The sequence below is a fragment of the Lissotriton vulgaris genome, chromosome 5 (assembly GCF_964263255.1).
Source record: "Lissotriton vulgaris chromosome 5, aLisVul1.2, whole genome shotgun sequence".
In the NCBI taxonomy this organism is placed as follows: Eukaryota; Metazoa; Chordata; class Amphibia; order Caudata; family Salamandridae; genus Lissotriton; species Lissotriton vulgaris.
In genome coordinates, this window is record NC_141693.1 from 91,546,563 (window position 1) to 91,618,651 (window position 72,089).

General features: G+C 44.2%; 1 protein-coding gene across 1 annotated transcript; it reads right to left on the bottom strand.

Moving 5' to 3' along the window:
* Positions 1-22,203: 22,203 nt before the first annotated feature.
* Positions 22,204-51,351, bottom strand: LOC147710281 (beta-1,4-galactosyltransferase galt-1-like). The gene is made up of 3 exons (XM_086920955.1): positions 51,237-51,351; positions 23,529-26,464; positions 22,204-23,229 (listed from the first exon to the last, which is right to left on the bottom strand). The coding sequence occupies exon 2, from the start codon at positions 26,394-26,396 to the stop codon at positions 25,011-25,013; it is 1,386 nt and encodes a 461-aa protein (XP_086777081.1). The 5' UTR covers positions 26,397-26,464; positions 51,237-51,351; the 3' UTR covers positions 22,204-23,229; positions 23,529-25,010.
* Between the last annotated feature and the right edge of the window lie 20,738 nt (positions 51,352-72,089).

A 72,089-nucleotide genomic window follows, 5' to 3' on the forward strand; every position in this document is an offset into this window, starting at 1 on the left:
GTTCTCTGTTTTCCCAATGTGCAAAAAAACCTACTAATCAGGAGCCAAGCCATAAAATAACAAATTACACTGACGAAATCCAACTGTCAAAAATAGAAGAGGAACCAACAAATATTGAGGCCCTCACAGAGGTGGAAAGACCTGAGTGCATGACGCAGTCCCCTATCAATAGGCGAGAGGAAGCGACCGGCCCACAGACGTCTGCCTCTCGATTCTCAAATCAAGTAACCAAGATAACCCAGAGTATCCACTCAACGAAAAGTCACTTACGGACCCATTAGTGTCATGTTCGAAACAACAATCTTTGCAAAAATCAAATCCTAAACATCGAGAGCCTCCTTCCTGGTCTCAACAACACAAAAAATATTACTGTATCCGGAATACGTATCCCAAGGAAAATGGGATATTTTAAATAGAGGAAACATTTTAAAGTTAGGCTCGCAGCTCCCAGGTCTAGAAAACATAAAATCAATGGATATCGAAAGTGTAGCTTTCACTGACCCTGAACAGAGACAGAAAAATGAAACGACTGTGGTAACTTTCTACAATCAAGACCAGGCAGCAATCCTAATGAATAACAAAAAACAACTGCGTGATTGGGGCGTTCGGGTTAGCTCCTATACCAACGCTAAATACCCGGATTTTCTAAAAAACATATGCACCGCTCCAATGGTCGGTATTAACAAACTAGAACTAAAACAGGATAAGAATATCCAGCAGTCACCCTCAACACTATGTGGCCCTCGACCAGGAACAAAAACAGCACCCTGGATAGAGAACTCACTTCAAATAATAGCATCAAAAGTGGGTGGACCATGCAAAAGCGTACTTAAGCCTTCACCAATCCCAAGATTGGTCTTGGCTCTCTCAGGCCTTAGGGTAATATACAGAAAACATCGAACGAAGAAAAAATTAACAATGATGTAGCACACTATCTGAATATCTGCTCTTGGAATATCCGGGGTTTAACAAAAGAGAAAATTGGACGGCTAACTATGGGCCTCCAGAAGACCCAGGACTTATTTGCTCTCCAAGAAACTTGGGCCCTGGAGAACACCATCTGGGAAGACTTCACCATTATTGAATCACACGCTATTCCATCTGCAGTAGGTGGTCATGCCTCCGGAGGTGTGCTGATCGCCGTGAAGAACACTCTGGTTGTAAACCTATTACCGCTTTATAAAGGCGAGGGCGATTATATCTTCATCAGCATCGAGACTCAGTGCCACGAAAAGGAAAAACTAAGACAAAAAATTATCCTTGGCTGTGTTTACTTGCACCCCTCCAAAATAAGACGAGAGGCTACACTGAGAAAAATGCTCCCCGACATAAACAACCTCGATGCTCATTTCCCAAATGATATATGGCTGATAATGAGCGAGTTCAACACCAACCTAATGGAGGCCGGCCTCACCACAATTTTTCAACCATCTTCAGTTAACGAAATGTGGGCTATCCCAGAGATAAAATCTCAGTTCCAACGGAAAGAAGCCAAAGGGACAAAATTGGCAACACAGTTAAACGAACTAGGCCTTCGCATTTTAAATGGAAGAATTGTTTTGGATCAACCGGCGGCATATACTCATGTATCTCCCTCTCGAATGGCCACTCTGGACTACATATGAATATCAGTCACTCATTTCCACTGTGTACGACAGTTTTTGGTAACTCCATCTTTAGATAGAGACCACGCAATCTTAACGAGCAAGATTGATCTTTGGCAGTTCCATCGCCCGAATATTCCCCTGATTGGAAACAAATCTAACTTACAGAGTGTAAGAAAATTGAGATGGTCCGAGGACAATTGGGAAGTAATAGAAGCGAAAGTGGATGATCTTTTGACCAAATGGAACCCGGATGGCAGTAGTCATTTGATGGCATCCTCATGGGAAATCATTGTGACCGATTTCAGAGAACAATTAGCCCCAAAGCTAACAAAAAGTCTAGACAAGGGCCTTCCAGTTTCATTAAGGGCAGATGTAGGTGTCCAAATACCGGTCGGAAACTGCCGATAATACCACTTTTCGGCCGTTTCCGACCGGTATTTGGACATTGGCATGTAGGGGTTGCAAAATCATACCGATTCGGTAATTTTACCGAATCGGTAATTTCTTATGTAGCTAGCACTTTAAACAGTGCTACAGGGCCTTTAGAATTCGTTATTTACCACCTAATACCATTGGGTGGTAAATAACGAATTCCTGTGTACATGCACATCTGTGCATGTACACCTGTGCCATGTGCCATGTGGCACACATACATGCCCTAAGGGCATGTATGTGTGTCACAAGGCACACAAGCCAGAAACAGGGGTGTAACAGGGTGTCAAAGTGACACCCTGTCCCCCTTGGCAATTCGGTATTTTTACCGATTCGGTAATTACCGAATCGGTATTTGCTATTGATTCCTATGGGCTTCAAGGCCCATAGGAATCAATGACAAATACCGATTCGGTAATTACCGAATCGGTAAATACTGAATCCTACCGATTCGGTAAAAATTACCGAATTTTTACCTACATCCTATTTACCGATTCATAAATACCGAATCGGTAAAATTCGGTATTTATGAATCGGTAAATAAGATTTACCTACATCTAGCCCCTACTCTTTTAGAGCAAAAGCAACACATAATCATCAACAACAAAAAATTTAAATAAGCTACAGCAAAATTATGCCAATAATGAAAGTGAACATAAATCTCTGTGGGGCGAAATATCAGCTACCCAAAAAGAATATAGGAAGGCCAGGTTTATCCTTAAGATATTGGAGGAAGAACATCACTGGGCAGCGACCCACGAGATCATAAAATCTAAGGATCAAAGAAAATTCTGGAGTTGGGTAAACAAGGCTACTAAAACCACTAACCCTCCCAGTGCAACTAACATCTCACCCGTTGACTGGGAGATTTATGTTAAAGCACTTTATACAGCACTGTATGGCACTAACTGTAACAGCCTTCCCATCCTCAAGCAACCCAACTCCCAGGATGATACGACGCCAACTGCCAAGATCACCCCAAACCAAATAGCGCTAATAATAAAGAAAATGCGCTCAGGTGGTGCCCCAGTACCCAATGGCATTCCCACCCAAGTATATAAAGCTTCCACTCAGAAATGGGCTTTGATGTTGGCTCCCCTTTTTGAGGCATCAATACTGGGAGTTCCTATCCCGGTTTCTTGGCGAGGATCGCTACTCGTTCCCATCCACAAAATAGCCTCACGCTCCAGCCCCGACAACTATCGGATGATAGCCCTCCTCGATGTGGACGGGAAGGCATACGCAAGTGTCCTTTTATCAGAACTAACAACATGGATAGAAAACTGCACTTTAATTCCCTTTACACAAACCGGCTTCCAAAGGGGTTGCCATATTGAAGATAATTTGATCTGCTTAGCCCATATGATGGAAACCACCCTAGCCACAAAAGGCAAATCACTATACCTGGGCTTTATTGATTTTCGGAAAGCTTTTGATAGCGTGATTCGGCCCAAACTCTGGGAAAAATTGGCAAAATGGGGCATTCCCCAGACCTTACTGAATGCACTAATAGCTGTACACACAGATACCTGGGTGAAAATAAGAGTCACCTCGAGATGGTCATCCACTAATAAAATCTATACCAAAAGCCTGCATCCTTGCACCTTTACTCTTCAATTTGTATCTTGCAGACCTCCCTGAATGGCTGGCCCGCTGTCGAGCCTTTCCACCAAGAATTGACCTAATAAAAATCCAAACCTTGTAATACGCTGATGACACTATTTTACTCGACCAAACTCAGGTGGGTCTTCTAAGACTTTTCTACTCCCTCGTCCTGTATACTAGAGATTTATGCTACCAAAACCAAAGTAATGGTAGTATCCTCCTCGAAAACAAAAAAGAGCACTTGGTTCATTGAGGGGAAGGCATTGGAATCAGTCACCGCATATAAATATTTGGGTGTCTGGATAGATCACAAAGGGAGACCGACCGCGCATATAACCGCAATGCAGGGCGTTGCTCATAGCCTGGAGGGGGCTTTTATAAGAACAAAGAGAGCCCTCCACTCCCCGGATTTTGCCCCGCTAATAAGACTGATAGGTGCAAAATTCCTCCCAGCAATAGCCTTCGGTGCTTTAACCTATAAAGATAAAATGACCAACTGGCTAGATAGAGCTCAGTCAGCATGCTTCCGCAGAGTATTCCAACTGCCAAACTCGACCTCTCATGCCCAAATACGAAAGGTATTTTCCTTATCTTCCCAGCACTGGATTATGAGTGCAAGATTCATTGCTTACAGCCTAAAAACAAAACTAGCCAGTTCTCACACTTTAAAGAGCTGTATATGGTCATTGCTTAGCAATCCTGACACATCGTGGAATAAACATTTGACCTTTTGTCTGGAAACTCTAAAGGCTCAGGATATATGGTCCATTTCGCTGCCCATGGAGGCGAAATCCAAACTTTTGACCAAACAAGCAAAAATTATTTCCTATGACCATGACGCACAATCAGTATTAAAGCTCTTTCACGGCAGCTGGGCTTCCAAACTCTACGCCCCAAAAATATTACCGCTCTATCTTTCATCGCCCATGAAACCTTATGTAAAACATCAACTAATGAGATTATGTTTTGGCCTAATTCCATTGATGGCATATAAGTGTGGTCAAGGATACAAGAAAGCTGCCTCCACACAATGCCGCTTCTGTAACCAGGAGGAGGAAAACCTGATTCACATCTTGTGCATTTGTAGACGATTACTAGCCCAACAAACCTTTTGGCTTTGTCCGATTTGGCTCTCTCTTAACACCAGGACATGCCAAGAAGCACTGGAAGTATGCATGAGGGGCGACTCACCTCAGATGGCGACGCGCTTTGTAAAATTTATGTCTGAAATTAACTCTCTGTTACCACTAGATGATCAAGAATGAACTTTAATCCTCCAAAATTGATTAGTGTTTTTCTTAACTTTTAACCATGACTGTACAAATTGCAATGATTTTAATTAATTATGCAAATAAATTATTACTTACTCATTACTTACTCCCTGCTTCCTAAAATTCCCTATTTCAGAAAGTCAGTGACTCTAGGAGTGAATCTGGGGTCTGGAGCTCAATCCCTCCCCACTTCAGTGCTATATCTGCTTCTGATTCATTCATGAAAGAACTTAAAAGATCTTGATCAAATGAGATCTCACTCTTAACACTTGATATGTAGAAAACTGAAACTTGTGCAAGTTACTATACATAAAGTCAAATATTTCCATTAGAGAATATTGGGGTTGATTCACAATCTGCATTTTGTAGTACGTTTAACCCCATTGCCGCGGGGGGCCGTGCACGGCGCTGCAGTGCTGATGACGAGGTTGGCTCGTCATGCAGCATGGTGGCGCTGTGCTGATGATGAGCTGAGCTCGTCATGGGCATGCTTGCTAAATGGAACACCCAGCACAGCGGGGTAATTATCCCCGCGTGGGCATTTCGCAGAGGTCATGACGAGCTCAGCCCGTCATCAGCACAGTGCCACCGTGCTGCATGACGAGCTGAGCTCATCATCAGCACGCAAGAGGTTAGTATTACTTATACTAAAGTAGTACTACTAAAGTACTGCAAAATGCTATCCATAAACCTACATGTAAATCTCACCCTCTACCTCTCTCACATGTCCAAGGGGAGATCCTCACTAATGTAAGTTTGCTAATTAATAATAATGCTAATAATTTGCTAATTAATAGTAAATGTAGAAGAACTGGAGGAGTGACTAAAACATGAGGCATACTTTCTACAAAATAGGTGGGCATAGAGAGGAGTAAGGAAGGTTTAAAATAGTGTTAGGGGGGGGTTGTACACACCCAGAATGAGTACGCCTTTTGCTATTCACAAACTGCATTTCTAAAATTACTACACCCAAAAAGACCCCTAAACAGTAGTAAATGACCTCCAGCTGAAGGCTGGAGTAAGTTCAGTACCACACATGGCCAACCACTGGTACTGCAACACTCTCCCTTAGAAAATAATTGAATATATTTAATATCCTTTTTCTAATTTTAAAATTAATGTAACTTTGGGATAAATTACAAGTCTGGTGGTGTTTGACCACCAGACTTGCATAGGTGCAGCGGTGGCAGTCCTGCGGTTGCCCTAATCCGATGCAACTATGCATACCGCCACTGATGCGCCGGCTGTGTAAGGGCCATTCCCTGGCGGTGTCGCAGTAGACAGGGCTATCCAATATGCATAGCGTGACCGCTGCGGACCGCCAAGCATATTATGAGTTTCCCAACAGCAGCCTTTGCATGGCGGTAAGCCTGCCATGAAAAGACGGGCAGTGAAGAAACACTAAGGGGGCGCTATAGGGCACCCCTGCCGTAATGGTAATGCATGCACGGGGGGCTCAACATGTGCCCCTTGTTTGCATGCCCCCCAAGTTCCAGCACGGCATGGACTTCGCAGTCCATGCTGTTCTGGAGCTTGAATATAGTATTAATTTACGATAATATTTAACTTACAACATTTTTTAAATTTTTGTTTAAGTTAAATAATAGTTTTTACTTTCCCCCATACTTTAGCATAGAAAGATCTTGCCACTGGGATGGAGACCTTCCTAAGGTAAATTATGGCAGAAATCTAAAGAGATTATTAAATTTGAAAAACAAATGAAACATTAAATATTAGATATTATTACAAATTAATTTTATATATGAATTTGAAATGTAAGACTAATATACATAAATACTGCACAAAAAATAACCTAAAATGTAATTACATTTAAAATGTCATTATTTTAAGTAAATTAAATTGATTTTAATTAGTTAGTAACCGCAAAACAAACTCCAAATGAAGATGTTTATATTTATTATGTCTTAAAAATGATAAATAGTTATGTATGTAATATTTTTGTTTTTTTGGGGAAGTTTTATATAGCGCGAACTCGACCCGAAGGTATCAGATGGTTTTACATGAGCACCAGTTACATTACAGATGGACACATTCATTTTGTTTGGCACTGGGAGATTAAGTGATTTGTCTAGAATCACAGGATGTTGAGCATCCCTGCAGAGACTCCGATCCGGTTCCCCAACTTTGAGGTCGATCACTATAGCCATTAGACCACATTTAAATGAATTATTTTTTTTTTTTACAAAACTACGTTACATGTATTTTTTTAATTAAAACATTTACTCAAATATGTAATGATAATTTTTTGTATTACTTTTTTTAACATTAGTTTTATTTATGTAAAATACATTAGAATATTCCTAACGTTGCGGAAGTGGTCAGAATCCTATAAACTCTCTGGGTATAAAGACAGGCAATTATTGTAACAGTGGTTTTAAACCAGGATCACAGACAATGCCCAACCTTCCCTAGGATGGTGTACATGTCTTTCACGAAATTACTGAAATGGATCTAAAACAGCAGTGGAGAATTTAAGCATAGCAAAATAAATCTTACTTGATCACAAGATAGGATTCTGTAGTCACTTAGGGATGACAGGAACTTGGTGATTAAATCCTGGGATCGGAGGGGGGAATATTTGATTTGGACAAATCAATAATATATGCAGGAGTTGTTGAGACAGCTGAATGGCACAGAGTGTTATAGAAAAGTTGCACATGTTTATCGAAAGAGCTTGGTGGTCAGATTTTCACTTGCCTGGGAAGATGAAGAGAATTAGGAATTTTAGAATATGAGGATTATACTTTCGTCAAGAAATCACATCCCAAGATCCCAGATTTTATATGTTGCCCAAAGTGCACAAAGACTCAACTCACCACCCAGTGAGACCAATAGTATCATCAATAGACAGCCTCCTAGAAAAAATATCAATATTTATATAGATCATTTTTTCTTTTTGTTGCTTGAAACACTGCACTCCAATATCAAGGATAGTGGGGATTTCCAGAATAAAATATTACCTTTGCTTGGGACAGTAGGTATACTATGTTAACACTATGGGGCTCATTAGGATGACGGGCGGACTTTGTCCGCCCGCCATCCTGTCGGAATTCGGGACCGCCCGCCATAAGGGCGGGGGTCCCGTGGGGGGTATTAGGATGTGCCCGCCACAGTGGCGGGCACATCCTGCATTTTTAGCATTGTGGCGGGCGGTGCTCTCTGCACCGCCCGCCACAATGCTAAAAATGCATTGATGCATTTGCATAAACAAAGCGGCAGGCACTATGCGGTGCCTGCCGCTTTGTTTATGCAAATGAAGGGGGGTACCTGGTACCCCCCGTGTGCAACCCCCACCTCTCCTTCACTCTGGGGGCCCGCAGGGGCCCCCAGAGTGAAGACCGCATGGCTTTCCGTGGCGGCATCGCCGCCGCAGAAAGGCACCTACAGACGCCCATCATAATATGGCTGGCAGTGTCTGATAGACACCGCCACCATATTATTCCTGTTCCGCAAGGCGACCGGGGCGGAAAAGTGGCGAACGGTCTTTCCGTCCGCCGAGGTCCCCCCGCCATACTAATATGGCAGGGGGGGAAACGAGTGTGGATGTCGGTTGGATTGCCCCCGCCATGCTGGCGGTGGCTACCGCCAGCCTGGCGGGGGCAATCCGCCCGAAATCATAATGGGCCCCCAGATGTCAACTCGCAGATTATGAGTATAGAACACCAGAAGAGTATGGAAGCAAGTAAGTCATTATTACAGACTGGGCCCCTTGTGTTTTTAGAGCAGACACGTGTTAAGAGCAATGATGGAAACATGTCTCAATGAGCACCTTTTTTTTCATTTGAAGATACCTTTTAAAAACAAATTTGGCGACCACAACAGGCACCAACTTAGCTCTCAGCTACACAAACTTTGTCTTGGGCTTGTGGGAGGAGAAGGTGCCCAGAGACATAACTGGAGAGATTTATGAGTAAGTTCACTATGTTGTTACGCTACATTGATGATCTTTTTAGGTTGAGGACCGGAAATGCTGGCTTGCCAGCTTCCGGTAGGAGATCTTATGTCTCTTAGTAGTGTGGTTTAACCCGCCTCTCTCCTCCATTGGCTGGCTTCCTAAACGGAGGCCAGCCATTGGAGGAGAGGGCCGTCACTCCAATTTAGCCCCGTCTCTTTCGGATTCGGGGGCGTGTTTTTGGCGTTCTTTCGCCCTGTGACGTCACCCGCCACTCAGAACACCTAAACACGCCCCCAAATCCGAAAATGTTCGGAGCTTTGTGGCCACCATTTTGCTCGTCGTTAAGATGAGGTCGGGCGTCTCTCCGTCCTCTCGTTACCTGTCCCTCCTCAGATCTGATGTGTCATGATACAGTAGTCCAATTTGCTGAGTTTTTAAAAATGCTAAGCAAATTTGCAGAAAGTCGAAGGCAAAAAAAAAGGAGAATTGTATTAAGTCCTCATTATTTCCACTTCATTATCACGTCAGTGGGTGGACTCGCAGAAAGCATTGAGTTAATGGAGGTCAGCGCCAATGAGCATGAGCCCCGCGTTCTGCACGCGCCGCTCCGGCTCATCGTGTTCCAATGCTCTGTCACCTCTCTTTGTATTTCAGGAATATAATTCCGGGGTCACGCAGAGAAAGAGAAAAAGCATTGACTGGAAAATGTCAACGTTGAGCACGCGCTTATTACTTTTTACAGCTACAAATTCCTCTAGCTGCAGGGGTGATGCTGGTAATGTAAAGTAATGTAACTTTCTGCCAGCATTGTCGGGGCGAACGGATTCTCGTACTTTCTAACTTCCTTCCTCTCCCAGCTCGGGGAAAAAGGAAGCCACAATTTCTCCGGGGGTGCAGGCGCACACATCTCGGCTCAAGCTGCTCCAACACCGAGCTCATAATGTGTATTTGTTGGATCCGCGAACCTGTGAAGCCCTCGATCCCCTAATCTCCAAGTTAAAAAGGGAATGGACCGAAAATGGGTTTCATCGACTGCAATCCCCAAGCTCGCTTCACCTTGATGTAAAAATCTTTAAAGCTCATTAGAAAAATGGTGCTCTGAATAGAGGTGTTTGTTCGTTGCTTGATTCGCTCCAAGCCACCCTCCCGCAATAGTCTTGGCTTATTTACTTCTTGCCAATGAACCTCTGTTCTTACAGCCCCGAAAGGGAAACCACACTAAAACGAACGCCTACCTCTGATAAATGAGTTCAAGTGATGTGTCAATTGTGTGGTTTCATGTACAACGCAGTGGCAGTTTAGCGCTTAAAAAAAACATGCAAGCAGCCCACTATACCATGCATAAAAAGACTGAGCACAGGCAAAATCTTGCAAATTAGGTCCCTTACCGTGCTCATCGTATACACTATCCTCTTTGCTTCCGGTACAAAATCTACATCCTTCTCCTGATCTACATATAGCCTTCAAACTATGATCCAGAAATCCCCTCTTTGGGCCTACCTTTTTTTGATCATAGCAACCTGTACAGGCTAATACAGCCAGACTCGATTTTTTTTACCAACAACTTCCCCCAATGGTGATTACACCTGGTATAAAGAATAAACTTCCCCAGAGCTGTATTTGTAAGTTGCACATTGTCTACTTACAATTTGTAATAATTCTTTGTTTCAGTTAATTAAAACCATAATATTTTTATTGAAACATAAAACAATTATAGGTGTAATATTTCATAATTAAGAAGATAAAATGGCGAGAAAATACACATTGATCATAGAACAATCTCATCTTCAAGAAAAATGGCACTTAAAACTGGTCGGAACTTTGAGCAAATATACAAGACACGCAAGGCTCCAGTTACAGAAAAGTGCAATTGTGCCTTCCAAGCATAGGTCAATACCTTCTTCAGTACCATAGCCTATAAGAACAAGGTTAATAATAACATAACAGTGCAGATCTGTGCTTGTGCAAGTGTAAAATTCAGATTACGCATCAGTCAGCCTGAACAATTCAACTTCGATAAGTCTGTGCAGGCATGCAAGTCATATAAGGCACCAGTCATGGAAGTGCAATCGCCCCTTCAAGTATGGGGCTATAACCCCTTCAATACCATAGCCTCTAAAATGTAGCATAATAATTACTTAACAGTGTAGAGATGTGCTTGTGCAAATATTCAATTTAGATTAAGCATCGGTCACTCTGTGCAAATTCAGGGTATTGTAGCCAGCCCTCCATCCAGTGGCTCCAATGACATTGGTGAGAACTTATACTGGGACAGCTCAGTTGGAGCCCTAATCAAAAATCTCAGACATTTACAGATTAACTGAGACTCCACTGGGCTAATACTTGCAATTATAGCTTCTTTGCTCCTGTGAATGCCTCTTTCATTGAAGCATCTCTTTAATATTAATGAACAAGACTTGAACAAGACAATGATCTCTGCATTATTAAAGGTAGAGCTATTGCCATTGCTCATGACAATTTTTTTCATTTTTTTTAAACATAAATAAATGGTATTGTCATTTACAATGGCAATAGGTGAGCATTAGAGAGAAGTAGAGCGTATTCGCGGATACAGAGCCACAAACACACACACAGACAGAGCCGCGCACACACACACACACAGACAGAGCAGCGCACACACCCACACAGACAGAGCCGCGCACACACCCACACAGACAGAGCCACGCACACACACACAGACAGAGCCACGCACACACTCACAGAGCCGTTTGTGTGTGTGTGCATGGCTCTGTGTCCGGGAATACTCTCTACTACGGTCTAATGCTCACCTATTGCCGTTGTAAATGACAATACCATTTATTTATGTTTTAAAGAAAAAGAAAATGAAAAAAAATGTCATAAGCAATAGCAATAGCTCTACCTTTAATAATGCCGAGACCATTGCATTGTAAATGCTTGTTTTGATCTGGGAAGAAGAAGAAAAGGAATTCCTGGGGTTTTTTCAGCTTTTGAACAGAAATGATTTGATCTTCACATTTACCATGCATTACAGTAGAATGGAAATAGACGTCTGAGACACAGAACTGCAAGTGAATGAAGAGAAGATGAACACTAGTGTTTAGAAAGCCAAGAGCAGGCAATAGCATCCTGCATGCTAGAAGCAAACATCCAGAGAGCACCATTTGGAACATCCCATATGGTGAACTTATCAAGTTTAAAAGGTTCTGTAGTACTGTGGATCTCTATAACAGAGACAAACAAGAACCATTAGCTAAATTCTGAGCCAGGGGCTACACACAGAGGGTGCTAGGTATTGCAGTTAAAAAGCAGCTGGTCTACCAGAGTGAGGCAAGATGGCGTCCAGGACAGACGTATGAGCAAGCTGCTCCAGCCGGACCTCGCGGGGGAGTGATGCTGCTCGAGTGAGGGCGCTAAGGAAACAGAATTGCTGGGCAGAATTGTTGCCTGCTTGTAGCTTACCGGGAAAAAAACAGGAGAGACTCGTCTTCTGTAGAGCTTGAATGCCGTTGCTGCGAGTGTTAACGGCAGAGGGGACCAGTGCACAGCCCAGCGCGAAGATCTTGCGGCGGAGTCGGTGGGCGTTCCTGTGGAGGCGGCTCACCTGGCTCACCCGACCAGCAGTTAGTGGAGTGCCTGTGGGCGTTGGAAGACAGCGTGTGCCGTTGGGGGAATGGCGCCGAAAGGCCGTAGAGGACGCGGACAGGGTAACGCTGCCACGGAGGTACAGGATGGGTCTGAGCCTGCTCCTGCTGTTATGATGCAAATGGCTTCTCGTTCAGTGAAAGGAGGCAAGGATGCGGAGATAGGACCCGCGTCTGCTGCTGGGAGAGATAAAAACACTGGTGAGGTAAATCATGCAAATAATGTAAAGAAAATACAGGAACTGTTTTTTGCCTCAAGGCTTAAAGAATCGCAGAAGCAGAAGCAGCATAGTGCTGTTAAGACTACGGAGGAAGGTTCCAGTGGCTCTGTTTTGCCCGTAGTGGTGGTAGCGAATGGGGAGGACGCACCTGGGGATGTACCTGTGGAAAGTGGAGGCTCTACACTACAGGAGTCACAGGGCTGTGGGTGGTGGATGTACAGGGGGAAATACTCATGGCTGAGGGAAACGCAATTGACATTAATATGGAGGAGATTAACGAGGCAAACTTGCAGGAGAATGCACAAACAAAGATTAAGGATTCCGCTACAGGCTCAGCTCTAGTTTCAAAACCAATATTAAAACAAGGACCTGTGATACCCGTGGCTATTAAGGAGGGTGCACCTAGCGGCGGCAGCATTAACAGTCAAGGAGGGGTACCTCATGCTATTGAATCAGACCCTGCTGATTTCTATTCTTTATTATAACAGTCTATGTCTTCTTCAGAGGATTTGGCGCAGCAATAAGCAACATATATGAGCATGGAGGATGGAAGTATCCACAGCAGCTTTGATCAGGAGGATCAGGGCCTTGACCCTGGTACTGTTCGAAGACTCCAATTAAACCAAAGTCGGGAAGTAAAGCTGGGAGATATAGAAGGTTGTAGAAAATAAAGGAGTGGCCCTTCCTGGAACAGAGATTGAGCCAGACCCAGAGCCAGAAGAAATATCTCTAGGCTTGATATATCAGACTATGATGCGGCATAGGGATGAAACTCGAGAAGATAGCTTAAGAGTACAGAATTACTGCAGGAAAACTACAGAACTCTGTTAGACGCTTGGTAAAGTCACATTCGGAGTTCGTGGAAAGAGTTAACGAAGCGGAAGTACGCATATCCACCTTAGAAGATGAATTAGCGCAACAGAAGAAGGCGATCGAAACCCAAATGGCTACCAAAGAGGACATAAACTGGAAACTGGTTGATTTGGAAAACCGATCCCGCAGAAACAATTTGAGATTTTTGCAAATCCCAGAGGGGAAGGAGGGGTCGGATCCTCGAGGGTTTATAGTAGAGCTTTTAAAAAAAGCATTCCCGGAAACAACAAGATGGGACTGGGATCGGGAGGTGGAACGGGCACATCGTTTTCCTTTTTCTATCAGTGCCAATCAAAGAGATCAGAAGCCAAGAGCCATATTAGTTGCGTTTTACAGCTTTTTGGCTCGTGAGGAGATCTTTTTGAAAGCTCGACCTGATAAGATAAGATGTGGATTGGACTGTGAATTTTTTGTTCGCCCTGATCTATGCAAGCATTCAGTTGACCTACGGTGGCAGTTTAAACAGTTAATTTCTGAATTTCGAACTAAGGGTGCGCAGGCTTACTTGATGTTCCCTGCTAAGATGAAAGTAATTTTCAGGGAGCGCACCAATTTCTTTGTAACTGCTGCTTCCGCTAAGGAATTTTTGGCTACAATATAATGCAAGATGGTAGCAGCCTACTAAATGGTATTTGAAGTATTAAGTATAAAGTGTGCTCGGCCCTACTTTTTTTTGTATTTTTTTTTTAGGCGTACCTCTCTGGAGTAGCACCTGTTTTTCTCTTGTTTTTTTTCTTAGATTGTGTGGGATATAAGATGCTATTTAAATCCCCCGTGGGTGAAGGTTGGGGGTTGGGGGCAAGCTCGCATCAACAGGACCATAAGTCCTAAAGCCTCGATTAAGGGTGGGGGAGGGGGTTGGGAAGGGTGGGGAAGGGGTCGTGGGGGTAGTGGGTGGCGGGGGCACGAGGGGGGTGTGGAAAAAAGGAGAATAAGTGTTTACAGCAAATAACGCAAATAATGAGGAAATTACTATGTAGCAGAAACTATAAGTTGGATTCGAGATTTTTAAGAATATTTTTTGGGATTTGAAAGGTTAATGGCCTTGAGGAAATGTTTGCTTTTTGAAATTACGATTAAAAATGGCAACTAAAGGATTAAGAATTTTCTCAATGAACGTGTCTGGCCTTAATAATTTCATTAAGAGACAAAAGGTGGCAGCTGAATTACGTTACATCTCTCCAGAGATACTTTGCATACAGGAAACACATATTCCTTGGTCAAAAAGGGAGATGTTAAAAGAATTGGGATACTCATTAGTGGCAGTGACAGGACACTCGAGTATGATAAGAGGAGTGGCTATTCTTGTTAAACAAAATTATGCTAAGACTGGGCGGAAATTATTGGATAAAAAAGGACGGTGGGCGATAGCGGAGTGTAGTTTCGAAGGAAAGGATTTGACACTTTGCTCAGTGTGTGGAGCTAATGTGGACGATCCAGAAGTTCTAAATGAGGTGAATCTGGAATTGGCCACTTGGCCACAACCAGTGGTGCTATGCGGAGATATTAATATAAACTTGACGAACAGCGCACTGCAGGAGGGATCTGACAAATATAAGGGCCGCAAACCAAAAGTATTTAAGGCTTTGCATGATTTAGTGAGTGAAGATGGGCTAATTGACGTTTGGGGGTATTTGAAGACACAGGATAATGGGTTCGCATTCTATTCTCATCCCCACAAGAACTTGGTCAGACTGGAATATTTCTTTGCCCCAGTGTCATTATTGGTTGGAGAAACTGTCAGTATTTATCCTAGGATCGCATCTGATAATGCACCCATCGTATTTGAGATACAAGGAGGCTCAAATAGGCCTAAGTGCTAAAGTTTCACGTATGATCGGAAATTGGGGTTGAATAACGAATTTAAGGTGCACATGGAAAGATGGATTCAGTCTTTTTTTCAGTGTAATAAAGAGACGGCCACGGTGGGTATAATATGGGACACCTTCAAAGCAGGCTTCCGCGGTGAATGTATAAGTTTTCGTTTTTGGCAGCAAAAGAGATTTAAAAAAGAGCTCGCTACGCTATATGGGCATTTAATTCAGTCTGAAACTTTATTAACCAATGGTGTAGTTAGAGGCCTGAATGATTTAACAGTTCTGGAGAATAAGGTGGCAATAGATAGAGCAAAGGTGCTGGGTTTCTGGAGCTCAGAGAACGCAAGAAAATATTTAACATCAAGAATGGAGAAACAAGAGTACGGGGAAAAAATTTGAAAGAGGTTGGCTGTTCCGCTGCGGATAAAGGAGTCAGCTAGAAATATCCAGAAAATTTAAGATGCCGCGGGAGTCTCATATTCGGATCCTCACCATATTCTTAAGATTTTTCAGCAGTATCATTCTGAACTATATGCACAACAAAATGGGACAGGTCAGGGCTTGAAATGTTGGAAGATGGCCTAAAAAGAGTAGATCCTATAGTAGCTCGGGAATTGGAATCCCCAATAACTGAGGAACAGTTGGAAACAGCAGTAAAGGGTCTCGCTTTCGGGAAGGCTGCAGGCCCTGATAGAATACCTAGTGAGGTTTACAGACAGTTTTATAAAAATATTAAGAATGAGCTGCTTGTCGTTTTGCAGTTGGCCCAGAAGGGCTTTCCTCCTCGCTCATGGTCAGACGCTACGATAGCAGTGTTTTGCAAGATGGGGCCGGATTTAGTAGGATCTTATCGCCCAATATCATTGCTAAATGTTGACAACAAAATGTATTCTAAAATTCTGGCCAATCGTTTATCTGAATGCATGAAGTATTTAGTGTCTCAACAACAGCATGGTTTTATACCAAAAAGGGGAACGGTTGAACATGTTAATAAAGTTATCACGTTATTCGATATGGCGGCTTTGAATAAAAATGATTTAGCGCTTATCCTACTCGACGCTGAAAAAGCATTTGATCGAGTTCAGTGGAGCTATATGTGGAGACTTATGGATAAAATGGGATTTGGAAAAAATGTTATTGGTGCATTCCAGTCTCTTTATCTAACTCCTACGGCGAAGATCTCTGCTATGGGCTTATTGTCAGATTCCTTGAGCATTACACGGGGAACTCGGCAAGGATGTCCGTGTTCCCCTCTTTTATTTGCCTTATATATTAATCCTTTTATTGAGCAACTCACTCGAAGCACCTTGATCCCACCTTATCGAGTGTCTGAATATAGTTTTTCTGTTTTCGCGTACGCGGATGATATCGCAGTGGCAACAACTAATCCAGGTACTGCCATAGAAGAAATTGAGCGGCTGGCGAAGGAATTTGGCAGGGTAGCAGGGTATAAATTAAACGAGGCGAAGACGCAGATTTTGTGCTCGGAATCATTAATATGGCAGGACGTAAGAGCGGTGAAAGAGGTTACATACTTAGGTATCCAGCTAAAGGCAAACATGACTGAATTAGTGGATGGTAATTGGAAAGTATTTATGGCCAAAATTAAGAACTCTTTGGATAGGTGGGGACGACTACATCTGACTATTATTGGGCGTTCTAATGTTGTAAAAATGAACGTGTTACCAAAGGCTCTCTATTTGTTTAGGTCAATACCTCTAGAAATACCCAAAGATAGGATACAGGCCTTGCAGTCGATGTGTGGTAAATTAATTTGGAGCCCAGGTAGACCTAGACGGGCAATGAAATACATGACTTTACCATACGCTAGGGGAGGGATGGGGTTGCCTGATTTTTTTTTGTATTATGCCACTTGTTTTTTGTTGAAGATGATAGTATTGATTACGGGGGAGTCCGTGGCAGATGCTGCCTATGTCCCCTCTATCTTTGAAATGCAGTTGGGCCCATTTGCGAAACAATCACTATTTATTGAGACAGATGGGAGCTACTACAAATGGACCCACTTTAAGGTATTTGGGGGGGCTTTTAAGGCTTGGAAATGATTCGCTACCTCAATGGCTATAGGGAAAATTTCTTATTATACGCCTTTTTATGCTTTTAGGTTTCTGCCTGGGATCTTCTCTGATGATATGGCAGCTAAGTGGCAGAGGAATGGGGTGAGATTGCTAGGAGATATGTACAAGGAGGATGGGACGTGTAAATCATTTGAGGAGTTAAAGGACCAATATTGTTTTTCTAGGATTTTCTTTTTAATTTTTACAAGTTCGGAATTATTTATTTTGACGAAGGGTGGTCTTTCAGAAAAATAAAGCTGTGGAAGGAATTAGGAAACAGGTTAAAATAGGAACATTATATCAATTATTGCTCACCGAGAGAAGTGATGATTTAGAAAAAGTTAGGTTGAAATGGGTGAGCGCATTGGAAGACTCAGAAATAGTTATAGAAGATTTGCTTTTGTTGTCTAAGGAGGCATTAATGTCTGCAAATTTAAAAGCCCAATTCTTCAAGACATTGTTTAATTTATATTATACTCCGCTACGAATGGCAAAATAGGGAGGTGGGAATGAAGGCAAATGTTTTCGTTGTATGGCTGATGATGCAGACAGTGTACATATCTTCTTCAGCTGTCGGAAACTTCAATGTTTTATAGCAGGAATCGAAAAGTTTCTTATTTATGTAATAAAAATGCCTATAGAAATAACACCTGTGATGATGCTGCTGGGGAAGATACCGAAGGATAGATCTGTGGAGCCACTATTTCAATACTGACATTTCATTTTCTTTGCTATGACCACTGCACGGTTATGTATTGCTACTGAGTGGCTACAGGAACAACCACCCGATTTCCATCAATGGCGCACTAAAATGTATAGTTTATTTAATTTGGAGTGGGGTCTCTTTTCTTATGGAGGCCCTAGGAAGAAAAACTGGGTATAAAAATTTGGAGCGCGTTCCGTGATTATTATGAGGACTGATTGTGAACAATGAATTGTATGACAGGGGTTCAGGAATTGCGGGTAGGATCAGTTGCTGTATTATTATTGAACTGCTTATTATTGATTTGTTTCTGCGGTAACGAAGTTGTTGTAAATGTATATGAATTTTGTTTTTTTTTACTTGCTATTTGCTGTGAAAGCATAAATAAAAAAAAATAGTAAAAAGCAGCTGGTAGAAAAAGAGTGAATTTACTATGTCTAATCCCAGCGAGTATTATCACATGTCAAGTCGATAAAAAACACATGGTGTAAGGACAATCACAACCCTCTCTGACCAATCACCTCAGATCAAAAGTATTCTCAAGAAACATAGGGGTATCCTCCAAAATGATACTATCTTTAGAGAAGCATTAGCTGATAAGCCCTCTATTACAGATAAAAGAAACAAGAACGTAAGGTTGTCCAGTTATCCCCCATCTGTAACTAGTGACAACAGTAAAAATTCACAAATTCAAGGTGTTTTGTGTGTGGGCGCTGTCAAGTGTTTAAACACAGTAAGAATGTGACTAGCTTCACATTATCACACCAGACACGCAACAGAGGGTAATTAAATTTATCAGAGGCAATTCAGACTACACCATATACTTCTATGACAGATTTTGCGGAAGGAGGTACATCGGAAGTGATATTTTCCTGGTGATAAAGTTAATTTTAGAGGACAGGAGGGGACATCACAAACAGAGATAACAAATATACTGTTGCCCACTACTTGCAGGAGTTTCATAATGCAGATTGGACACTGGCGGTGTATTATGGTTTGGATAGGGTGGAAGTGAAGTATGATGGTGTCTAGGTACATTATTAACCTGGAGAGTGGGTAACCAGAAGGCCTAAATATGACAGAAGAATTAACTGTACATTTACCGGAGTAAACATAATTATTTCCCAGATTGCTTGTTAAAGTTAGTAATTGCCATTTTCTTTAGTTTTGTTGTTTCTGTTCTTTGAATTCAGGGATTTGTATAATTCTCTTATTTAGGCATTATACTATAATTCAAAGAACACCAACACTGAAATATGGAGATACATTAAATGAGAATTATGTCATGAAATTGTATCATTTGAAAATCAGTCGATCTTGTTATTTATCGAGGACTGGATGTTTCAACATCTGGGAAATCACAGTATTGTAAAAAATATGATAATACAAAGCATTTTCTAACTTGGGCTAAAATGTATTACATCAGTGAGTGACATTGCACCCAATATCTTTATTGAAGTTAATGTGTTGACTTCACAAAATGGGTATTATTTTTATGCCTTATGGCATTTTAAGAATATGAAAGGTTTACTCCAAACATGGGAACAATGAATTTTGAGCGCTAAATTGAACTATGCCATCCGGTGTGTAGAGGAAGGCAGACTATGTAATGTAATGTGTTAGTCTGCTAACAACTTTTTTTGTTTTTACTGGGGGTCAGACGGGGGTTTTATATGGCAAGGAGAAAATGACGTTATGTACTGTGATCAAGGCCTTTGTGGCCGAACTTCATTGGTTTGGTTGCCAAAGCTTTAAATACAAATCACAAGCATCACTACAACCTGGGATGCATATTCTCTTGCATGGTGATGACTTGCTGTTTGGATATTTTGGGGCTGCCTGGCCCTTGTATATCCCACCCCATCTGGGTGGAACAGAAGGATTGGGCAAATTACGAAGAAAAAATATAATATATGTGCAAACCTTCCACTAACCTCCCAAACCAATGATGACATTCAAAGGGTGACTCCTCTAGTCCAGTTGATGGCATCCCCAGAACCATGTGAATGGAAGGCCAGGCAGAGAATGAGCTATAATCCAGTAACAATGGTGAACATGCATAATATGTATGATGATGCACTACATTATTCCCAAACTACACAGCAGGAGTGGTGCTGGAAAACCAATTTAAAAAAACACAGTTGATGGACAGTATGCAGAACAATGTCTTACATTCATCCCAGTACAAAGATGCTCCGTCCATCACACACCCTTTTGTACCGCTTTTGGCCGCCATAAGTGTGGCAGCTTATGCTCAGACGTGAGTCCCTTGCTCACTTTGCCACTGGATTCAAGCAAGCCGGGCTGAAGCATATAGCCATGTCTGAACTGGGGTAGCAGAGTGGGCTAAAGAACGGTGATGGATTAAACTCAGATCTTTTGACTGGGTGTGAGTGTTTGATTGATTCAGATGCTCCGTCCATCACCACCCCCTTTTGTACCGGAAAACCAGTTTAGCCTTTCCTGAGGGCAAAGAAACGATGCAAAAAAGATTTGGGCCCAGATGTATCAAGCATTTTTTTTGTCGCAAACGATGCGAATCGCTCTAATTCTCCGTTTGCGACAAGAAAATAGAATTTCAAGATGTATGTAATTTTTCGCATCGCCAATGTAGAAATCGCATTTTTGCGATTTCTTATTTGCGATTGTTCCTATTATGCGAATTTTATTGCGATTCTCTATTTTACATGGTTCTTATTTTGCGATTCTCGCAAATATGAAATCGCAAGTGTGAAATTTGCATTAAGATGTATGAAGAAATCGCAATTAGCGAAATCCGGAAAATCGCAAATTAAGAAATTGCTATTAACACTAACTTCAAGCAGGTGGTAATCCATTTGAAAGTATAAAAACCAGTCCAAACTGATTTTTTTAAAAGAGCAATGGCTGCACTTTACCTGAAAGCTAGGAGGCTGCGCATTCAAGCTCTTGCACAGAGGAGACAGAGGCAGGAGAGGATTTTCAGACTGAGGATAACCTTGTTTCAGCAGACTGAAGAAGACATTTTTTAGAAATATAGACTGCATCCACACACCATTTTGGACCTTATTGTGGAATTGAAGCCTTTTTTGGAGCATGAAACACACAGAACCCATTAAATACCTACTCATGTGCAGGTTCTGTGTTCCCTGCATCTTCTGGCTTCCGGATCTTTTCAAAGGGTGATTGCAGAGGTTGGTGGAGTGTCTCAGAGTGCTTTTTCACAATTTTTTTTAGAGTTTTCCTTGATACAATGATGAGTAGGCTGCACCATCATATTTACCTCTCCAGCGTACCACAAGATATCCAAATTACAAAATTGAATTTTTATCAAATTGCACATTTTCCACATGTGATCGGATGCATAGATGGGACACATATTGCCATTACTCCTCCTGCTGCAACTGAATATGTTTATAGAAATAGGAAAAGCTACCACTCTTTAAACATTCAAATGGTGTGTAATGCCAAGAACATAATCACTGACATAGTGGCAAAGTACCCTGGAAGCACTCATGACTCTTACATGTTCAGACACAGTGGATTGCATGGACGTTTGAGAGCTGGGCAATTTGGAGAAGGATTTCTTCTTGGTACGTGGATATTTCATTTACATTTTCCATATTCTCAAAGATAACCAGTGGCATTCCTGAAAGTAAACTATTTCTTATATTACTATGTAGGTGACAGTGCATATGCTGTACGTGATTTCATTTTGACCCCTTACATAAATCCAACAAATGTTCGTGAAAGGAGATACAATACGGCTCACCGTTCTACACGTGGAGTGATAGAAAGGACTTTTGGAATTTTAAAAAGCAGATTTAGAAGAATTCATAAAAGTGGAGGTTCTTTGCAGTATAAACCATCCTTGTGCTGCAAAATCATCAAAAGTTGAGCAATGTTACATAACATGGCCATGAGAAAAGGAACACAATGTGATGTAAGTGACCCAGAATCTTCAGACAATGATGATGTACCTCCCCCAAGAAGAGGTGCTGCAGGGGTAGGAGCTGCAGCAGGACGACAAAGACGTACAGAAATCACAAACAATTACTTTTAGGTAAGAATGAAAAGCATGTTTTTAAGTTTAGAAAGTTTTACTTCATGTAACCAAAAATTGAAGAAACATTGCAATTAGCCATTTGGAACCTGTTAATACACAGGACATTCATATATAACTGTGAGAAAAACGAATGATAAATTATTTTAAGAAAACATTTTATAGGTTTAAGAATCTACTTCTTGCGCTGCCTGCTGCTTGTGCGCTGCCCTGCCCCACTGCTCCTCACAGATGCTTGTTGGGTGGCATGTCTCCCACTCCTGCGGTCACTGGTGTCTGATGTTGGAGTAGGGTTGCTGCTGCTCCTACTTGCAGTGTCCTCTGTTTCCATTGGCTCATAAAAGCCACGAGCCCCTGTGTTACTGGTCTTTAGCAATTCTAATGCATTTGAACCTTTATCAAGGCCTTTGGCCATATTACTGGTGCATTCGCTCACCATGCGCTGCATTGAAATACTGCGCCTACTGCACTGTGCAGTGACAGTACACAGTCTATTGATTGCAGTGTAGTATGTAAGCATTCTGCTATCCTGTCTGCGTGCAGCCCTCACTCTGTTTTCCTCAGACTTCTCCATTGCAACACACAGTCTATCCATAGAGTCTGCCATTCGCCTCATCCCATCCCCCATGCAGGCATTGCTTTTATTTAATTTGCAGAGCTGTCTATTGATGGATCGTAAAGCTTTATGCTGTTTCTCCTGCACTTTCAGCAAGTTTTGCTCCAACCCTTCCAAAACATTAGAACTGTTTGTAACATCACCCCTGTTATGCCTGGCAGTATTTAAAGTGTAAGCTCTTCTTCTTGAGGCAGCATTTCTATTGTCAACATGTTCATCTTCATGCAATGTCTCATGGGCACTTTGTCTTGACCCCTCAGGTTCTTCATCACTATCCAGAAAAGGTTGTAAAGGAGCAACAGCTCTTCTTTTGGGTCTCACAATTGGAATGGATCCCTCATCCTCATTATAATTATCTTCACCTGGTGCTATATCATGTGCAAGTGCAGAGTGGGCATCAAAATCATCAATTGCATGTTCAACATGTTCTGTGAATGTTAAAAAAGACATATGAGATTGTTGTCTGCCTGTCTGTTTTTTTTATTAAAAGCTTCAAACCACCAATGCACTCCTTTAATGTGTTTTTTTGCTAAATTTTATATTTAAAAATATGTAATAAGCCAACTAATGTCAAATGAAAGTAAAAATGCTTAAATAAGAGAGGATAAAGTCAGACATTAAAATTACAAAAATCCTCAATGCAATTAAATTGCTGCAGGTAAAACTTTCCTAGCAAAAACAACATACATAACCCAGAAAAATGCAAACACTCATGCATCCTTCTTACCTTCTTCTGCATGTCTTGGCTCCGAACTGTCAATGTCTGTGACTCCACTGACACTCTCATGCAAAATTGTTGCTTCCACTAGCTCTTCATGTGGAGTTGGCTGGTTTAATGTGAGGTTCCTCCACCAGTTTTACTTGCTTCTTTAATTCGCTCTGCAAGCTTCTCTTTGGACCTCAGACGCATATCATACCATCGCTTCTTCAGTTCATCGATGGATCTTGGTATGACTCCCACAGCATTTACTTTTTCTTGAATTTCCAACCATATCTTTCTCTGTCTCACTTCTGGAACATTCTTGGCTTGCTTACCAAACAGCAATTCATGGCTGCAAGCCATTTCTTCTACCAGTGTCTCCAACTCCCTCTCTGAAAATTTCTGCTTCCTCTTCCTTTTTTCACCTGAGGCACCTCCTTCAGAATTTTCTGGCTCCATACTGTAGTGAAACAGGTCTTCTCTCCAGCCTAACAAGCTTCCAACTACTACTGGGTGTGGCTCAGGCAAGCAGGTGCAGCTAATCAAGAGCAGTTCCTGACTATGACTCAATCGGTTTTTTCCTGCATTAGTAGATTCACGCTTTTTTGCAATTTCTAATTTTGCGAAATTCGCAAAATAAGAAATCGCTGAAAAATCGCAGATAATTCTGCGATATTTAAGGAATTGCAGAATTCTCTCAAAAATCTACATACATCGCTTTTTGCGATTTCTTAATAGCGACTCACAAAAAATCGCTAGTAAGGAATCGCAAAAGCAAATGTTGATACATCTACCCCTTGATTTCCTTGGGCATTTTAGATGGGTAAATAGCAAATAAATGTCTCAGAAAAAAGTGTGCCCACCCAGGATCCCAGTAACGTTCTAAAACAGATTTGACCAATTCATGCTTCCACATTAACAGATCCCGAGTCATATGCTGTTATTAGGAAACTTAGAAACTAGCGGGGCAGTGACAGAAAATAAGTACCAAAACTATAGAATTATTACAGTATACTGAGCTTACTTAACCATGTTCATTCCAGCGTGGGCGCCAGATGATATGTAACCTTCAAATAAGAATAATTTCTCCTAAATACATTTATGGGGCATCAGATGATATGTAACCCTCAAATAAGACTAATTTTTTCCTAAATACATTCTAACAATTAAAATCATTTATTTGAGAACTGCCAAAGCGAAGTTCTTGAAGGAAGATTCAAATACTTTTTTTTAAACGATTGCCCTTTTAAGTTTCATAAATATATAAAAGAAAATTCATCATTGCCTGCAGTCCACAAAATACAGGAGGATGACTGATGTCTATTATTCGTTGAATACTTCATTCTCACTGGTGATTAGTGTGCTTTACAAACATGTGATTGATTGAAGAAACATTGACATGTAAGCATGGGTACCCAGTACAAGATCAATTACCCTGATCATTAAGGCCGGTCAGCCAAATCCTCAGTATTAAAAGAAGTTTGTTGCCATTTCTCTTCCTCTTTTGGATCAAAGGGGACCCAAAAGTTGGACTTCCCTCAAAACATGATTTACATTCTTTATTAATTCAGATTCATACTTCAACAATATGCTGTCTTCTACGAGTGATTCCTTCCCAAGTTCTGACTGCTTGGGCGCTCTGTAATGGCACAGTTTTGCATCCTCGCTGGACACCCAATATTGTTCTCCAGAAAACTCGAGCGGAGTATGAACTGAAGTTTTTACCACACTTCTGGGGTTGATGATCATTTTAGTGGGGTTGTCCACATTGGGTATATTGGGCTCTCTATAGACGAAACGTAGCATATCCACACCGGGAACATGGTTCCAGTCGTTGTAGGGTGCTGAACGAATTTCATATTCTTTGGTTGAGGGGAAAACATGGTTCTGAAAGATAAATGTGCCAAAAAACCAGCTGTCTTTGGCCAAATAGTCCATCAGGTCATGCCAGTTCTTGTGACTGACAGGCAGAATGATTTCATCAATGTCATTGAGTGATATATACCTGCTCCGGTACATGTAGCGATAGATGCAGTCATTTAGGGTGGCTGTTTGCCCATAGTAGTGCAGCTCTCCGGGATGCTCTGGGAAGTGCCAGCCTGATGAGACGTTCAAATAAAAGGTGATTGGCCAGGGTACCACATCTACAAACTCCAGCTTTTCATAGTAGTCGATGACGGTCTTGAGAAGCCTGCTGCAGTGAGTCTTGTAAAGGACAACTTTCTGTGCACCGAGGATCCTATACATTTCCATGGCCTGCACAAACTGCAGCACATTGTTATAGTCTCCGAACATGGTTGAGATGCAGACAACAAATTCATACTCAAAATTTGTGGGAGGAGAATTTTCCAACTGTTCTCGGATGTTGTTGATTTTGAGATATGGGACGAGAGAGGGCACTTCTCTCGACTCAGACCCTGATGAAACCGATACAAATGTTGGGATGAGGTCCTCCTGCAGATCACAGAGCAAATCTGTGGTTCCATATGGAAAGTTAAAATGGTCTGCATGGACCTGCATTTCAGCTTGAACCGTGTAGGTGCTGTTGATGTGACAGAAGTGGCAAAAGAGCTCATTATACGCGCTGCGCTGGGTGATTCCAAGCACGCGGACACTTCTGCCGCCTCTAAAATCTAAATATGCAGCAATTACGTAAGTCTTACTGCTAGCAACTGGAGTGATTGTGCCTTCCGCCACATTATTTTTACAATCACTGCTTAGCTGTTGAATGAGCGGGTGAGATTTCACATGGACCAGTTTTTTCCTTAAGTAGCCATAAGGCATTTCTAACATCAGAGGATTCTGATAGATGGAACCCAGCAGGACCACAGTGAAGAAAATGACGAACATCACAAAGCATTTGCAGAGGCTTTTGACAGAAGTGTAGGGATTCATCTCTGATTGAGTCGCTGCAGCTTGTCACAGTGATCTTGCAAATCCAATGTCCATTCAACTGGAATTACCTAAAGAATAACAAACAGGTGAGATACAATTAGAAGGAGAGCTTGGATGTCCAGTTTCAGATTGTTCAAGCCTTTGTGCATCAGTCTTAAAAAGATTTGTATATACTGTTAAATGCAGGAAAATCCCAAAATCCAGAATCACATTGTTTTAAAGGAGCATATGTGTTTGTGAAAGGATGTAACTGAAGTTCTCTGTAAATGTAGGTCTTTCATACCTTTAGAGAAGAGTAAGAGCTCAATGAATGCTAATGATGGAGCAAGATGTTACACGTAAAGTGACTTGCTTGTACTCAATCCTCTCGTAATAACATTAATGTACTAATTAACATGTTTTTGTCTTATTAATATTGCATTACACAACATAATAGGTATCTAGGGGAAGCTTGTCAATGTGCTTTTACTAACAATAATCCGCTTGCACTAAAATGGCTGCTGCTACAGGGGATTTTCTACTGCGCATGCGTCTGTCATACCCACGTGATATGCTTGGAGGGAAAACTTCTGCTTCTGCGCAATAGAACTAAGATGGCCGTTATGTGTCTTAACGTGCAAGAAGCTTACACCACTGCCTTGCTAAGCTGTCTGTTTCGCATAATCTCTAATGCAATAGTATAAAATAAAACAATGGGAGTAGAGTAGAAAGAAGTGGTATACAGTGTATTCATTTAGTCTGTGTCTCTAAAACTGTTCTTTTCTATTTTTCATGATAAACTGAATGGGCCTAAATGCTTTTCTGAACTCAATCTTTAGAGAAACTGCGACTGCGCGACAAGTCCTGAAGTTACAGAAGCTGGAGCCTTGAATCATGGCCAAGACAGACATGGAAGGTGGAGAAGAATGAACTTCTTGCCTTGACAGAGGAAGCTGAATTGATAAAATTGTTTATTAAAATAAAACATTTGATACATTTCAGTACCGGGAGGAATAAAAAGAACATGGGTTGATAAAGTTATGGGAGGGGATTTCATGAAGACATGATTGACAAGCTGCCTCTAGAAAAATATGGTGTGATGGCTACTCCTCGTTCTTGTCCAATCAGACACGCTAAGGTTACCATTTTCAATTATGCCGACGATTTGCAGCTCATCTTCCCTTTGAACACCAAGGACTCTGTGGTTGAATTCCAAAACACCATGTCCCACATTTTGAGTTGGATGAGCTGCAATCACCTGAAACTTAAACCAGGCAAGACCGAACTGGTCTTGCCTGGACAGAGCACCCTCAGCTGGAACCCCAGTTTCTGGCCCCCCTGCATGGGTACCCCCCCATCCAAATCTTCCTCGGTTAAGAGCCTTGGTATATTCATTAGTGAGGATCTCTCCCTGAAAAAACAAGTTGGAGCTGTTGTTTCCTCCAGTTTCTTTCAGCTGAAGAAAATAAAAAAAATCGCCCGCTTCTTCTCCCAAGCTGCCCTCACTCAGATCGTCATCTCCCTGGTCTTGTCCAGACTGGACTTTTCCAACAGTCTTTACCTTGGGCTCCAAACTGGAGAGCTTAAACGCCTCCAGCTGGTTCAAAACCAGGCAGCCAGACTTCTTCTCAACATTCCCAGAAGGCAATCCGTCAGACCTGGCTTGAAACAGCTGCATTGGCTCCCGGTTGAGCAACGCGTGGCCTTCAAAGCTGGGTGTATTCTTTTCAAGTCTTTACACGACATTGGTCCCATTTTCATCAGAGACCTATTCAAAAAATACAGCCCCTCTCGCAACCTCCGGTCTGCTCATAAAGCCCTTCTGACTATTCCTCCTTATAAAAAGAAGCGTCTCGGAGGCAGCTGCTTTGACCACCTTGCAGCTGCCCTCTGGAACTCTTTCCCTCTTCATCTGAAACTTAGTGATAACATCCTCAGCTTCAGACACTCTCTGAAGACCTGGCTCTTCTCCCAGGCGCATCACTAAGCTGCCTCACCTCCATCTACCGATGGCCACGCCTGTTCCTTCCTATAGCGCCATGAAGCCTCTGGGCGTACGAGCGCTTAACAAATGTCAAATAACAAATGTCAAATAACATAAAATTGTGGGATTCACACATTTGCAACATTTGGGGGTGGTACACTGCTGAAAAATGGTACAACTAGGGTAGGCTTAGTTAGTTAGATTGTCTGACTTGTCCGAATAGCTGACCTGTCACTGACCCAACGCACTCAATAGGTGATCGAGAGCAGAGTTCCTGGCGGACCACTCTGTCAGAAGATTCGATAATCCAATCGGGGTTATTGGGAAGGAGCTCGATGACCCAATCGAGGTTCGACTGTTAGCTGCAGAGAGGGTTTTTAACGCTGGTGTTTTGAACTTTGACTCTGGTGCGAGTCTTAACCTGTGGTGGTCCTGTCCTGATCCAAATTGGTCCATATCCTGTCCTGGTTCTGATTCTGGCTTGCACCTGGTCTTTTCTGCTGGCACCTGTACTTTGGGATCTCATTTCTTTGTCTCAGCCTATGACCAGGATTGGTCATCACACAGGAATAGGTAACTATTAAGTGTGGGTTTGTCATTGTACTGTTTCCTTTTTCTCTTACCCACCCTCTGTTCAAGTGTTTAATGACAATTTCTCTCCAAGTTATTGCAAGTGTTTGTTTTAAAATCTGCATTAGTCTAAAACATAATAAGAAAGTAATTTGAGTTTCATGTTTTATAAGTCTTTCAAAGATTTACTTAGATAAAGATTTTTTAACCTTTCTGAGTTTGTGGTTATTTATGAAATGCTAAATGTTATTATTGATATCTATTTCTCTCTAACTCCCTTGATCCTTAGGACTTTAGGTATCGGTGACTTGGATTTGGTAAGATAAATGGTATAAAAATCCAAATGGTAAAAACCCCAATTGAATAGAGTGTGTAGGTTTACCTGTTTAATATATAGATATATGGGTCCAGGTGAGTATATTGAGCAGGTGAGCCTAATATACCATGAACCTACCTTTCATAGATGTGAATGTGGTTGTCCTCATAGTCCCTCAATTCTTGGCCTTACTACCAATCATAGTGATGTTGTAAGATAAGGTGAACATTCAGACACTGCGATACCGAGAGATATCATGAACTCGTTTCACAGAGACAACTGAAAGCCTGCCACATGGTCACCACTTCTGATTTAGCTGTATGTGGCCGGACAAATGAGATACCTTGAGCTGAAATTGGCTACATTCCTCAAACGTTAAGCTGTTCTGCCAACACAATCACCGTATATTGAAGAGAAATGAAACATGTTTAGCCTCGTGAATCGTTGCTTTACAGAAATTCCTTGGATTGAGTTTAAACAAATACTTATCCCACTTACATAAAAAGGCTCCTTTCTTCCTGCTATCTGGACATTACCAAGGACGCCTGGTGTGTCTACCAGAACTACAAGTGTGTTCCACTCTGAGATAATGTCATTTCTTACCTCTCCTGGTTTCCGCTTACCTTCAGTCTGCTCTGCCATAGTCCAACAAGAACATGAGAGCAGAAACAAAATGGTCCTGTTTGGAAATCTCCCAATATCTTTACATGCTGCTGTCTCAGAGAGGCTGGTAGGCCTGTGTCTGGCTACTGACTGTACCTAACATCCTAGAAGTACCAGTCTGCCGTGAAATGGCCTCCGGGATGCTCTGGTGAATGTTCTCATCAGAAAGAGCACAAGGATGCCTATTACTTTACTTACATTTACTTTCAACCTACAGCACATTTGTATCAACACAGTTGTAAAACTTCAAGCATAAATCCAAGCTAGGTGCAGGGACATTGGGCAGACCGAAGAGAAGGTGCAGCTTTCCTGTAAATGTGTAAGATTGCAGAGGAACGTTGGTAGAGTTAAGTCAATGGTGGGTCAGTCGTGTAGGCAACAATTCATGGAAAGGAACACAGGATTCTTTTTTTCTCTTGTTAATTTTTCCCATGTTATGCAGTTTTTTTGGCTGATTAATTTATATCGAGCTGTTTTCCCATAGCCCTGGGGTACTGAGGGTATGGTACTGGACACAGAGCACAAGGGCAAAGTATGTCCTGTCTGTACTCAATGAATGCCTGGCACCGCAGGCATGCGTGTTTTAAGTACTGGGTAGGTCTGAAGTGCATTACCAGTGAATACAGGGTCATATGGTACTGCTGTACTTTCAGATGCACCGTTTTAACTTCAATATTTAATACTCATCTGGGAAAATCTACACAGTGTATCAATTCTCACAGTGCTATTGCATGATACTAAAGTGCACTGAATGCATTCTTAGATGTCAGCAGTGGGAGTCTAGAGCCTAGTGCTTCTATTGTGAGCGACATCACAGGAAGACAGAAAACGGGCCAGTACTACCTCTAGCTGCACTGAAGTTGGCGATCGTCACATCCAAGACATAAAACTGCCCTGCTGCTCTATCCCGTATTCCGTCTCTGAGCGAGGTAGAAACAAAATGTGGCTTCTATGTAGTTTCTCAAAGTGCGTTAATTACAAAGGAAAATTAATTGGGGAGAGGCCGTGCTCGAACCGGATTCTGACATCACTTTGCAGCAGAAGAGAGCGCCTACAGGAGACTCAGATCGTGCACTGCTCCTTTCCTTTTCTTTTGGCGCCCTCCAGTGGCCTTTTCTTGTAAAACAAGCCCATGATAAGGCAGGCACCAGCGTAAATCAAGTCCTGGAGGAGTAAAACCAGGTTAAGCAGGGACGGTGGAGGGGTCAGAACTCAAGGAGCAAGTTCCCCCTAAAAGGTCTTCCGGAGTAGGGGGTGAAGCGTTGCACATCATTGGTAGGCGAAGCGGCGTCCAGACCTTTCAATGATCAACTTTCTCTGGCACTAAATCACCTTGTTCTACAATGCTGTGTGACTTTAAGGATGTCACATTAGCAGCCGACTGAAGAGGCTATGCACTCGAAGTTCAACATTGGCTACATCTTGACCAGGGCGCAGAATCCGTTCTTTAAGACGCGGGGCGCAGACCCTTGAAAAGTAGGGCAAGACTCAAGGGGGCATATTTACAAGCCCCTAACGCAACCGGAGTGTCACTTTGACGCTCCAGTGGCGTTGCACCATTCTCCCTATTCACAAGGTGGCGCTAAGCCATTTAACTTAGCTTAAGGGCACCGTCCCTAAATATGACCCTTTCCAGCGTGGTCTGCTGCGGCAAAGGGGCGTGCAATGGGTGTTTTTGACACTGCCCCATATTTACAAGGCTGAGGCAGTGCCAAAAACTAAGGCTGGGTAAAACCTGGTCTTAGAATGGCCATACGAGGAGAAATTGTTCATTTTTCCCAATTTTTTGCTCTTTCTGTGTGTGCTGCAGCACACATTAAATCACCATTATTGATTGTTTATGTGCAAAAAGGTGTCCCTTCCTGCACATAAACAATTGTGCGGTGACAACACATGTGGATAAACTGGAGGTGCAGACAGACTTCCTAAAGGTATTGGTATAATAGACCATTGCGACTGATGCAAAAGTGGGAAACTGAATGATTTAGTGAATTGGGCGAGGTAGTGGTAAATGATAGTAACATCAACTGTTCACCTCTGCACTGTTATAGAAACTGGCTCAACCACCAGAGGTAATGAACACCATAGAATGTGACTTAAAGGAATAGGCAAATGCAAGAAAGAACTCTAGCTCGCATTTAGATAAAGTCCACTCTCTTTAGAAAAAAGCCATCAGAAGGTAACTTCCAATCACCCCAAATGGAGAACCACAGGAAGGAACCCATGACTAGCCAAAACCTATCTGAACTTGTAGAACATGATCTCAGTATCCGGTAGATTTAATTGGAACACACCCTACACATCTTAAGAAGCAATCTCAACCCTAGCTACCATTGATCCAACACCCACCTCACTTAGTAACAATAACACAGAGTCTCCACTTTCACCTAAACTCTCAAAAAAAGAATACAAATAAGCTGAAGAAATTGAACAAAGAAACAAGAGAAAGTACACCAGCATCTTACAAGATCTTAATTATTCTGTTCTAACTAAGGTGTTCCCAATATGTGATCTACAATAAAGGGCGAACAAAGTTGAAACTCAATTAGATCTCATTATTCATTTATCCCAAAACAGTTAAGGGTCTACTTTAAGACCTGATTCTGGCTCTATTTGGATGGAAAATCCCTCAATCATGAGGAAGAACAAGGCAAGGTTGTTAACAACGATAAGGTAGAAGCTTGCAGTCTACCAACCGAAAATGTGCAAACTTCCAACTGTTGTGAAGATATCAAGTAATCTTGAGCAAGCACCAAAACATGCGGCCAAGTAGCAGAAAAGACTGGCGGCATGACATAAAAGAAAAGGTGGGAGAAAAACATAGTGTATTTGAAATTGAGGGCGTTCTGGAAATGAAATAAAAGGTCTGCGAGTTAATGTTGTTGAAATTGTAAGAAATACCCAACTCCATACAGATATGTCCCACATACCACCTAATATGTCAACTAGACAATTGAGATAAAGCATCAAAATAACCTCCCCCCGACTAATTCAGAAGTGGCGTATACTAAATGAATCTTCTATTCTTGGATATTCTAAGGAAACATAATTAAACTATTTAAGGTTTACCATCACTAACACACACAGATTTGAAAGTCCTACCCTTTGTTGCTTTTTCAACCCCTAGGTACAGAGAAATAAAAGATTCAACCAAAGAAAACATTTAATAGACCAGATATTGGTCAGCTAATATAGGAAAACAAAACACAATTTTAGAACTGTGGAATTATTATTAATCCCTTGTGTGCTGCCGGCGACTGTTGGCCGACGGGAGCACTACCTCGCTAGTGCTGCCGTCGGCCAACGGCTGACGCAGCTCCGCCCACCTAATAGAACGCCCTCACCGCAGCGGAAAAACCGCTGCGGTTAAGGCGTTAAAACATCACCAACTGAATGATATCCACACAATTTTTGGGGTGGATTAATATTCAAAGTCATTATGAGGACAAAAGCACCACTGTGGGGCTCAGAGAATATGTTGCCCCAGGTGATAACAAACTTTTCATCTTGCTGGTGAACCTGGTGAGCATTCCTAATCAACACCAAGCAGAGAATGGGTCCTGCCACTAAAACTCCGCTCCTGAACTCGGAAAGCTGAATAACAAATAAACAATCATCAAATCAGTAAGTCAAATGTACTGTTAATAAGGACGGAGAACATCAGTGGAGTACGGAAATGTAAACTCTGACCCTGCAATCTCGACCTTCATTAAGGACTAAGGAATTATATTTACAAGAGACTGGAATCTGTCTCCTTGGTGGGACACAGTGAAGCATCAGTTCCAACGGTAAAAAGAAAACAAATGGGGAGATCCTTCTGGGCCTTACAAATTACTTTAAAAATCAGCTTCGCTACCAAGGTAACCAAGGAAAACTAAATGCAGTCAGTGTATAGACTTCTGCGGTACCAAAGGCCCAACTCCCTTGGATCAAACAGAGATCTACTTAGTTTTAGGAAGAACCTCAAAACCTGACTCTACCCTAAATCAATCAGGAATGGATGTTTCCAGTCTTTTTGAACTTTCGGATGAACTCTGATAGTGCCAAGATGCCTGCCAGGTGAACGTTGTGCTTTATAAATGAACAATAATATAATAATGATATCTATCAAATAGGTTTTCAAAAGGTTGCAGCACTGAGGATATTCTACTGACACTCTCATGTTTATACACCGATCTATAACCACAACTGATAACATTTCATTCACAGCCTTCATCGATTACAAAACAGTGTTCAAAAATATAGATTGTGGTAAATTATGGGGGCAGTTAGCATCATGGGACAACCTCTCAGGCCTTTTGAATGTGATTATCAGTTTTAACTCCAATACCTGGGTATTAAAGGATTCATACATTCAATGGCCAGAAGTAAGTAAGTAAGGCTGTGCTCTAGCCCCAAAACTCATTAACCTGTATGTAGCAGATTTGGGAACTGCATTGGAGAACATAGTTTCCTTACCCCCTACACTCTCAGCTGATTCAGTTACAATTCTGCAGTGATTTGGGAACAGCATTGGAGAACATAGTTTCCTTACCCCCTACACTCTCAGGTGATTCAGTTACAATTCTGCAGTGATTTGGGAACAGCATTGGAGAACATAGTTTCCTTACCCCCTACACTCTCAGGTGATTCAGTTACAATTCTGCAGTGATTTGGGAACAGCATTGGAGAACATAGTTTCCTTACCCCCTACACTCTCAGGTGATTCAGTTACAATTCTGCAGTGATTTGGGAACAGCATTGGAGAACATAGTTTCCTTCCCCCCTACACTCTCAGGTGATTCAGTTACAATTCTGCAGTATGCAGACTACACATTGATCTTAGATAAAACAGCAATTGGTCTCCAGAGGAAGCTTACTAAACTAACCAATACAGTGAAAACCATAATCTGAGCATAAACAACAATAAGACCAAGGTGGTAGTCTTTGATCGTAATAGCACAAAAAAGGGCTTTGGCACTTAAACTCTAGTAACCTAGAACGTGTTAGTGGGTATAAATACCTTGGCATGTAGTTGGATAAAAGTGATTGCTCCAAACAGCACCCGACAGCCATGAAAACCACAGCCATAGCCTTAAATGCTTCATTTATGTGCCTAATTAGTAAGCTATTGGGTCCCACACTGAGCGCACACATGCGAATAATCTGGAGCAAACTCATGGCCACTCTATCATATGGCCAGACACTTTTCCTCAGGAAATGCTCAAAATGGCTGGGTTCAACTCAATGCCTTCCCTATAAACGTATTTTATGCCCCCATGTATGACAGCACATGCCCAAAATCCAGAACTGTGCACACATGGAGCTGGGTTCGAACTGCCTTTTTCCACGTGTACAGCCTTGTGGATTTACAGTCGTAAAGAGAAGTACTCACACATAACTCTTCGTGTGAGTAATTCACTTCAGGATCGTGGTGCAGCCATTCCAGTTAGACTGTCCAGGCATTTTTGACAATTCTGCTTGTTTTTGGGTATTCAAATATTTCAGTCTACTCTCACAGTGGAAATGGTTGTTGATTTACTTTAGTTATGGGTAGGAGTACAATAATTTTAAGTGTAGGAATTATGTCTCTGAGGCTCATATCAGGAGGCCAGCAGACTAGCCCTTTGAGTCACTTGGGGTCCTGGGTTTAAGATGGCTGCAGGTCCAGTTCTTCTTCCCGGGGCAAGAGGGCAGCAGTTCAGCACAGCAAAGCAGCAGATCGTTCAGGGTAGCAGTCCAGCAGAGTGACAATCCCTTCAGCAGCAAACAGTCCTTCTTTATGGCAGATTATCCATAGGTCCAGGAGTATTCTGAAGTGGTGGTGACTGAGATTCTACCTTTAAACATTGGTGCCCTGGTTCTGGAAGGTGGTAGAAGACAGTGGCTTTGAACTTTATGGAATTCCCTGCCTCCCCTGCCCTGGCTCCAAGCTGGATGAAATGACAATGCAGGTTTGTTAAGCCTTTTTTTGTGGGGACAGGTCACAGCCTATTCACGTGTACATGAGGCTGAGCCCTGCTCCTCCCTACCATCCTGCCAGTTGGTCCATCCAATCACACCTAAGTTCCCATTGTGTGTGGCTGTCTAGGATGAATACACAAAGGCCAACTTCCAACTACACACAATCATGTGAGCAGAAACAGGCTGAACACATCAAATGGCTAAGGCAAGAAAATGGCAACTTTCTGAAAGTGGCATTTTCAGAATTAGAATTTAAAAGACGCCTAAAGTTTGTGAGAAGACCACCCTAAGACGGACAGTTCTAACACATGTCCTACCCCCCCCCCCAAGCTGATAGTGGAGAGAACTACCCAACCCCTTTGGAGTTCTCTTCAATAAGGCAAAAAAACCTGGAGAGAGCATTGGCGTGGATGACCCAGGGCGTTGGTCCACTCTAAAGTCCAGTCCCTTTAGGGAAATGGACCACCTCAACAATTTTGGATTTTGACCCCTCATTTGCATTAATTAGCCACCTAATGGGTCTGTATTCTGTCTGAACCCAGAAGTGTGTGCCAAACACGTGTGGTCTCAGCTCCTGCAGAGGGTTCCTTGGGAGCTTGCTGTGAGAAACTGGGTTTCTGTTGCAGTAACCCCCCACTTTTAACCAGACTACTGATGCACTTTGACTTGATGTGCCCAGGGTCCCTGCCAATCCGGTCCCCAGGTCCTCTGTTCTTTCCCCAAAACTGTACCTTGTACACACAATTGACACTCTCTAGCAACAGGTCAGCCCCTGGTGAATGGTACCACAGGCACCCAGGGCACTCTGACCAGGGAAGGCCTCTAAGGGCTGCAGCACATATTGTGCCACCCTTCGAGGTCCTGTACCCTTACACTCACACATTGCCTTTGCAGGCTGCGTGTTTTGGTGCAGAACAAAGTGAAGAGTCGACATGGCTCACATCCCTGTGTGCCATGCCTACAACCCACTGCCCTGGCATGGGCCAGTCACCCCTCTAGCTGGATGCACTATACCAGTAGTGATGGTACAGGTGCATGAGCCCAGTACCCCTACAGTGTCAAAGTCAATTCTTTGTAAGTGCAGTACTCCCATTAAGAATATTTGGTGCTGGGAGTTTGTCATTACAGAGTCCCCAGTACCATAATGGCTGCACTGAAAACTGGAAAGTTTTGTATCAAACTTCTCAGCACATTGAACTCACACTGATGCCAGTGTGGGATTTAAGGGAAAATGCACTCAGAGGGCTCCTTAGAGATGCCCCCTGAAAGACTACCAGCCTCTGGTGGGTTCCCTGACTGGAACACACCAGCCTGCCACCACAAGACATGTTTCTGGACCCCTAGGGTGGGAGCATTTGCTCCCTGAGCACAGAAACAAAGCCTTTCCTGTGAGAGGTGGTCACACCTCCCCCAGGCCATGAAGAGCCATCTGTGGCAGGGGAGCTTCAAAGCTCCTGCAGCCTTTGTAATGCGACCCCCAACCTCTCCTGCTATCGGGAACAAACACCCTTCCTGTCTCCCCTCCTTTTCAGCTGGAAGACAGGTGGGAACAATTAGCCAGCCCAGAAAGTGTGCCCACCTCTGCCAACTCCACCCCTCAGGTGAGGGAGGCGAGGTGAAGCCCACTCTTCAGTGCCCGCCATCTTGCGGATGGCAGGCACTCTGCAATCAGGATTAGGGATTGTGCTCACCCCCCACGTGGGATGAGCACACCTAGGGTGTAGTCACCCTAAGGTCAGAAGCCCATTGGCTACTGACCTCGAGACCCCTAAAACGCCCCCTAAATACAGTGTTTAGGGGGCTGCCCTGAACGAAGAAGTCAGAGAAGAACCAACTATAAGAAAAGCAGAAGTAGGACCGAACTGCTGTGCCGAAGCTAACAAGAGGAAGACGCCCACTGACTTGGCCCCATCCCTACTGGCCTGCCTCCACCTCGAACCTGCTCTTGCAAAATCCCAGTGTATCCTGCAGCCAGCAACCTCGAAAGCCCCGGAGGACCTGCCTGCCTTCAACCACAAAGAATGTGTCTCCCGTGAACACCGGATTTGTTCATCTACAACATCTGACCCCAGCCGGAAACAGCGAATCCGCCCCACTCTGCATTCACGGTCCCAGCTCGAGTGGGCAAACACCACGAGGAGGTCTCCCCAGCAATCCTGAACCGAGATCCAGCAATCCCTGACCTGCCTCAAGCCTCCAGCCGACGCCTGCAGCCTAATTCCAGAACATCCCCCCAACCGCGACCAGGACCTGGTAAGAAGATCCGACCCTAAAAGGCACCCCTGCACACGATACCCTACGGCCTTGGTTGGCCCAACCGACAGAGCCAAGGCAACCCCCAACATCCCAACTTACCTCTCAAAGTGGTGGTCGTACCCAGAAGACCTTCGTCCCCGAGCATGCAGTGCTTTTGCAAACTGGATACTCCCCATTGAAGGCTACAGGGCTTCCGACGCCAAAACAGCACTCTGCACCCAGCCGCCCCAGTGCTGCTGAGGGTGCATCTTTAGTGCTGGCCTAAACCCCCATTTGCCCTGAGCTTCAGTCTAGGAGCTTTGCTCCCACAACCCAGTGGCCTGCTCATCAGCAGCCTACAACCGGAGGCCCCCTATCTCCCATTGGATAACATTGGTACTCAGCACTCTGCACCCGGCTTCCCTAGTGCCGCTGAGGGTGTAAAAAGAGTGCATTCTTGACCCTGGGGGAGTCCTGAGACTGACCCCAGAATACCAACTCCCACAGCAAAGTACTTACCGTTGAACCGTTAACACTATGTTCTTCCATAGGATAACATTGACTGTTTTTCTATGAAAAGTGTGGAGTTGGAAAACCTAAAAAAAATCTTTAAAATTGTACTAACAAAACGATTTTACTTACCTGTTTACAGGAAATGTCCCAGTGTACTATCCAGGTATACTACACTGTGTAAGACAAGTAATCTCAAAAGCAACTTGCATGTAATTTTACTAAAAATCCCATTCAAGGTATATGAAATTAAATTAAATGAATGAAATGAAAATAGGTATTTATAAAGCGCACGGCTACTCAGAAAGAGTATCCTGGTGCTAAACCACCAAAGATTAAAACTGCAGGAGCTCCAGCCATACCTGCCAGAAAGGTATTGCTGAAATAGCCAGGTTTTTAGCTGTTTCCTGAAAAGTAACAGGTCATGGGCCTGTCTGAGATACAGCCGAAAATCATTCCACATATGTGCTGCAAGAACCAGAAAGGAGCGACCCCCTCCCCTCCTCCCCCCCCCACTCAGCCCGAGAGTGGGCAAACTTGGGGATGGACATGAGGGCCAACCCGGAGGACCTTAAGACCCTCTAGGATGATAGTGTCGGACCCTTCTTCTTCGATAGGTGGCCCCTGTATTATGGAATGCTCGATAAACTAGCACTAGGGCCTTAAACTGAATCCTCTTTCTAACCGGGAGCCAGTGCGTCCTGGGATTTACCATAAGAATAGCTCTGGCTGCACTGTTCTGAACCACCTGCAGCTGTATATGTACTGTATTTACAAAACATTGCATTTCTCAGCAAGGGCCATATAACGCGGTAAGTCAAAACAAAGTGCATATACAATTACAATCCAAACTGTATTACAACTGTACATTTACTACAAAATATTTATCACTTACCTGTGTCAGGCTTTCTTGGTTCTAGGAAATAAAATAACTAAAAGAATATTTTTATACAAAGACAATTGGTCTGAAGTTCAGTCTTTGAGTGTGTGAATTCATTTGCTGACACAGTGTGTACAACAAATGCTTAACACTTTCCTCTGATAAAGCCTTGCTGCTCGACCACACTACCACAAATAGAAGGTAAGGTGCTATCTAACTTTACCTCTGCCTACCTTTGGGATTCCACTAGGCTCTGTGCACACTATACCTCACTTTGGCATAGTATATAAAGAGCCAGCTTCCTACACTTGCTCCCACCCCTCTTTAACCAGGTTGAGGGGTCCCCTTACAGGATGACCATATAAAAGTTCAAATAGGCAAAAGCCCACTCCCTTCTATGGCACCTCTCAGTGTGCATGGTAAGAGGATGTCCCACTTCTGTCTCATGGGCTCAGGCAGGCCCATAATCATGCCGTTAAGGGTCATGTTGAATTTTTCAGAAAGCCCATTTGTTTGGGGATGGTAGGGTATGGAGCACGTATAAGCAACCCCACATTCCTTCCACAAACTTCAAGTAGGAGGACATAAATTTAGCGCCACTGTCTGAAACCACTTCTTCGGAAAGCCCACTGTTGGTCCCCCCCTTCTACTTGCCAGCTTGCACATTCAGCCAGGGTACCAAGAGAGGTTATGTAATCCCCTGTAGGCTCCTTGGAGGCTTCCTCTGGTGCCCCATCCACCCGTTCAGCTCCTCATGCCCCTTGCCCTTTCCTTTCATGGCAGCTGTCTGACCATTCTTCCAGGTTTCGAGACCTTCTCAACTCTCCTCCTGGGCATCCATAGACCTTGTGGTCACACAGACTCACTTAGGCAACCCTAGCATTTCCAGCTGTGATCCGAGCCCCACCAGGCAGTGTTCTCCAAGTAATTTCCTAGCAGACAATACACAGGCATATCAGGGTTCACAGTAACCTTTAGAAGACCTGAGGATCACCCACACCCCCACCACTCAAAGTGAACAAGAGCCACGGGTTAGTGGCTCTCCCGGTTGTCTGCTACACAACTTGGTGAAATGTATTGGGTATCATCTGCTAAGGACACCGGATGACACCTGACAGTAGTCAAACTAAAATAGATCCAGCAAAATGGAGGAGGAGAGGCAAAACATTTGGGGGGGGAGACCACACTGTGGCTAACAGGACTAACAAGTACATTTTGTTGATTGCCTCCTTTGTGCTAGAGAGGAAAATCAATTCATAACATATTTGATATAGAAATATACAAGTGCCCAAGCAGGAAACAGCGCAAACACAAAATGTGCTCTACAAAGATATCCTATAAGTCACTTAGAAGTTTATAAAAATTTGATTTTGCTAGCAATCAGGAATTTTACTTTTTTCTCTAGAATGTCTGCAATTCTTTCAAATGAGAATCTAAAGTTCTTAACCTTCCCTATAACATTTATAAAAAGATACTTCTTCACAGTAAAATGTTTATGATTTATTAATGTATACATAATAGTTTGCCTTTATATAAATGTGGGTCTTTGATTACTGATCAACTCAATTCAATTCCTGATAACCTTACAGACATAATCACAATTAACAGCTGCCACAAATAATGAAAGCTAGCAACTTGTGAATGGCCAGGGACTTAAAGGTGGATTCCAGGAGCTTGACGAATTGACCTCCTCTGGGTAAATTCAGATTGTGTGAGGCAGGGGACATGTCAACATAACAGTGGTCTATGGCCTATCTGTGCGGGTTTCATTTGATTTATTTATTTTACGGCACACTGACACACTAAACCCCCCTCCCCCAGCGCCTTGAGACCCTCACGGGTGAGTAGTGCACTCTACAAACCCCTAATTGATTCATTGATTGAAAGGTTCTTGATATTAAAGAAAAATAACAAAAATAGACACTTTCTTATATAAAGGGTGTGAGAAGCAGAGCCAATAAGAGTTAGTGCAGACATTCTAGCACAGAGTGATATGTTTAACCTCTTTGAAAGAGAAGGTATTCCTCTTGTGATCCAAGTTCCAGTGGGAGAGAGGTCCATAGATCAGGAGATATCAATTTAAAGGAGTGCCCTCCTGTGTCTCGTCACTCTGCTGAATGTTAGCTGTCAAAGATTGCCAGAGTGCACCCAGATTCATTTCACAGGGGTTATTTTGGTGTCAGGAGAATTCTCCCCACTTTTACTGACCTCTGGATTAAGTTTCCATCTAGTATTGAACTTTGGACTTTGTATTCCAATGGTATTATTGAACTTGGGTTGGTCGTTGCTGTTCCTAGACAACGACTCCTGAGGATGGTCTCAGACTGTTAACACAAGAGACCGAAATGTTGACAACCATTGCACATCAGTCTAAAACACAGAAAACTGTGCACTCCACATAGATAGGATTATAAAGACTTTTGTTAGGGGGGCTTTTCTGGCTGAGTGGTTGATACACTAATTAAGGTCCTTATACATCGATGGTCCATATATGATTAGATAGCCTACATTAGTGTGTGTTATTCTTTTGACCCTATTTCACTGAAATGTTATCACTATTTTGCAATGTATTATTGGAAAAACTGACCGTTCAAATAAACCTCTATTTTGACTCTCACCTACCACACAGTACTGTTACACATATGCATACGATTATATATTCATATGAATTATGAATGTAGATGTAATTGATTGTCTTGGCTTGGATTTAGCTGAGACAAATACCTAAACATTTAATGCAAATATGTCCCAAACTATTCCTTCATGGGTTCCTCCTTATAAAAGTACATACCCAGTCTCCTGGGGGATTATATGGTTGCCCTGTGTTGAGTTAAGTTATGGTGCACACAGAAGCACAGAGCAAATGGTTGTAATATCTTGGAAGTGGCACAAAGAAACCTTAAACTGTACCTCTTGCTTGATATGAAGCCAATGGAGAGCTCTGCCTGCCTCTGCACTTGACTGAGTTTATTTAGGCTTAGGACTGCTCTGACTTGAGAGTTCTGCACCCTCTGCAATTTGACCAGCAGATATGCCTTCAGGCAAACGTACAGATTTTTGCTTTAATCAAGTATGGGGAGGACACATGCCACAACCACAGAGATGTGGATCTTATTTGGAAGAAAAAGTAGTCTTCCCAAAAACCCACAGTATGCCATTGCTAAAGGCCACCAAGATATAGACTGAATCATCAGGCCCTCCTGAAATAACGTATTACATTATACTACTCGCATAGCACAGTCTACTACTGGTAGGGTTGTAAAGCACATGCGGCACCTAGGATCAATTTCCACCTGATGCAAATGTGTTTATCACAGGCCGTGTCCTATTTGGTATGTGATGGTGTGTTTCAGGTATTGTGGGGCCACATTCTAGGTCGTTCGCCATGTCCATTGCCTGGTGGGTGATGATGTGTCTGGCCTTTTTAGGTGTTGAGTGCTGTTCGCATCATGATATGGCATATGAGAGCGATGTCGGATGCATTAGGCGTTCTGTCTCAGAGACCGCACCAACGGAGTGGGAGGGGGAATCGCCATCGTCCACAAAAGCACCATCAGTCTCGACAAACACCGACGACACCCTCAACACCGCCGATCACCTGCACTTCCAGATACACACCTACCCCAACACCACCCTCAGGGGAACCCTCGTCTACAGACCACCCGGACCCCAACCACAGTTCAGCGACTTCATTGCCAACCTCATCAGCACCCATATCCTCGCCTCCACGGACTACATCCTCCTCGGGGACCTGAACTTCCACCTCGAGAACAACAACGATGGCAACGCCACCGCCCTAATCGCCAACCTCGGACTCAGACAACTCGTAACATCCCCTACCCACGCCGCGGGACACACACTTGACCCTATCTTCTCCGCAAATCACCACGTCTCCTTCAAAGATACCACCGAACCCCACTGGACCGACTACAGATGCGTCCACTTCACCTTTAGGAAACCCACCACGCACCACCGCACCCAACAGATGCCAAGCCGCTGCTGGGGCAAGGTCACCGAAGATCAACTAACCACCACCCTCGCCCTGAGACCACCCCCTGAGCCCACCGACACCGCCGCCCTCAACCTCAAACAATAGATCAACAACTGTGCGGAAACCCTCGCTCCACTCCGGACCCCGCCACCAACCACTCTAGCAAGAAAGCTACATGGTTCACCGAAGACCTCCAAGCCTCCAAGCGCACCTGCCGTAAACTGGAAAAGAACTGGCTCTGTGAACAAACACCAAACAGCTACACGGCCCACAAGAACGCCTCCTGCAGACACTATCAGCTCATCAGGACCACCAAGAAGGCCGCTTTCAAGGACCACCCAGACAACAACCCACACAACAGCAAAGAGCTCTTCAACATCGTGAAAGAACTCTCCAACCCCGGCTCCAACACTAACGACATTCCCCCTCTCAAGACCTGTGTGCCTCACTGGCCAACTTCTTCCACCGCAAGATCGCCGACAACCACAACAGCTTCAACGCCATGGCCCCGAGATCCACAGCCGAGCCCACCAACCCTGCGACCACCAAGCGCACCAGCCGCCTGACCCAACATCAGCGACGAAGACACCATCAAGACCATGAACTCCATCCACTCCGGATCCCCATCCGACCCATGCCTACATCACATTTTCAACAAAGCCAGCAAAGCCATCGCCCCCCATCTCCGGAAAACAATCAACATCTCCTTTGAGACAGCAAACTTCCTGGAAAGCTGGAAGCACGCCGAGATCAACGCCCTACTGAAGAAACCCAAGGCGGACCCCAAGGACCTCAAAAATTTCCGGCCATCTCCCTGCTCCCGTTCCCGGCGAAAGTCATAGAGAAAATTGTCAACAGACAACTGACCCGATACCTCCAATAAAACAACATCCTGGACCCATCCCAGTTGGTCTTCCGCAGCAACCACAGCACCAAAACCCCCCTCATTGCTGCCACCGGCGACATCAGGACCCTAATGGACAAAGGAGAAACAGCCGCACTCATCCTCCTGGACCTCTCAGCCGCCTTCGACACGGTCTGCCACCGCACCCTAACAGCGCGCCTCCATGACGCCGGAATCCAAGAGGAGGCCCTGGCCTGGACCACATCCTTCCTCTCAGGCAGAACACAGTGTCCACCTCCCACCCTCCCGCTCCAAGACCACAGAGACCCTCTGCGGTGTACCGCAAGGATCCTCTTTCAGACCAATGCTGTTCAATATCTACATGGCTCCACACGCCCACGTCGCCTGCCAGCACAGCCTCAACATCATCTCCTACGCCAACGACACCCAACTGATCATCTCCCTCACCGAAGACCCTCTCACCGCCAAAGCCAACCTCCACAGGGGAATTAAGGCTGTCGCCGAATGGATGAAACACAGCAGGCTGAAGCTGAATTCTGACAAGACGGAGGTCCTCATCCTCGGATCCACCCCTTCAGCCTGGGACGACTCCTGGTGGACAACCTCGCTGGGAACAGCCCCAACACCCACCAACCACGCACGCAACTTGGGGGTCATCCTCGACTCCACCCTCTCCATGACCAAGCAAGTGAACGCCGTTTTCGCATCCTGCTTCAACACCCTCCAAATGCTCTGCAGAATCTTCAAGTGGATCCCCTCTGAAACAAGAAAAACCGTCACACAGGCCCTCGTCACCAGCAGGCTGGACTACGGAAACGCCCTCTACGCAAGAACAACAACCAAGCTCCTGAGACGGCTGCAACGCATCCAGAATGCATCGGCACGACTGGTCCTCGACATCCCCCGTCACAGCCAAATCACCCCCCACCTAAGAGACCTACACTGGCTCCCCATCAACAAGAGGATAACCTTCAAACTCCTCATCCACGCACACAAAGCCCTGCAGAACGCCGGACCAGCAGACCTCAACGAATGACTCAGCTTCTACACCCCGACCCGCAGCCTTCGCTCAGTCAGCCACGCCCTCGCCCTGGTCCCACACATCTGGAAAACGACCGTCGGCGGCAGATCCTTCTCCCGACTCGCCGCCAAGATCTGGAACACCCTACCCACCAACCTTCGGCAAATCCAAGACCTGCTGACCTTCAGAAGACCTCTCAAGACCTGGCTCTTCGATCAGTAGTGGCGTCCCCCTTCCCCAGCACCTTGAGATCCTCACGGGTATGTTTTGCGCTTTACAAATTCCTTGATTGATTGATTGATTGATTGAGTGATGTTATCAAGTGCGTATTGTGGTGGAGAGTCATATGATTGCCATGGTGATAACCAACTAAATAACATATTTTTGGTGATTCAGATGTGTGTGAGGTGTTATCTAAAATGTCTTCTGCTGGATGTTGTGTAAATCAGTGAAAAGTGTTATTGGGAGACGCATGCTACCAGACTATTTTCATACCACTGCTGTATTGAGTCTATCACAGATGTTCTAGAGTCGCTAGACTAGGGGGTGAGTGTGTGTGTTCTAGTACATTGAATGGGTGTCTTACTTCTCCACAAGTAGAGTCACTAAGTTATACTCAACGTATGGACTAAACAGGTGAAAACCTGGAATCGCTCTTCCAGGGTTCAGACTCGACACCGAATTGTGGGTTGCACACATATTTCAAAAGCTAATGCTGAACAAACGTCTTACTACTTCACTACTACACCCGCCTGATAAACCACAAACCACAGGCAAAAAAGCAGATATAAGAGACAAAGGCTGGGGCGGGGGTACAGAAAGCCTCATATTTTATTCCGATAAAGAAGGGTTGGAGGAGGTTACATGTGCGGACGTAAGGCGAAATTCCAAGGCAGTGGAAGGAGGAAAAATGTCAAATTTTCAAACCCAGTATAACTGGTGCCACAAATGGCTTGTTGCGTTTGTGACACTGGCTTATGCTACATAATGTATCTATACTGGTACCCCACTCAATGTTTTTTCTTTCTTAACCCCTTGCATGCTCGTGATGGAACCATTCCGTCACGAGCCACTGTGGTGCTCTGCTGGTGATGGAATGGTTCCATCACGGCCCGGCCGCGGCGCCTGCACGGCGCTGATTTCGTGCCTGTGCTGAGCGTTCCATTGAGCGGGCGGGGCCGTCAAGGAACCATTCCGTCACAAGCACAGAGCCACCGCGGCTCGTGACGGAGTGGTTCCGTCACGAGCATGGCGGCGCCGCGCGTCCCCCTCCCCCCCTAGCGCCGCGGCGGAATTAGCGCCGCGGCCAAGGGGCTAATCAATCTAAAAAAAGTTTAAGGCTGAGTGGACCAGTTGGTATTCGAACCTGTGGCCATGGGGTCAAGTACAGATCCCTTCAGCAGATGCTGTAGTCCACTCGGCATTTCACAGATCGGATCCTCTGCTCATCTGAGCATGAAAGTAAGGGGAACCATATAGACATACAGCTGTTTGTTGGCTGATGGGATAACTCAGTGGATCAGGCGCTTGTTACTGAGATGTGATCAAACTGTGTTTGACAAGTTGAATCCTGGCATGGCCGGCTCAGCCTTTCATCCTTCTGACATTGATAATAATATAGGTTAAGTGCTAGACACAATACAAATCAAGCATAAAAGTTGCAAAGTTCCTCAAACGGAGATATATATATATATAATATGTGTGTGTGTGTGTGTAGGAAGTTATAGCATATAAAATGTAAAAGCTGGGGAAAACGTTAAGATGTGTCTGTCGTCCACGGTGCACCTATACAACTACGTATAAAGTCGCATGGAACATATACAGTGATGAGCCGAGGTAGCATCTAGAGTACACATATTTCTACCGTCTGTTTAACTTAAATACTGCCATGCGACCTTCAGAACGCGCCTCCGTGACAGTTCTGAGGTGAAACAGGCACAGGAGCTATATATACAACCAACATCACGCCACACGGAAAGGCGGCTTTTTTTAGAAAAACATTCGGGAAATATGAAGACGTTTTACGGGCGGATGATCCACAGACCTTGAGGCTGGCTCCAAACATAATAAAGACTACAACTTGCAAAACGGGCAATAGAACAAAAAGCAAAAGGGAAGAAACCCCTACAGTGCCCACCAAGAGCGCTCTTGACGTCACGAGGGGCCTCTTGACGATATTGACTGATACGAAATTTTTTTTGCTACCCACCTCAGTGGCCCAGCTTTGCAATGGTATCATAAAACGTACTTTTGACATAAACGAAATAAAAAAGAAGCCGGTATTTACCTCTGGTTCCCGGATTAACGAGTCTAAAAAAGAAGCCGGTATTTACCTCTGGTTCCCGGATTGATGAGTCGCGCCACTGCGCATGTCCCCGCGCGCGCTTAGGGTGCGCCGCTAATGCGCTTTCCTAATGCTCAGACAAAGAGCAAATTAAATCTTGAAGCACAGCCAGTTTCACGGCAGATGGATGGGCTCGCGAGACATCATGGAGAGGCAGAGCCCGCCTTTGCCAAGATACTAGGACGAGGGCGGAGAGAAGTTTGGCCCCTTGCTGACAGTAAATGAGGCGGCAGGGGGTCCCTTTGTGTTCACAGGTCCTGGAGGAGCAGGGACCGGCCACTGAGCACAAACATCCCTAGACCTCTCGCAGTGCACCTCAGTCACTGATAGCTCAGCTGCCTTTCTCAGAAGATGGTTTTGTTGATGTGTGACAGCAGAGGTCAGAGGTTGAAGGCAGGGGGCAAGGAGACTAAAAGGGTGTTAAAAACATCTCCCGCCATATGATAACGAAAAACTAAAACCACTTTAAACTGGCAAATCACCCAGAAACGAACAGGCAGGGAGAGACAAGAACAAGGCTGGAGGAAGAAGAGAAGTGCGTTCTGTTGGCTTGACCTTGAAGCATACAGCTCTGTGCGCCCTCAGAGAACTGGCGCCCTGGGCCTGGGGCCAGTTCGCCCATGCTAAAGGCCGGCCCTGTAGAGAGGCCTAATGAAGCTATTTACTATTACTGTGTTTCCCCCAGTTTGTATCACACACGCTATAGAAATAGTTTTCAGAAGTGCTAGGTTTCTATAAACGAGCCCTAAGGGATCATGACCCTTCCTTTAAAGAGGGACCCAAGTGTATTAAGCAAGCTAAATTAATCAGACAGGCGTTATATTTTTATTGAACTATGATCGTAGAGGAGTCTGGGGAAAAGATGGTATGCACAATGCTACTTTTTAGTTTCAGAAAAAATGTAGGATCCTATGTGCTTTTTTTCTTGCCCCAGTCAAAATATTCACCGGAAAGCAAGGATTTAATCAAATATTAATGGTCAACTCAAGATACCAGTGGTCCACTCATTTGACACAGTTAGATGACTTCAGATCCCAAAATGCCCTTGGGTCTGGTCAGAAGGTGTTTGTGAACAAGTAACAGGGTATTTATCAGGTCACGTTTTCTCAATCAGGATACCGGCCCCACTTGTTCAAATCAGAAGTCGTGTCTCCATCTGGAAATTATATTTTACCACTACTCTAAGCACCCTGCTTCAGAAATTCCTGTGCAAAATAATAAAATGGTGGTGCAGTTGCCAGACAAGGGGATATTCATGTATATTATTCTCCACTTTAAACAAAAAGTTGTATGTTTTACATTTTTCTTATCTCCAAATACCCGTAAACTTTTATATATCACTTCTAAATAATTTCTAGAGCTATTATACACCCAAGGAGCTAATGCTGCTGATAATGCTGGTGGGCTATTACGACTCTATAATCTTAAATACAAGGGTTTTACCAATGCCCAAGTGTAAAAGCTATACATGAGACATACCAATCAAATGTACATTATAAAGCTTTTGCCAAGTGTTGCATCGCATTTATTTCACGCGTAGGTTTTGTAGAGCACTGTATATATATATACAGCCCCTTGCGGTAGCCTTGGAACACTCATGTGACCATATTGCCAGGCTCACGAGCTCAGGGTAATCCTTTCTTTCTGCTTTCTTGACAGGCCCCTGCCCCCTGCTCCGCATCAGTGCCGGGCCACGCGCCAGGCTGGAGCAGCGCTCCCATATCTGTGGCCAATGGGCGCATCATGTTTTAACACAATCATAAAACAGGAGCAGTGATGCTTACCCCCTAGGGTAGTGGTTTTCAAACGTTTTAATTCTGCGCCCACCCAGTAAGAAACACAGTTCATTGCCCCCTCTGATTTTTCACAATTATTCTATTAAACTGGCAATGTTTAAATATGTCTCGACTTATTTAAACACAAGCCGTATTTAAACACTGCAGTTAAATTCTGTTGCCATTTTTCCCAGCTAGGATACAAATGACAAAAGAAGCTAGCGATGGCCATGACGGAGCGGTTTAGTGCCGCTCATTTTCCCCTACCCCTTAAAACACAGCACTGCTATCAGCATATTTCTTCTTTTAGCCAGAGCCTGGTGCCCCCCTACGGGGAGCCGCTCCCAAATTTGAAGACCCCTGCCCCGGGGGCTCATAAGTGCCAAGAGGCCACATGCGGTAAATGACTCCTTGAATCAACCTGCGCACGCCTCTGATTGGGAATGACTGTCCCACCTGCCAGGAGCACTGTCTGTAGAATATAGCAACATCCTCAGCAAAGATTGCACCAGCCGTACTGGCTGTAAGGCAAGGCGAGAGCAGGTCTTTGCCTTGGGCACCACCACTAGAGGTCAGTAGATGATTGTGACAAGAAGCAAATAGGGGTTAGATGGTTTAAATGTTCACAACGAAAAGAAGGAAATTAAAAGGGCCTGGAGCAGCAGAGCAACATACATGTTGCTGAAAGGTCATGTCAAAACTGGGCAGACACCTGTTAAGTCAAGGAACTAAGATAAGATCTTGGTGTACAAAGTTAAAATCACGCATTTCACAGAGGTGCGGGTGAGGTTGCAATTAATTTTAAAAGTCACTAAAAATGAGGCTTCATAAGAATCTATAGGGCTATGAAACTGGCCAGGTTGGCTTCATTTACTGGTATCATTTTCCATGGAAGGCCGAAGGGAGGTTCTGTGGTGGGTTGGTGAAGTAATGATGGGGAGAAGACAGGATTGTTGCACGGAACCCCATGCAAAAAATAAAAATTCCACGGAGTTTCCATTGCCTGTTTTTTGGACAATTCCCTCTGATTTTGACCACCTAGTGGTGAGAAACAAATTATTTGAATGCCACCCCTAAATACTACTGAGAAATATGGATTTTTAGGTTAAGCCTGGGCAACGCATGCGCTGCTCTGCGAGGCATGCTGTATTCAAGTATGGAATTTAAGCTCCGCCCACTCCCCGCTCATATTTTTCATTGCTTGTGTCATTGTCCTTTGTAAATGCTGGCTTCTGATTTGTTAATAGGCGTGTTAGTCCCTCCTTAGTACTTCCTTGTCTTCATTTGTAACCTCCCATGAGATCTGGCCGTCTTACTTCAATTGTTACATAGTATGTCTTACTTAGTCTGTAAGCACTATTTTCTTTAATGAGTTTATCCTACTGCAGGCACGGCATGCATTCCTACAACATTAAGGCAGGGACAATGGTTGCCACTTCTTTGACATGAAATAGGTCTCGCATTTACAAGAGTTTCAGCTATAGCCATTCTAAATGACAACCTTTTATTTATGTGTTAATTATCAAAACAGATACATTGAATGCATTGTACTTTTCAATGCCAATATCTTAAACTCTCGCAAATGCAAGACCTATTGCATTGCAAATGCTTGTTTAGTTAGGACACAGCCTGGGCTTGATTGTCCTATGTCACACAAGTGATTTGTTTTGGGTTCATGACACTGAATAGGTCTTCTCTGCATTCTCTTAACTTTGCACTTTTAAGCAGGTTACTATTGAAAGAATAACTATAGAGTGAACTCACCCATAAATGAGAAACATGCATCGAATGTTCATGTTTAGGAAATCTCCATCGGTGCAGCCTGTTCTCTTATTGCCCACTGAAAACAACCCGATTTCTAAGTATTGCATGTCCCACCTGTTGAAAGAAAACAAAGTTAGCACCTCTTTATAATTACAATTGTATCACCAGTGACGTACCAAGAGTGCCATAGACCATAATGCAAGACAGGGAAATGGCCACAACCTCTGGCTGGGTAATAAAAAACAGATATAACTGGGGACCCGGTGCCACTCCAACTACTGCTCCAATTATATAAGAGGAAATATGTTCATTTCAGTAACAATTCCTCTGAAAACGAGCATTTTCGACAGTCAATCTAATATACGCAGCGAATGTATCAGACGAACAAAGCAATGTTATTGGTGCTAATTTCGGTGTAGGGCTCACAAAGATAAAGACGTGCTTGATTTTAGGTCATGCAAGTCCTTTAGACTCTCAAGCACATAAACTCATGATGACGCAGGCAACATGGTGTCTCCACAACTTTTTCTTTTTGCTCAAGAAACAGAGCTGTCCATCAGAATAATTGTATTTTTTATGTCTGGCGAAAGACGAAACATTTCAATTTTACACAAACTATTTGCATAATATATTTACCTACAGTGGCCCTCAGCCAGCACTCTTCATCAACTGGTCCGTTATTGTTTTATTCATTTTTCTCTTCTGTCCACTACATCATACAGCGGGACACTCATTGTTTGGCTCGGGGTCACTCGTGTGTAGCGTCCTACCCAGCCAGGGTACTCGCCAATGACTATGCTACATACAGAGCGTTGTTATACAAGTCTTTATTCTTCAGTGTGTAAACCTGCATTCACTTCATTCCCCACCAACCCTTATGTCACAGCCTACGGAGTCCATCAGGAACCAAAAGAGTTCCGTCACTCTTTATTTACACGACACCACGTTGTGGACCGCATGACCTTTTGTTATGTTAGTATGAATTTGTAGAGCGCACGTTCACCCTGGGGTTTCCTGGCGCTGTGTACCGCTGGGGAACCCGTCCTGGCTTTCCCTGTGAGATGGTCCCTATTGGGCATCCCCGGCAGCAAGGGGGCCGTTGTGAAGATTAAGCAAGCTTTTGCCCAGAGTTGCAGCGTGGGACCCATGGTTAGAGAGGCACCGAGGCGAGATTTATAGAGCCCGCTGACATTGGTTCCGTACCCTGCCGCGTCAGGAATTGAACCCTGGCCCCGGGCCGACCTCTGCTTCTGGGTCTGGGTCTGCCGCCTCTAACCGGTGAGCCACACTTCTCCACCTTTAAGTGTTGCCCTGTGATGAACAGCGTCACTGAGCTGGACAGAGCACGTTCATAAAGATGCTAAACAAATAGGTAAGTATTTATTTAAACATGAACGGAAGTAAGGGAAAAGAAGCACAGAAGGCGTCCTACAGCACTTAAATGTAGGAACACCATCATATTAAAAGACATCGTCCAACAAACATGCAAAATTCAAAAATGCATATTTCTCCAACATGTTGAATTGTTACAACTTTGTATATCAAAATGTTATCAGTTCATTGACTGTTACTTATTAAAAGTGATTGTTTTCAAACAACTCAGAAACATTCATGCCCCTTCCTCCCCCCCATCCCTGACGACAATGCCATAGTGAACCAAGAGGCACGTTAGCTGTCATGTGCACCCTTCTTGTGGCCTAGGTTGTGATTATACATGGAACAACAGTATAGCCTATTACATTAAACACTAGAGAAGGTTTGTACAATGCACATCTTAAGCCAGTATTTCAAGCTGCTCGTATGATTGATAAAAAAGGAAAAGGAGTCATGGTGAAATAAAACAATTGTCTAGGATCACACAATTTGATCAAGTGAGGATGCTGGGATTAATTTCAGGTTACCTATCTATTAAAAAAATGTTACATAACGTCCCATGCAGTATAGTAACTCCCAATGCCTCGGAGAGGCAAAAATCCTGTGGACCCCTGACTGGTGGCCCTCCAGTCTGGGTCAGGCCCCTTCCCCGAAACAGGTGGTGAAAAACCTGGGGGTCCGTCTAGATCATGACCTCACCCTTGCCCATCATGCCAGCACCACGGCGGGATCCTGCTTCCACATCATTAGCCTCCTTCGGAAGGTGTTCCCCCTTCTACCAGACAATACAAGAAAGACCTTGGTCCAGGCCCTCGTTCTGAGCCGCCTGGACTATTGCAATGGCCTATTCTTAGCAGCCAATGAAGGAGTGCTTAATAAACTTCAGGTGGTTCAGAACACTGCGGCCCGCCTGGTGACCAATGCCCCCCCTAGAACTCCATCCTTGCCCCTCCTCAAGGCCCTCCACTGGCTTCCCATCCGGAAACGGGTGGAATTCAAGATTTGCTGTGTGGTGCACAAGAGTCTCCACAACCTCGGTCCACACTATCTGGCCGAGAAATTTGTATACCACCGCCCTTCCCGCAATCTTAGGTCCAGCAATCAGCTATTACTTCAGGTTCCTAGACATAACAAGACCAGACAGGGAGGTCGCGCCCTTTCCATTATGGGCCCGCGTCTGTGGAACAGTCTTCCCCTTTCCCTCAGAGATTGCCCAAGTCATCTAGCTTTCAGGAAATGCCTAAAGACAACTCTATTCTAGTTGGAGAGCTGCTCGACCTGTTTCTTCACAGCACCGCGCGGAGATACACCTTTGGGTGGGATGCCGGCGCGTTACAAGCCCATAAATAAATAAATAAATAAATGTAAAGGCTAGGAAAACTTACCTGCAATGTAGCGAATACCGATGCAGCGCCTACAATGTAGTGACTTCTGATGTATGGCCCTTGATGTAAGTGGGAGTGTAGAAGGCCTAGCCCTGTTCACAGCATGAGGCTAGTTCTGTGCTTCATCGAGTCCAGGGCTAGACACGGTCCAATCATAGGTCAGCGTTAAAAGAAGAGCATTAGATTTCCTAACATATACCCATCGTTTTTAATCGCTGGCAGATCCTCTTCACACTGTAGCAGCTAGCAAAAAGCCTGTCAGCTTCTGCTCATAGAGAAACCTCGCCCCTCCCAACTGAGGTGCCAGCCCCCCATCAAAATATAGAAACTGCTCTTAAGTTTGTTCTAGTTCCTCCTCGATGAGTTTCAGATACTAATCAGTCTGCCGGCATTTGGCCACAATATAGCATGTCAGAGAATATACTATTGACTTTTAAGTGACTAATTAATAATATTTTAATTACAGATTGTTACTGATGTAGCTTATCTAAGATATGTTGAAATTTGCATTTTATATCAATGTCTATTTTTGTTTCTTTTCACTTTGTATTAGGGTTTATAGTTTATGGTTTACATTTTTAAGGATTATCATCAATTATATTACAGCCAAGAAGAAGAGGGCGGTCCCCGTGAAACATGTGCCCGCAGGCTGCAACCATCTACGCTCGATGTCAGTATCCAGCACTCATATGGGATAACAGATTATAACTCTATGAACTGCTCAAAGACACGAGTTTTCTATAAATAAGGACTGAGATATTGCACATTTGCAGTACAACTTTTAGTTAGTGGAACACACTGTGCTAAAATCGAAATGCCCACTTCCATAGTGACATACTCTATAGAAAGTCACAGAACCTACAAATCTACTTTTTCCACTGTCATTGGCACCATCACATAATGAACTTGTTTCCCCAAGTTGTTCCATCTACTCTCTTTCCCCTTCTCCTCCTCAGTGGGAATAATTAATTGTTCAACCACTTTCACTGCAGTTATCACCGCCAAGGAAGCGTTGCGCCACTTGCAGACGGTTAGAAACCATGGCCAAAGAAAACTCCCACACGCTGTTACTGAAGTCCACAAATCTATAGATCAGACTCACTAGCCTCACTTTAATTAAAACTGTAGCCGAAAATATAGACCATTCTCATGCTTTCCCCAATCTGCAGCCCCATGACTAGGGCCTTATAGAGCTATGATGTTCCAATTTGACAATCAAACTCTGCTTTGGGCAATACCAAAAAGTGACAAGAAACAAAGCAAATGCAGTGTCCTCAGGGGGGCGCTAGAGGGCGCGCCAGCAGAATGGCCGCCGACTGGTGAGGCTCCTGCTACCTGGAATCCTGATCCGGCAATTATCCTGATATAAATGGACCATTTTTGATTTAAAACCAAGCTGAGCTGCAGCGTATGATGACCCCCGCCCTCGGCGAAAGTTTGGTTGAAATCGACTGAGGCATTGTTGAGTCTGGAGCTAACGTGTGCTTGCCCGAGAACGACGCGGAAACTCCCGGCGCTCCCGCAGCGGCTGACGAGCGGCAGGAAACACCGAGGCCTGCCACGAGGGGAGTGGGCCGCGCTGATCGAGACTCGCCCTGGGACAGGGTAAAGCGGCTGCCCTGTGAGGCGTAAAAGCTGCCAGATTTCGCCTCATGAAATAAATTAGCCTCGCATACTGGAAGAGGCAAGACAGCCACAGGAGGACTGCACCTCAATAAGGTGGGCGATTCCGGACTGACTCTTATTTGCCCTGAAAAACTATACCGGCGCCTAGCGTACGCTGCAATAGGAACGCGCTACACGAACTCGGCGACACCGAGGGGCGGCGGATTGCCTCTTCTGAGCTGCGAGGCGGCTGAACGACGGCTATCACACTGTAAATTTATTGCCTGACGTGTGGAAGGCTGGCCGACTCATTCAGCGACATTCCGCCTTTGAGGTTAGTGCACGGCGGCCATATTGACATTTGCCGGTCTCTATCTGCGTAAGGCCGAAGATTGTGAGGGCAGGCTAGCCATTCATAATTGGACACACGCTAGCGCTGGGCTAAGATATTGTGCATAACCGGTCTTGGAAAGAGCCCCATGACTGCGTATCCTGGGACCCGATGAAATAGAAAGTCGTGGAGGAACCCCCCGACTCTCACGCCCGTTGCGGCTTGCCAAGCGCCCGAAACTGGTCTTTGCCCTTGCTGTACCCCAGCCCTTACTAATGCCCAGGGCCATATGGATATGGTGGTATATGACCGCGCCTGGCACAACTTGATGTAGGGAAGGCCGCTTGACGCCCTATGACAAGAACCACGCAAAACACCACGCTCCTGCCATCTCATAGGGAGGTGTGTGGAGCTGCACCTTGACACTCAAGTCAGCGCTAGTGGAGCCACGCATATCAGCATTTCGTAGCTCAACTACTGGATCGGCGACAGGCTGAACCGCAGGTGACTCTCAGCATCTCGGGCGTACGTATAGAAGCGCTGGAGTGCAATAAGCCACATCTGGCCAGGTGGCTCCCCCCATTCCAGCTGCGTCTACATATCGCACATTGTCAGATCCTGCGCAGGGTCAGAAGCCGCACCAGTGAGTAGAAACGTGACCTGTGCCCTTGGACAATATGGGCAAACCGGACACTCGCCAGCCTAAACTCTCCTTTGACCACAAAGTGAAGAGAGGGCTTAAGACTAACATTGCTGGCCGGGATCCCGAGGACACTGCCAGACCAAGTATGACTGAGTCATCAGCGGATCTAGATATGCGACAAATTCTCTATCGTTGTAGACAAGGTGGACCGCATGTCTTCCAGAATGGACGCTATGGTTCATAAGGTTGATCAGCACGAAGAGCGTCTAACTGAGGCGGAGCGCCGTATATCAGATAAGGATGATGCCACCTCTTCCAATGCCTCACAACTAGGAAGAATGGATAAGCTCCTCCGGGTAATTGCTGCAAAGAACGAGGATTTGGAAGCCCGTTGCAGACGCAACAACATCCGCATTACGGGCATTCCAGAATCCACAGACATGGGGCACATGGAGGAATATATAGAAAACATGCTCAGAGACTCCATTGAGGAGGAGGCCTTTTCTTCGCAATTTATTGTATAAAGAGCACACTGCTCCCTCGGACCGTGCCCGAAGCCTGGTACACCACCAAGACCCATTATTGCGCACCTGCTCAATTATCGGGATCGAGACGTTGCCCTCCGAGCGGCAGGCACCAAGCAGCAGTTGACATATAAGGGAGTGCAGTTCTCCGTATACCCAGATTTTACCCCAATAGTACAAGAAGAGCGCCGCAAGTTAATCAAAGTTAAAAAGAAGCTCCGAGCAGAGCAAATTGATTACGCATTACTGTATTCGGCATGCCTGCGCGTGACACATCAGGGTAAACAGCGCTTCTTCACTGATCCGCACAAAGTAGAGGAATATTTGCGCTCCCTTAGACGCCCACGCCGCGGAGGTAACGATCGAAATGAAGATGGGAGAGAAGACATTCCTGCTGAAGAAGATGAGAACTGAACGTGGTTTATTCGGCCTACACAGGAACATTAGACTATCTGGCTAACACGTCCTCCTAGACTCTGAAGCGTACAGGGTTTGGGGTTGCTACTTAAGCTGCACGACAAGACCCTCCACTTATGGTCCAGTGGTGATGCATTCCAGGGCCCGCTACCCTCTTCTACACGACGCCTAGAGGTCGCACAGGTACAAAGGCTTGAGAAGAGGACGGGGGTGTTGTGGCCCTCTGGTAGGACCCCCAGTGGGTACTCCCCAATTTGACTTTCCTGCTTGGGGTATGATCGCTTTGATGGTTGGGGACAAGGGAGGGGGGAGGGTTTGGACTACTGGCAAGTTAGGGATGCTTCAGTGGGAGGAGGGCGGGGTTTGGGAAATTGAAAAGTTTGTTACAGGTTTGAGTGAAATGACTATTGAAAAGGTGTTGCACTTTGATTTGATAAAGTTGCGGGGTGGCGGGAGGAGGGAGGTTGCTCTCGCAGTGCATTTAGTACACACACACATCAGTTCACAATATTGCACCAGCATGCACATCACTAAGAGGCCGAGATTGCATGGCTGCTGTTCTTCTGTGGGGGTGCATGTCCCAAGTGACACTACGAGTAGATTGTGGCTCTTGCTGTCTCAACCAACACACTGCATGTCCTCACGAGTCCAGACTGCTCATGGGGGACACTGATTTAAACGTGCTAACATGGAATGTTTGAGGCCTGGGAGACCCAAGGAAGATGCGTCAAATATTATCATACCTAGACCGCCACTCAACACATATTGCTTTCCTCCAGGAAACTCATTTCAAAGTGAATGCTACTCACACTTTTGCCAGCAAATAGGCGATTCATACTGCCTTCTCCTCTTACTGAACATATGCTAGAGGCACAGCGATACTAGTGAAGAGGGGCACACCTTTCATCAAGGCGGGCATCAAGGTAGATGCCCACGGACGGTACTGTATAATGTGTGGTAGACTGGGACACGTTGCAGTCACTCTGGTATGCTGCTACAGCCCCAACATTGATAACCCTCAGTTCTTCACAGAATTATGGGCGGCCATTATGGGTACGGGCCCGCAACATCTCCTCTGGGGGGGAGATTTCAATACTACGCTACACCCAGCTATGGACAGGTTGCACCCGGCCCCTCACCATTATACTAAGGCAAGGACAACACTACTTGCGACACTCAAGGATCGCAATTTGATAGATACCTGGAGACATCTGCATATTGACACACTAGAAGGTACACATTTTACGGCACAAGCACGTTCGTGGGCGAGGCTCGACTATATATTTCTCTCCCCACAGTGTTACACCGCGCTTGTAAGAGCACAACACCTCCCTTGAACATACTCTGATCATTCGCCTGTAAAAATTACGTTGAGGTCTACGGACTTAGGCCCCCCGAAAACTGCCTGGCGGTTGCAACCCATGATGTTATTGGACATTGCATTTCAAGAGGAATTACGAGAAGAAGTCTTAGAATTTTTTAAGCGCAACAAAGATTCTGTAAAAGATGTAGAAACTATCTGGGACGCCTTTAAGGTGACCTTGAACGGGATCTGAATTGCCAAAGGTTCAGGAGTTTTGAACAGTATAATGTCACGATTAACGCAACTAGATACTGAGCTTAAACGCCTTAAAACATCGTTGGCTACCTGCCCGGATGATACGACCCTCTCAAGCATACGTGAAAAATTGACTGAATATACTGACGAGGCCGCTAGAGAGACCAAATTTAGAGGTAAACACTGGATAGTTCGCCGATATGGCAAAGGTGAAAGACCTGGTAAGGCTCTGGCTGCGACGATTAAATTAACACTTAAGTCTAATATTATATTAGAACTTGAAAATCCAGAAGGAGTGGTGTACAGGGACACCACGCAAATTCTTATTGCTTTTGTGGCACATTACAGCACACTGTACACGTCCACTAGGACTGGTAGTCTTCATTTACAGGAATACCTTGACGACGTGTCCCTGGGTTGGCTGAGTGACGCACAGAGGGCATTCTTAAGCACCCCTTTCGAATTAGATGAGGTGTGTGATGCTATCATGCATATGCAGTCGGGTAAGGCTACGGGATTGGATGGGATCCCAATAGAGTTTTATAAAACGTACATTGACTTTATGGCTCCGCTGCTGCGGGAGGTCTACGAAGACGCACTTGAGGTTGGCCATCTTCCCCCTTCCATACGTGCAGCACTTATCACATCACACTTGAAACCAGGGAAACAAACGAATAGATGCGACTCATACAGGCCCCTATCACTGCTTAATTGCGACGTGAAAATACTTGCCAAATTGATTGCCACTTGTATCAATCTCCTGCTCCCTACCCTGATTCTACCCGACCAATCGGGCTTCGTCCCTGGCAGAGCAACATCACATAACCTACGCACCTTCTTCTCGGTCCTGAACATGGTTCATGAGGACCAGCCGATGGCTGCCATATTCCTTGACGCCACTAAGGGCTTTGACTCATTGGAATGGGACTATGTGTTCCAGGTAATGGAGCGTATGGGCTTCCCAGCAATATTTATCTCTTGGATTAGACTATTATATGAAATTCCAGTGGCCAGAGTGCTTATTAATGGTAGATTATCCTCGGAATTTCCCATCACTAGGGGCACTAGGCAGGGATGCCCCCTGTCACCGCTGCTGTTTGCTATCGCTACAGAACCACTGGCGGCGAAATTGAGGCAGTATCACAAGGAAAAAGCGCTGAGATGGTTCCAAAGACAGATATTGATATCGATGTACGCAGAGGATATCACCTTATATGTGCGAGATCCAAGTGATAACTTAAACCCAATTCTCAGAGAGTTTATCCGCTTTGGTAGGCTTTCAGGAGTCCAGATCAACTGGGGCAAGTCTTGTATCTTTCCACTCACGGCGTCCACAGGGAAATTTGTGCTGGATTACCCCATTGCTTGGTGTGAGGGGGATTTCAAATACTTAGGGATCCACAAAGAAAAAGATAGGGATGAACTATTAAGGGCCAACTATGGCATGACAATGACCAGGATTGTAGACTATATCACGAGATGGATCACCCTGCCTCTGTCCATGGCGGGCAGAGCATCTTTGATTAAAATGGTGATTCTGCCACAGTTACTTTATCTGTTTTTAAACATTCCCTTCTATCCAGGCAGATATTTTTTTCAACAACTCCGAACGGAACTTATTCGGTTGATATGGGGCGGGAAATCGCCTCGGCTCAAATGGGACATTCTCACTAGGCCATACAATCAGGGCGGGTTTGGCGTTCCCGATTTTGAGCTGTATTATTACGCTGCTCAGGCTCACTATGCCTACTTCTGGGTGCGACAGCCCAGGTATATGCCCCAACTGGCGGCAAAACACTGGCTGGCTCATCCCATTCCTATAGAAGGAGCACTATACACCTTATCCCAAGGAAGAGACAAGACGCCCACGACAGTAATGAGCACGGTGAATGCATGGACCCGACTGTCTGCTAAGTTGAAGACTGACATGCTCTATGCGCCATTACTGCCCCTTGCTTATCATCCGAATATGCCCTTACAACAGGAGGCAGGTTTTCGCAAATTGCTTCGAAGTATACATGTCACAACATGGGGAGACCTGTATCATGCTGGAACGTTCCGATCTATGGAGCATTTATATGAAGGCATGCAGCCATCTCCACTTGACATCTTTCTGGACGTTAGGCTACGTCAGGGACTGAAAGCGCTTACACCGGATTTCCCTCATGAACCTCAGACTCTTGCACCACTACAACGCATCCTTCAAGATGACACACCCAACAAACTGGTCTCGACAATATATAGAACAGTCCACTCATTGGTAGACGCTCCACCACTGGCGGCCAAAGCAAAGTGGGACCAAGAACTGGGCGTGCCACTTACAGACAGACAATGGAAGTTTTGCCTACAGCAGACTGAACGCATTTCCTCAAGCAGCAGATTCAGAATTATACATTACAAATTCATTCATAGATTGTACTACACTCCAGTACGAATGTGCAGATTTCAACTACGCGCCACTGACAACTGTGATAGGTGTCATGCCCCAGGGGCTGACTTTCTACACCTAGCGTGGGAATGTGATGGAGTGCAGATATACTGGCGCCAGGTGTTTGCAGCACTGTCCATAATGATTAATACCATATTTTCCGGCGTATAAGACGACTTTTGAACCCCTGAAAATGTTTTGGAAAGTCGGGGGTCGTCTTATACGCCGGATGCAAAATTAGACTGTCTGTTTTCATGGGGTTTTTTTTACCGCGCGGACTACTCCTGAAGGTTCCCGCGCTTCCAGCCCAGCCGGAGGTGGGGGAGGGTGGCTCTAATCCGCCCGCCAGCCACAGAGTCGAAGAGTCGAAGAGCATTGCATCCTGGGGGCTCCCGCGCACAATTGGCTTTCAAGCCGCAACTTCGCCCCTACTTCGCCCCTACTGCCTGGTGGGTACCCCCGAGGCCTCCCGCAGAAATTGGCAGCCATAATGCCGGAGGATTCCCGCCGGAGCATTGCATCGGTGGACAACGCTGAGGATCCGCGATAGCATCCACGGAGGCGGAGGACGCCGCCGGGCACTGGAGCTGCTTCACTGCGGTAAACTGAGCGTACTCGGAGGACTAGCGGGTGGAGAGATTAGGCTTGCAATATTTCCAGCATACAAGCAAGGTGGAAGAAACATTTCCCGCCTAAGTACGGTATACAGCGCTTACAACCCTACCGTATATTTCTAAAAACCAAACGTTAAGTTACATGGTTCAAAAGTGACAATAGCGAGCAACCAAAATACATGAGGTAGCAATCGGTACATTACAAGAGAAAAAAGTGATAAGTGTGCAGGTTATAACAAAATACATGAGGTAGCAATCGGTACATTACAAGAGAAAAAAGTGATAAGTGTGCAGGTTATAAAAGCGTACAAGGTACGAGTAGAGCGTTGGACTGTGCTGGAAGTGGGGGTAGTCTTATACGGCGAGTATAGCACAAAACCTAAATTTTATCAAGCAAAGTGGGGGGTCGTCTTATACGCCGGGTCGTCTTATACGCCGGAAAATACGGTAGATAGATCCATCCCCCATTCTTGCTCTCCTGGGGTATGTAGAGTCGATACAGGCAGCACACCATAAATTTACCACACTAGCCTTTCTAGTAGCTAAAAGGAGAGTTGCATGCAGATGGGACAGGGGCAGGGACCCGAAATTTAAGGCTTGGCTACTCAATCTTACATATTGCCAGGAGCAGATAAATACATACTCTGAATTATTACCAATCTCCTCACGGCCAACTGATATTTGGGCTCCATTGCAATGTTACCTACTAGACGGGAGCGACGCTGCTGACGTAGGGCCACCTCCCTTAGCAAACGCTTGAAGGTCCTCTATATGATATTTTATTAGACAAACATAAAAGAGCTGGGCCATGAAAGTTTGGAATCTAGGTGCTGAAATGTTTGCTGCATACTAGATAGATAATTTCAGAGGGACAATGCTGTATTAATGTACTGTCATGCACTGGCTGTATCGTCTTCACATTGCTTATGTACTGTTACTTGGGATTTACTACACCGCCTTAATCAATGTTGCATTGAAGGGACTGTTATTCGTACATATGTGCTGATACTGTAGGTATCTTAAGATGCAGAACGAACACGGGGCAGGTATAGAGCGAGACCATCTGATTATTGTACATTGATGATGATCTGTGCCTGCATGTGTTGAATTACCCTGGCTACGTACATGCACTGTTAACCATGAGCTAGAATGTGTACATATGAATGCACCTTTTTGATGTATTATCGCAAAAAATTTCAAAATAAAGTTAAAAAAAAAAAAGCAGTGTCCTCACTCTCTAAAATATGAAACCGTCTCTAATGCAGAGAGATCTGGGCAAGTCATCCTCTCTCTTCTGCCAAAGATTCTCAATTATAATGTAATTAAGGAAAAAACAAACTCTCCGGTGTGCTGTCTAGTTGTTCTCACTCAACATTTTCCCTATAATGTAATGATTGACGTAATTTGGTTGGAAACGGATATCAAAACCCATACTGTTAGTACTGTGTGCATACTACTTGAAATATTCGAATCAAATCAGATGTTTGTTAAGCGCGACTACTCACCAGTAAGGGTCTCAAGGCACTAGGGGTGTGGGGGGGTGGGGGTTTGCAGGTTCCAGTCCATCAAGAAGGAGGTCTGTCGAAGAACCAGGTTTTGAGGTTTCTTGCGAAGATGGGGAGCGGTGTTATCTCTTGAAATCTTGCTACTTTTTTAGGTCGAGCCTGTTAATGCGCTTGCGCATTGAGCTTGCAAGAGATATTGGGTCTTAACCAGAGCTTAACCATCAGGCGATTTGATGCTGTGCCCGTGAAAAGCAAGCTCAATGCGCAAGCGCATTGACCTAAAAAACGCGTGCACATCAAAGCCACCAGCCTCCCTCCCACAGGCATCCCCCTTCGTGCGCTGTGCCTCAGGCATTTCTCCTCCCCTAAATTATTCACTGCCCACGGCTTTCACTTTGACGGCCGCTAGGCAGTCTCTCGCCTCACGCTTATCACACACCCCCTTCTCTCTAGCACGCTATGCGCTAGCGCATTGAGCTTGTTTCTACATGGATGACTTCGCATCTGACTAAATAAATCTCTTGGTGCCTGCTTCCCTTACGTAAGCAGGAAACTCCTGATTAAAATTATAGCTATCCCCAATGCTGATCTGACTACTCGTGCCCTGTGTCTGCTCTGCCTTTGTACTTTGTGGATTCTACATGCAATATATTTTCAGAACCCAGCGATTCATTCAATCATTTATTCACTAGATCTGTGCCTTTGACCCTGCACAGTAATCTGGTGTTTGGCTTTGTGCTATACAAATACCACATACACGCATTGAGCTGTTTGCTAATCTCAAGTAAATTGTTTTTATTCTACTTTGAGGGACGTAAAAGCGAAACCGCATGATATCTGGCTATTACCTCTGTGAAAATGCCTCATTGTTTAAATAAAAAAACACAAGATTGCTCGACTAGAAATGTTTTTTTATTTTGCTGTTAAAAGTAAGATTTGAAAAAAAAAGCGAAAAACGCAAGAGCAACTATTATTTTGCCACGCGGCGCCAATACTTGTTTTTATTATTACTGAGGCTTTTTAAAGCGTGTTCCAGCTCTTCATCAGCGCCTCCTCTCCGCCCTTCCCTGCTGCTATTTTACACCAGGTTTTCACTCTGCCTTCAATTACGGCTTCGTTTCCTTCTCTTCAGACAGCTTCTCACAGCTTTGATGTTCTCAGTGGGCAGTGTCTCGACATTTGGCTAACACCAGCTTGTCTTGTTTGTAAAGCAATCCTGCGTAGCCATTTGTTTGCAGGATACACGTAATTGGCTGTAATAAGCAAACCTTAGCAAGCGTATCAGAAGGAATTATTTTGAGGGAGAAATTCCTTTGAACAATTATTTATAATAAGGGCAGATTAGAACTGCAGGTTAGTATCTCACAACATCCTTGGAAAAAAATATCTTCTAATGTATGGGACTTTTTAAGTCTCTGCTTTGGCGAGGGCCAGAGCTTCAACAACGAAGGTGCAGAATACAGAACCAGTTGTACAGCACCTCCTAGTGCCCACATTTCTCACAGCCTTAGTTTATTCATTTCGGAAGTGAAAATCACCCCAATATACCTCCCGCTCTCGCTATCTCTCTCTCTCTCCCTCTCTTTCTCACTCTTTCCCTTTCTTTCCTCTCCTCTCTCTTTCTCCCTCTCTATCTCTTTATCTCTCTCCCCTCTATCTCTTTCTCTCCTCCCTCTCTATCTCTCTCCTTTCTCTTTCTGTCTCTCCCACGCTCTCTTGCTCTCTCTCTCACTCTTTCACTCTCTCCTCTATTTCTATCTTTCTCTGTCTCTTTTCGAAACCTCTCTCTCTTTCTCTCTCTAGCTCTCTTTCTCTCACTCCCTCTCCCTATCACTCTTCCCTCTCACACTCCACTCTGTGCCACGTAATAACGCGCCACATAGTTACACTCTGCTCAATACTACATAAATACATCACACATAATACCACCTCTACTACCCCTCTACTACCACTCTAGCTCTACTCTACCTCTATTCTACCCCTCGACCTCTATTCTACCCCTCTCCCACTCTTCTACCCCTCTACCTCTACTCTACCTCTCTACCCCTCTTCTACCCCTCTTCTACCCCTCTTCTACCCCTCTACTACCCCTATACACCTCTTTTACCCCTCTACTATCCCTCTATTACCCCACTACCTCCACTCTACCTCTCTTCTACCCCTCTACCTCTACTCTACCTCTCGTCTACCCCTCTACTCTACCTCTCTACCCCTATACTACCCCTCTTCTACACCTCTACCACCCATCTACTACCCCTCTACCTTTCTTCTACCCCTCTACCTCTACTCTACCTCTCTACCCCCTCTACCATACTACCTCTCTACTACACCTCTATTACCCCTCTACTTCCGCTCTACCCCTCTACTACCCCTCTACCTCCCCTCTACCTCTCTTCTACCCCTCCATCCATCCACCCCCCCTCCATCCATCCATCCCCCCACTACATCCATACATACATCCATCCCCCCACTACATCCATCCACCCATCCCTCCACTCCATCCATCCATCCCACTCCATCCATCCATCCCCCCACTCCATCCATCCATCCCACTCCATCCATCCATCCATCCCCCCACTCCATCCATCCATCCCCCTACTCCATCCAACTCCATCCATCCATCCATCCATCCATCCCACTCCATCCATCCATCCCACTCCATCCATCCATCCATCCCACACTCCATCCATCCATCCCCCCACTCCATCCATCCATCACCGAACTCCATACAACCATCCCCGCACTCCAACCATCCATCCCCGCACTCCATCCATCCATCCATCCATCCATCCATTCCCCCGACTCCATCCATCCCTCCTCGCCCCACACTCCATCCCTCCATCCCCCCACTACATCCATACATACATCCATCCCCCCACTACATCCATCCATTCATCCCCCACTCCATCCATCCATCCCACTCCATCCATCCATCCCCCCACTCCATCCATCCATCCCACTCCATCCATCCATCCCCCCACTCCATCCATCCATCCCCCTACTCCATCCAACTCCATCCATCCATCCATCCATCCATCCCACTCCATCCATCCATCCCACTCCATCCATCCATCCATCGCACACTCCATCCATCCATCCCCCCACTCCATCCATCCATCACCGAACTCCATACAACCATCCCCGCACTCCAACCATCCATCCCCGCACTCCATCCATCCATCCATCCATCCATTCCCCCGACTCCATCCATCCCTCCTCGCCCCACACTCCATCCCTCCCCCGCCCCACACTCCATCCCTCCCCACACTCCATCCCTCCCCGCCCCACACTCCATCCCTCACCCACACTCCATCCCTCACCCACACTCCATCCCTCGCCCTCTTTCCCTGGCTTTATCTCTCACCCTGCCTCTATCTCTCGCCCTCCCTCTATCTATCTTTCGCCCTCCCTCTATCTATCTCACTATCCATCGCATCACCACAGCATCACTCAGGGGCACCACAACATCACTATGCGCTACCACGGCATCACTGAACACCACAGCATCACTCGTCGCCACCACAACATCATTCAGAGCCACCACAGCATCAATCTGTGCAACCATTCAACAACAACTGATTCAAATATGTTCTCTCAATGTTTCAAACTTTATTACAAATGTCACAATTTTTTTTAATATTTCACTTCTGTTCTTGTATTTTCATCACAATAAAATACACTAAACATAATCTTCCAAAAAGTTATTTGGAACAGTTTAAGCTATTGCCATTATAAATTACAATAACTTTTATTTAAGTATTAATTATTGAAAAAAATACAACCCAATTTTATTTTTAATATTAATACATCTAAGTCATGTAAATACAACACATATTGCATTACAAATGCTATAGGTGTCACTTTTGCAAAAGTTAACACTATTGGCATTGTAAATGACAAAGTTATTAATTTTGCTATTTTCAAAACAAAAACATAAATAAAAAATGTGTCATTTACAATACTAATACCTCTAACTTTACTAATGCGAGCCCTATTGCATTGCAAATGCTTGTTTCAAATATTAATATTATTTAGTATCAGTAGTAGTAGTAGCAGCAGCAGCATTAGAACTTTTATTACTACTAATATTACCACTACTACTAATAATAAAAAAAACAATAACCATGACAACAATAACTGTAACAATATCAACCACAACCTTAGCAATCATTTTGACATCGTAGGAAAAGCAAATGCGTTTACAGTTGCTCTGACAATTGTAGTTTCTGGTTGCCCTTTGAATTGATGATGTGGCAACGTAGTAAAGTGTGAACTACGCCTTAAAGTATGTCAAAATGCTGTTTATGAAAGAATGTGGAGCGCCCTTTTACTCATACCAAGCCTCTTCCTACTGCTATGAGCTCCAAAACAAAAAAAGTCTATATTTTCACTATCCTTTTCAATCCAAATAACAGACTAACATGTCCACCACTCAAATTACTTTCATATTTCACATTACTAATCCTCCACTAATACTTCATGGATTCTGGAGTAGCGTGCTACTCGCTGAAAAAGCGCTTCAGCACTCCATCAGGGGTAGCAAACGCTATATAAATGCAAACCTTTTCCCTCTTATATCCCTCCACTACTCTTTCCAATCCAAATAACGGACTAACATATCCACCCCTCAAATTACTTTCATATTTCACTATACTATTTCACCACTAATCGTTTATGGGTTCTGGAGTAGCGTGCTACTCACCGAAAAAAATGCTTTGACGCCTCGTCAGGGTTAGAAGCGCTATATAAATGGAATTACAATACAATACAATACACTCTTGTTCAAATTGGATGTCTCACCCTGCATACTGTTTACAATTATTTTGGCTGCACACAGTCAAGCAGTAATGTTTGTTTATTTCCATGGAAATCGTTCTTGCTGTTGTCAAAGAATTGAGGCATCTTTGTGTCCCAGAGTGCCCTCTTCTTACAAAAATCAAAATGGAAAACATCTCTCCTTGGTGTGTGTATCTGTGTAACCCAACCCAAAGGTGTGGCTAATGACTGACTACACTCCCCCTCCACACCCCTCTCCTAATCTAATTAGGGGGTGCTCCCGTCTGGCTGAGGAACAAGTGAGGGCTGGCTTGGGTCTTATGACAACTGTTCTTCTGCCTTTTAAGTCCACTTAATCTCCCCAACCCCTTCCTCTTCCTGGCTTTCACAGGAAGCAAATCTCCTCCCACCAAATGGCTGTATTTTTTGTTGCATGCAGACCCAGGCCTCTTCACACCTACTCAGGTAGCTGCTTGCTTCAGGGTGTGAAAAATGCTGACCATTCAGAAGCGGCTTCTACAATGTTCTTTTGGTAACCTCAGGATAGTAAGTTCTAAAACTGCTTTACTGTAATAGTTATATTAAATCCTATGTTGGCAAGTGGTTGGATTTATTGTTACCATTATTTTGATATTTTGAATGGTATTGCTAGGTAGCTCCAATGCGAAGATAGATTTAATTAAATGTAATAAAGATTTTGCCTTGTTAGCATATGGGACTAGCAGCACTACAATAAAGAAAACCAACGTTGGCCGTTTATTCCTATTAGGGCATATAAAACATATTTTATGTTGTCCATGCTTTTTATGACAATGCACTATACGCTTCAGGCACCTAGAGCAGACCTTAGGGTGACTTATAAATCATAAAAAGGTAGTTTTGACTTTGGAAGCCCTTTTAATTCCAAAGTCACATTTGGACAGCTGCCTGCAAGACACCAGACACCACAGCAGTGCACACTTTAGTAAAATGAGTCCACAGGGGTATCTAAACATACATGCCCTACCATATGAAATGAAATTAACTGAAATGAAATCCCTATATACTAGGGACTTCCAGTTAGGTTGTCATTGCCTATAAGAATTATACCAATCACCATGTACATTTAGAGGACAGAGCACTGGGCCGGGTTTGCAGAGCCCAGGGCACTTTCAGAGTCAGCACCCACTGGCATCAGTCAAAAAATGGAGGTGATCAGGGCAAAAAGGATGACTTTCCTACACATGGATTTTATATATCACTGTTGTTTTTTTATTCCTTTAGAAATATACACTGTTGCTTTGCTTGATCCTGCTTATAGTATTACAGGTATACTATGTTTTATGGTGGACAAGGTGGTGATGGTTTACTGATGCTGGGTAGTCCCAGTGAGAATATGTTTAAAGGGTGTTTCCCAGGCAGCAACTCCATGAGTACTGTGTCCTTAGATATCTGAAGTGGAAAGCCTTTTGTTCTCTATCCTGAGAGATCCAAAGATGGAAATACATGTACTTTGTTCGGAGCAGTTCACGGTGGAAACACTACCCCTGCTCTATCCTGAGAGGTCAAAGGAAGGCCAGTAATGTGTACCATATTCTGACGGTCTGAAAGAAGGAAAGTGCCCTGAGAGTTACCAAGTGGAGAAAGTATCCACCGTGCCCTGAAAGTTCCAAAGATGGTCAGCAATGTGTACTGTGTCCTGAGTGGTCAAAACAAGGTCAGTGTTCTGTACACTGTCCTGTGATTTCCAATGAGGGTCAGGAATGTGTGCTTTGTACTGAAAGTTCCAAGGATGGAAATAAATGTGTAGTGTGTCTTGAAAGATCCAAGCAGGGTCAGCATTGTGCACTCAGTCCTGTGAGTTCCAAGGAGGTCAGCAGTGTGTGCTGTGAACTGACTATGAACGTGGGCTTAGTAACGTAAACATTTAAGGTATCTTCCACGGCCTGCGATACTGCATTCATTCACAATAGTTCACTGTTGTTTTTGTAACTAGTTAATTCTGACATCTCAGGATGACATTAGGTCAGAAAGGGGTTGAACTAATATTCAATAGTGGGATAGTACTTAGGTGGTAAGGCAATGTGGTGTTTAATAAATCTATTTTCCAATTCACCTAGATTGTATTATTTTGCTGACATCATGATGAATCAAGAGTTTCATTCTGTTCTATGAGGAGACTCCCTATATAAACCCTCAATTTTGGGGGTGAAACATTACTCTCTTGAGACTCTCTTGAGACCATTCTGGTGATACTAGTAATAGTGTCTGTTTTCTTATTGATTTCGGTGCTCATTTGGGAATAATTTTTGACTCTCTCTATTCTTCTGTACTGCTCTAATACTAAGACCCTTCATGGCAACGCCTATATGCATCTGCATTTACAGTTTTTGTAATGGACCTCATGATTATTTGTAATACCTTAAGATTTTTTTTAATAAAGCTTTCTAAATTTTCAAATTCTGCCTTAGAACTCAGTTATTGAGTCTGTCCTTAATTAAATGACTGTACTTTGATAGGCAGTAAGGTGCCTTACATAAGGAATACATGAAAATGAGATTTAACACCACCACCGATTCATCCACCCGTGGTGGGCATGTTGTTGAGGTGTATGATTTTGGGGTTCTAGCGTCCTACATGCACAAGGAGAAAGAAGCACAGAGATAAAATAGGCTGAGTTTAACCATGTGCTAAGATGAAGGGATTTAAAACGGTAACAAACAAGAGAAACCCACCTGTACTCAAGACGACAAAGCACTAAAACAAAGAAAATTCCAAAATGGTGGGGTGTATGTTGTAGTCATGAAAAGGGTTGGGAACTAGAACTGGAAAATGGTTAAAGTTAAAAATGAGTTATCAGTGCTATCATGGCCATTAAGGATGAACTGAATTATGGTAGATTATACTGCGAGATTCTGTTGAATTGCCTTTATCTTGTGTCTGTGTGAACATATACAGAGTAAAATGTCCAACCCAGCAATAAAGTTATTTACAGTAAGGCCTACTGAATGAGATGGCACTTGAGGAGTCAGTGTAACTGGGACTAAACAAAACTATTTACATACCAGAATGAAACCCAAATATGCAATCACCTGTGTCTAGACAGAAACAGAGACGTTGTTAACTACAGACTCTTACAATTACATGCATAGCAAGCATGTCATTTGCGGATTGTTTTTCTGATACAGACGTTAGGGGAAGGTTGTGTGACATACATCTAATGCATCTTCAGTGAGGTGAGAACAGCATTACTCTGTACGAAAAAGGCAAGGTTTACACAAAAGGAAGTAAGGAAATGAACGCAAGAGATTAGTGAAGTCGCTTAGAATGGAAGATGATTAATATGTGAACTTGAACAGGATAAACAATACAAAATGATTAAAGGCAAAGGCAGGAAAAAGTAATGGAAATAAAATAAAACATTAAATGACAAAGAAGAATAACATAAAGTGAACAATGAATGACAGAGAAAAAGATATAATAGCACTATGCAAAATAAATGACAAATTAAATCAATTGCGGGTTTCTCTCCCTTTTGGCACTATCTGCATAGCCCTAGTAATGCAGTTCTTTATCAACATTTATAGTAAAATGATACGTTTTCAACCTTGTTAGAAGGTACTGGCTTGGAATTCTGAAGAATAATTTAAATGTTAGAAAAACAAGTATCTGATTTTAGCAAGGGAGCAACCTAATGGTATAAACCACTGGTCT

What these genes read in the sequence shown, in the direction of transcription:
- LOC147710281 (XM_086920955.1), bottom strand. Translation starts at nt 26,396, where the DNA reads ATGAATCCCTACACTTCTGTCAAAAGCCTCTGCAAATGCTTTGTGATG.